Here is a 72,089-nt window from a genome sequence, read left to right as displayed (position 1 = left end):
CTGAAAAGCTAACATGTATGATATGCATGTATTGATCATATACACTGTGTATAGCAAACATTAGCAACACCTTCTTAATATTGAGTTGCACCCCTTTGCCCTCTGAACAGCCTCAACTCTACAAGGTGTCAAAAGCATTCCACAGAGATGCTGGCCCATGTTGACTCCCACAGAGATGCTGGCCCATGTTGACTCCCACAGAGATGCTGGCCCATGTTGACTCCAATGCTTCCCACAGTTAGCTGGATGTCCTTTGTGTGGTGGACCATTCTTCATTAACACGGGAAACAGTTGAGCGTGACACAAACCGGTGTGCCTGGCATCTACTACCATACCCCGTTCAAAGGCACATAAATCTTTTGTCTTGCCCATTCACCCTCTGAATGGCACACATACACAATCCATGTCTCAATTGTCTCAAGGCTTAAAAATCCTTAATTAACCTGTCTCCTCCCCTTCATCTACACTGATTGAAGTGGATTTAACAAGTGACATCAATAAGGGATCATAGCATTCACCAGGATTCACCTGGTCAGTCTATGTCATGTTTTGTACACTTGGTGTATATTATTATTATTTAATCATTAGCATAATTGATCACCTACATAGGAGGTGCACATCTGTGTGTCTGGTTCCTTTGACCCCTGATTGTAGTGCAGGAATTTATGAATATGTCTTTGAGGGTCACATGGGCAGCACATGTCGACCATGACTGAAAGGACTCGAACACCTTTGGGATGAATTGGAGCACTGACTGCAAGCCAGGCCTAATCGCCCAACATCAGTGCCCAACCTCACTAATGCTCGTGGCTGAATGGAAGCAAGTCCCCGCAGCAATGTTCCAACATCTAGTGGAAAGCCTTCCCAGAAGAGTGGAGGCTGTTATAGCAGCAAAGGGGGGACTAACTCCATATTAATGCCCATGATTTTGGAATGAGATGTACGACGAGCAGGTGTCCACATACTTTTGGTCATGTAGTGTATAGCAAGCAGTGGTGTGAATGCGAGCTCCTCCCCATCTCCCTACAGTGCAGTAGCACGCATCAGTTATATTTCAGAGGCCTATATGTAAATATGACAACCACTTATTGCAAAGCTCTTGTATATCTTGTTATACACTTTTCCGGTATCAAATAGTCAAAGAGATTTCAGATAGTCACATTTAATACTACCTGCTCTGTACCTCATCAGGACAAGAGAATTAACTCACGTTTCAGATCATTGGACTTGAGGGTTTCACTGATCTCCAATGTGGCCATTCCCAATAGGAAGTCGGCCTTCAGAGTCTGATGACTCCATACCCGGAAAATGATCTTACTGAAAGGAGTGACAATTCTGTGTAGAGGGTGGAAAACATATTTGTTTACGGTTTAACTACTCTACTTTGTAGGCTATACAACAGTAGACAAGGAGGAGACGACATGCAATTCTTGGTGACAGGCCTAAACAAGTACACTATTATAAAGGAGTGAGTTACCCCCATACACAATTGCAAGATCACCGTGGGCCAGTTTCCCAGATACGGATTAAGCCTATGGACTAAGAAGCACGTTCAATGGAGAATCTCTGAGCATGCGTTTTAGTCCAGGACTATGAGTGAGAAATGCACTATAGGCCTACAGTGAGGGAAAAAAGTATTTGATCCCCTGCTGATTTTGTACGTTTGCCCACTGACAAAGACATGATCAGTCTATAATTTTAATGGTAGGTTTATTTGAACAGTGAGAGACAGATTAACAACAAAATAATTCAGAAAAACGCATGTCAAAAATGTTATACATTGATTTGCATTTTAATGAGGGAAATAAGTATTTGACCCCCTCTCAATCAGAAAGATTTCTGGCTCCCAGGTGTCTTTTATACAGGTAACGAGCTGAGATTAGGAGCACACTCTTAAAGGGAGTGCTCCTAATCTCAGTTTGTTACCTGTATAAAAGACACCTGTCCACAGAAGCAATCAATTAATCAGATTCCAAACTCTCCACCATGGCCAAGACCAAAGAGCTCTCCAAGGATGTCAGGGACAAGATTGTAGACCTACACAAGGCTGGAATGGGCTACAAGACCATCGCCAAGCAGCTTGGTGAGAAGGTGACAACAGTTGGTGCGATTATTCGCAAATGGAAGAAACATAAAATAAACTGTCAATCTCCCTCGGCCTGGGGCTCCATGCAAGATCTCACCTCGTGGAGTTGTAATGATCATGAGAACGGTGAGGAATCAGCCCAGAACTACACGGGAGGATCTTGTCAATGATCTCAAGGCAGCTGGGACCATAGTCACCAAGAAAACAATTGGTAACACACTACGCCGTGAAGGACTGAAATCCTGCAGCGCCCGCAAGGTCCCCCTGCTCAAGAAAGCACATATACATGCCCGTCTGAAGTTTGCCAATGAACATCTGAATGATTCAGAGGAGAACTGGGTGAAAGTGTTGTGGTCAGATGAGAACAAAATGGAGCTCTTTGGCATCAACTCAACTCGCCATGTTTGGAGGAGGAGGAATGCTGCCTATGACCCCAAGAACACCATCCCCACCGTCAAACATGGAGGTGGAAACATTATGCTTTGGGGGTGTTTTTCTGCTAAGGGGTCAGGACAACTTCACCGCATCAAAGAGACGATGGATGGGGCCATGTACTGTCAAATCTTGGGTGAGAACCTCCTTCCCTCAGCCAGGGCATTGAAAATGGGTCGTGGATGGGTATTCCAGCATGACAATGACCCAAAACACACGGCCAAGGCAACAAAGGAGTGGCTCAAGAAGAAGCACATTAAGGTCCTGGAGTGGCCTAGCCAGTCTCCAGACCTTAATCCCATAGAAAATCTGTGGAGGGAGCTGAAGGTTCGAGTTGCCAAACGTCAGCCTCGAAACCTTAATGACTTGGAGAAGATCTGCAAAGAGGAGTGGGACAAAATCCCTCCTGAGATGTGTGCAAACCTGGTGGCCAACTACAAGAAACGTCTGACCTCTGTGATTGATAGTACTAAGTCATGTTTTGCAGAGGGGTCAAATACTTATTTCCCTCATTAAAATGCAAATCAATTTATAACATTTTTGACATGCGTTTTTCTGGATTTTTTTGTTGTTATTCTGTCTCTCACTGTTCAAATAAACCTACCATTAAAATTATCGACTGATCATTTCTTTGTCAGTGGGCAAACGTACAAAATCAGCAGGGGATCAAATACTTTTTTTCCTCACTGTATATGCTAAATAAATATACATGCAAATATACATTTGTCAGAGGAAGGCGGTGTCAGAGGTAGGCCCTAAAAATGGTCAAAGAGTCCAGCCAGCCAAGTCATAGACTGTTCTCTCTGCTACCGCAGGGCAAGCGGTCCCGGAGCGCCAAGTTGGGACCAAAAGGCTCCTGAACAGATTCTACCCCCAAGCCATAAGAGCGCTGAACAGTTCATCAAAATGGCTACCCGGACTATCTGCATTGACCCACAGAATTGTGTTATATGTATATATTTTTTTGCATTGACATTCTTGCACTGGCTCTATGCACACTCACTGGACCTTACCCACACACTGACACAGAACATACGCTCACACACAAAACACACGCATATTGACGCCACACACAAACTTTCACACACGCTGCTGCGACTGTTTATTTTCTATCCTGTTGCTTAGTTACTTTATCCCTACCTATATGTACATATCAACCTCAAGTACGTCGTACCCCCACGCATTGACTCGGTACCGGTACTCCTTGTATATAGCTTCATTTTGTAACTATGTTACAAATTCATTTTTTTTTTGCGAATGTTTTCTTACTTTTTAACTCTGCATTGTTGGGAAAGGGCTCATAAGTAAGCGTTTCACGGTAAAGTCTACACCTGTTGTATTTGGCACGTGATGAATAAAATTTGTTTTGAAATGCAAATAGGTATTACTGTAGCTACTTACACTGTGAGTGACTGCTTCCATTTGGGGTTGTGGGTGTTGTTGCGTTTCTCCGTCTTCTTCGACTGGTCGTCCACAGCCACCTCCACGTACGGACTGGGGCCAAACCAGTTGTTTTTGTTCTCCTTCAGTTTGGCCGACAGAACTTCATGCAATAAAGTACATAAAACACACAAATAATGTCACTAAATGCTGTTATGGTAAGAGCCTAAATGCTGTTATGGTAAGAGCCTAAATGCTGTTATGGTAAGAGCCTAAATGCTGTTATGGTAAGAGCCTAAATGCTGTTATGGTAAGAGCCTAAATGCTGTTATGGTAAGAGCCTAAATGCTGTTACCAGTCACGGAAGTTAGCCACAGAAATAAACCACACAATGTGAACGTGAGAACCATGTTCACATAGGCTAATTGACCCACCACTGTAGCCTAACCACTACCTCTGTTTTGAACGATTATTTAGCCTAGTACGTGTACTGTATATCCTACTACGTTTTTTATTGATATATATTTCAACCACTGAAAAAATAAGAGAGAAAATAAAGTTATTCTATTCCATTTCATGCACTATAAATACTTGATCAATTCACAGCCTGTGCCATCAGCTAGGTTTACAGAGAACAAACACAGGCCAGTCCCATTCAATAGCGCATTCTACTGCTTCGGGTGTCAGTGGTTGATTATTTCATTTAGGATTATTAGTAGAATCCTAATTATCTACAGCCATGAAGACAGCTTGTCTTCCTGAGGTCCGCCACATAACGGAAAATACATTACAGAGAAAAAATAGTTGTATTATTTATATTCTATTGACAAACAATATTTACATAATTAAGAAAAAACATTACTTTACTATTAGCCTACATACAACTAATAAAACTTGAAACTATGAAATGCTAGCTACTGAGGTTTGGCAGTAACAAAAAGGTCAAAACTCACCGGTGACTTGAAGTTGGGCCTTCATAGTTCAGCCATTAACACTGCAGCCTGCTTCGGCTACGACATGAACTGCAAAGAAAGCAAATGTGACATCACACGTAAACATTAAGAGACAAGACACACGGCTATAGTACAGGTGTCCTGGTTTACATAAGGGATTATCTATAGTACAGGTGTCCTGGTTTACATAAGGGATTATCTATAGTACAGGTGTCCTGGTTTACATAAGGGATTATCTATAGTACAGGTGTCCTGGTTTACATAAGGGATTATCTATAGTACAGGTGTCCTGGTTTACATAAGGGATTATCTATAGTACAGGTGTCCTGGTTTACATTAGGGATTATCTATAGTACAGGTGTCCTGGTTTACATAAGGGATTATCTATAGTACAGGTGTCCTGGTTTACATAAGGGATTATCTATAGTACAGGTGTCCTGGTTTACATAAGGGATTATCTATAGTACAGGTGTCCTGGTTTACATAAGGGATTATCTATAGTACAGGTGTCCTGGTTTACATAAGGGATTATCTATAGTACAGGTGTCCTGGTTTACATAAGGGATTATCTATAGTACAGGTGTCCTGGTTTACATAAGGGATTATCTATAGTACAGGTGTCCTGGTTTACATAAGGGATTATCTATAGTACAGGTGTCCTGGTTTACATTAGGGATTATCTATAGTACAGGTGTCCTGGTTTACATTAGGGATTATCTATAGTACAGGTGTCCTGGTTTACATAAGGGATTATCTATAGTACAGGTGTCCTGGTTTACATAAGGGATTATCTATAGTACAGGTGTCCTGGTTTACATAAGGGATTATATATAGTACAGGTGTCCTGGTTTACATAAGGGATTATCTATAGTACAGGTGTCCTGGTTTACATTAGGGATTATCTATCTATAGTACAGGTGTCCTGGTTTACATAAGGGATTATCTATAGTACAGGTGTCCTGGTTTACATAAGGGATTATCTATAGCACAGGTGTCCTGGTTTACATAAGGGATTATCTACAGCACAGGTGTCCTGGTTTACATAAGGGATTATCTACAGTACAGGTGTCCTGGTTTACATAAGGAATTATCTATAGCACAGGTGTCCTGGGTTACATAAGGGATTATCTATAGCACAGGTGTCCTGGGTTACATAAGGGATTATCTATAGCACAGGTGTCCTGGTTACATAAGGGATTATCTATAGCACAGGTGTCCTGGTTTACATAAGGGATTATCTATAGCACAGGTGTCCTGGTTTACATAAGGGATTATCTATAGCACAGGTGTCCTGGTTTACATAAGGGATTATCTATAGCACAGGTGTCCTGGTTTACATAAGGGATTATCTATAGCACAGGTGTCCTGGTTTACACAAGGGATTATCTATAGTACAGGTGTCCTGGTTTACATAAGGGATTATCTATAGCACAGGTGTCCTGGTTTATATAAGGGATTAACTATAGCACAGGTGTCCTGGTTTATATAAGGGATTATCTATAGCACAGGTGTCCTGGTTTACATAAGGGATTATCTATAGTACAGGTGTCCTGGTTTACATAAGGGATTATCTATAGCACAGGTGTCCTGGTTTACACAAGGGATTATCTATAGTACAGGTGTCCTGGTTTACATAAGGGATTATCTATAGCACAGGTGTCCTGGTTTACACAAGGGATTATCTATAGTACAGGTGTCCTGGTTTACATAAGGGATTATCTATAGTACAGGTGTCCTGGTTTACATTAGAGATTATCTATAGCACAGGTGTTCTGGTTTACATAAGGGATTATCTATAGTACAGGTGTCATGGTTTACATAAGGGATTATCTACAGTACAGGTGTCCTGGTTTATATAAGGGATTATCTATAGCACAGGTGTCCTGGTTTACATAAGGGATTATCTATAGTACAGGTGTCCTGGTTTATATAAGGGATGATCTATAGTACAGGTGTCCTGGTTTATATAAGGGGTTATCTATAGCACAGGTGTCCTGGTTTATATAAGGGATTATCTATAGCACAGGTGTCCTGGTTTACACAAGGGATTATCTATAGTACAGGTGTCCTGGTTTACATAAGGGATTATCTATAGCACAGGTGTCCTGGTTTATATAAGGGATTATCTATAGCACAGGTGTCCTGGTTTATATAAGGGATTATCTATAGCACAGGTGTCCTGGTTTACACAAGGGATTATCTATAGTACAGGTGTCCTGGTTTACATAAGGGATTATCTATAGTACAGGTGTCCTGGTTTACATTAGGGATTATCTATAGCACAGGTGTTCTGGTTTACATAAGGGATTATCTATAGTACAGGTGTCATGGTTTACATAAGGGATTATCTACAGTACAGGTGTCCTGGTTTATATAAGGGATTATCTATAGCACAGGTGTCCTGGTTTACATAAGGGATTATCTATAGTACAGGTGTCCTGGTTTATATAAGGGATGATCTATAGTACAGGTGTCCTGGTTTATATAAGGGGTTATCTATAGCACAGGTGTCCTGGTTTACATTAGGGACTATCTATAGCACAGGTGTCCTGGTTTACATAAGGGATTATCTATAGTACAGGTGTCCTGGTTTACATAAGGGATTATCTATAGTACAGGTGTCCTGGTTTACGTCTTACTGTAGTCAATGGAACGTTTAAATATACTCCTTCATTTATGCCTATAACAAACCCATGGAGACTTAAGCAAAACAAGGCAGTAAAATGCTAACATTGAGAATTTTGTTGTACAGAGAGTAGCCTTGGAATACAAATAGGGCTATTCAAATGCCTTGTTGTTGTTCTACTATAGAGCTGGGACACTGGTTGAGAAGCCATGTGGTGGTAACAGCTAAATCAGCAGAAGGACAGGAAAAATGTAATCCCTCCTGGATTACCAGATTACGTAAACTGGTACATCATGAGTCAGCGATAGTTTAAGACCCTGGTTGGTGTCTTCGGTTAGGCCTAGCAGCTCATAGGTGACTGAGTTACAGACTATGGGTCCCTGTAAAAACTATGAGATTATAGATGACATTATAGCCTAGATTATGTAGGCATAAACCTATGTAGGTAGCCTAATGTTGTTGAGTAGCCTAAAAGCTATTAAAGTATTTTAGCTAGATTACTGACATCTCCTCTGTCTACTCACTAAGCAGAGTTGTGTCCAAAGCAGAGCCAAGATAATTCAAGCAAGTAGATTTAATTTAGGTTGAGGATACCTGTCTTTTACATAATAAGAATTGAAAATGCATTCGGATGCGACTTTCCAAGGCAATTGTCAGATTTAGCCTAAAGTAGCCTTGTCATCGAGGGTTGGCCAGTTTGGTCATCTGCACGGTGTGCACACGTAAAACCAGTGTAAACTTTCAATCTACTAACAAGTTAACATTTACATTTACGTCATTTAGCAGACGCTCTTATCCAGAGCGACTTACAAATAGGTGCATTCATGTCTAATAATATCCAATGGGAACTGTCCACGACACTGAAACAAAAATCAATTATTGCAAAGTAAAAAATAACAAATAATTGTACTTGTGCATAGAGTTGTATGGTTTGTTTAAATTTGCAATCATTTGTTTTTGTTTGGCATACATTTTAAAGTAAAACATCTGAGTCTCACTCTGTTACCATGGAATTGCCTGAAAAGAGCTGTCTAAAAAAATCCTATATATGCTAATCATCAGTGCAGTGATTGCAAATTGAAAAAAACGTAGGAAAACAAGGACAAATGTATAGCGTATTGCAATATAACCCAAATGCTTTAGCCTAAATGTTCATGTCTGTTTGATGACATGTTTGGAATTACAATGGGTCCCACAGGGACCAGAACAAGGGGGACAACCCACTGGGCTGTCCCCCTCGCCTCATTTCTTTACTAGCTACTGTAACCTGCTTAATTGCTTGATTCAAGGCAATTACTCTTCCCTTGGTTTCTTAACTTCCACACAACCACAGGCAATTAAATCAAGCTCAGAAGCTACCACCAAATTCTATAACTGCAAAGAGCAAATCGGACATTACATAAACTAACTAACTACTGCTCGTAGAAAGTCAAATGCTGACTAGTAAGTTTGCTAGGTACTGTGTGTTTGAGTTTGTGTGGGGGAATAGGTAGCTAGCTTGCTAGCTAGCTAGCTAATCCAAGTTTTAATGTAAGGTCTAATATGGTTGTATTTTGCTAGCTAGCTAACGTTATCTATCTAAGTAGCTAAAGTATGTTAGCTAGCTAACTACCCTGTAGCTAGTTAATCTTTGAATCATTTCTAAAATCATAAACGTAGTTAACACAATTTATAAATTACTTCTACATGGAAAGGGAGCGATAGAAATGGGAAATGGCAAGAGAAAATTGACAGGGAAGATTACTATAATAATCCCAGGTCGCTAAGCAGGCCAAAACAACAAGCTAGTATCTAGCTAAATCAACATAGCAGCTAGCTATAACAACTCTGGTAGCTATCTAGCTGTTAGCTTCACAACATATAACAATAACTAGTTAACTACACTCTCGATTTGCATAGCTATCTTAATAATTAACTTTTCAGTAGGATGTGTCGTGAAGGTTTGCTAACTTTGAATTTCGATGTCACGCAGGTGAGCTTGCTAACGTTAGATAACTATCTACGGATCTCTTTGAAAATTGAAAATGAATCCATACGATTGGATTACATTTTACCCGTACCCGATGGCAGCAAATGTTTCTGTAAATGTCCCCCTAAGGCATATTGACGGTAAACAACGTCTCTAAAAAGCTGTCTGACAAGTCGTACGACTCACAAACCTTTTGCACTGCCCGGTCTGAACTTCTTCCTGATTGTGTCATGTGACCAACGTTAGTGTCTAGGAACATACCACAGACAGAAGAGGTAACCCAGACACGTAACAGGGGCTATAAAACTGAAGCATCCGTTTAGAACGTTTTCTCACCACCAAATATGACAGTGAGAGGAAGTCCAGTCGCGGGTAGTGGGAGAGGATGAAACTGGCCCGACATTCTGCTAATTTTGTCATCGATGAATCACCTGATCTCAATAAATGTTTCTGTTCCCAAAACTGCACTATGTTACGAACACAGTGCACTAGTTTTTATAGACTTGAAGCTTTGCCAAAGTTTTACAAATTGCGTTGTTTAGAAGGAGTGCAAGGTCGAATTGAGTTTGTGCACACGCGCACTTCACAGAGGAGGCGTTACCTAACGGAAATATGCAAATACATGCTGCAAAGTGCCAATAGGATCTCGCTAGCTAACTTGGCTTTGCCCACCTCCTTGCTTATTCTGCCCACTATGCTTCATTTGCTCCCGCTATAAACGACACAGATGAACTATCTTGGGTTAGTTATAAACATATTTTAACATACCTAGGGCAGCGTGCGCCCCGTGCTCAACACGGTAGTCACAGACAGAAGGAGTAACCAAGACACGTCACAGGGGCTAAAAACCTAAAGCATCCGTTTAGAACGTTTTATCACCACCAAATATGGTACTGAGAGGAAGTCCAGTCGCGGGTAGTGGTAGAGGATGGAACTAGGTGAAACTGTGCCGAAATTCTGCTAATTTTCTCATCTATGACATACCTGTTCTCAATACACAGTGCACTACGTAGACTTGACGCTTTGCCTAAGCCTGTGTTAACCTCAGACCTTATTTTCGACGTTAATTCCAAAACCCTATTATTTCCCCATTCATTTTTCCCATAAGGATGGCTGGTAACTTATTTCCGGGTTTTAGGACTACAAGCTGGCCTGCTCTATTGCATGTTATGTAAGGGGCGTGTTCCACATTGCAGACGATTTTAAAGGCGAGTTGAGACTGACTGATCTACAAATCACCTTGCATCCAAAATAACTATTCAATATTATTTGTCGATCAGTCAGTCACAATTTCCCCTTGATACATCACAGTTTTTATGCTCTAGAACGCCAATGATTCAAGAAATGTGCGATTCACTCCCAAAATAAAAATACCCAAAAATATTTTGACACATGGAAACAAAATATTGTGGGAGATTTTAAAGTGTGTGTGTGAGACAGGGCAGAGACCATCGTTTTAGTCAGTGTTTCCCCTGGGACTAGAGGTGAACATGTAAAATGTATAAAAGAGCTTTTGTCACTGAAGGTTCAGCGCAGAGTTCGTGAGGTGCTTGCTGTGCAAGTGTATTTGTGTGAGAGCAATCATTTTAAGGGCTGTCTTCAAGACAATTGTTTGGTGATCAATTGTACTAAGAATGTAGGCTATGTGTTGAGCTTGATCATCAGTGTTAGTTTATTCAAGTTGACAGTATTCACTGTTCACTATATTAAACACCTTTTTCTCTCTTTTATCTCCCCATTGTATTGTAGCGGCCTTAACCCAACACCTACCGACCTTGTCAAGAGGTTCGGACCTCTTGGCGTAACAGTTAAGGTGTTGGCTAGACCTAGGTTAGAGTCCCGGTTGGGTCTACCCCCTGAATTCACTACATTGGGATGGCGCCTGTGACACCATAGGAGAGGCGTGTACACGTGAGGGATTTAGTATAGAGAAGCGTGGGGACATGCTGTCCCAAAGGAAGGGGGTAATGTAGCAACCTTAACCCAAAACCTAGCGACCTCATCAAGAGGTCAGGGCCTCTTGGTGTAACGGTTAAGGTGTTGGCTTGAGAGTCGCTAGACTTGGGTTTGAGTACCGGTTGGGGCTACCCCCGAATTTGCTGCAGTAGTATTATTATCCACCCTTTCAAAAAAGATTACAGTCAGAGTCCTGCAATTCCTGCATCCAAAATAATGTTTTTTTTTACTGCCGTAATTTTGCAGTGTAACTGCAGTTACAGTGCAGTTTAACTGCACTTCAACTGCAGTACACTGCAGTTATTCTGCAATAACTGCGTCCAAAATACCACAGTCGACTGCAGTTACTGCATCTTTACTACAGTTTCAAAACTGCAATCTTTTTTTTAAGGGCATAGCAAAGATTTTTATAACTAACCCAAGATCGCCTGTCGTTTCCAATGGGAACAAATTAGTCATAGTGGGCAGAACAAGCAAGGAGGGGGGCAGAGCCAAGCACGAGCTAGCGAGATCCTATTGGCGCGTTCTAGCATATATTTGCATATTTCCCTTAGGGAACGCCTACTCTGTGAAGTGCGCGTGTGGATTTTTTTTTATTTTACCTTTATTTAACTAGGCAAATCAGTTAAAAACAAACCCGGACAACGCTGTGCCAATTGTGCGCCGCCCTATGGGACTCCCAATCACGGCCGGTTGTGATACAGCATGGAATCGAACCAGGGGGTCTGTAGTGACGCCTCAAGCACTGAGATGCAGTGCCTTAGACCGCTGCGCCACTATTTGTTTTACTTTGGAAAAGGGTCAAATCTACAACATTTAGTCCACTCTGTTCTTCACAGATTTTAGTTTTGGGTAACTGTATTGAGATCAAACGTTTAATCGATGAGAATATTTGCATAATGTCGGCCAAAATCAATCTCGCTCCATCTTCACCTACGGCCGGCCATTGGGCTTCCTCTCATCACCATATTTGGTAGTGAGTGGAAACGTCAACCGGATGCTTACACTTTTACGTCCGGTGAAATATCTGGCTCATTGTTTTTTATTTATTTTTATTTTATTAATTTCACCTTTATTTAACCAGGTAAGCCAGTTGAGAACAAGTTCTCATTTACAACTGCGACCTGGCCAAGATAAAGCAAAGCAGTGCGATAAAAACAACAACAACACAAAGTTACAGAGTTACATATGGAATAAACAAAACGTACAGTCAATAACACAATAGAAAATAGAACATCTATATACAGTGTGTGCAAATGTAGTAAGATATGGAGGTAAGGCAATAAACAGGCCATAGTGCAAAATAATTACAATTTAGTATTAATACTGGAGTGATAGATGTGTAGAAGATTCTGTGGGCATAGTCCATCATCACCAGCAGATGGCAATGTCAGGCACAATACATCTCTGATACACCTTTATAAGGGGAAGTGAAATATGTGAAAGAAATGTACATGCATTTTCTTTGTTTTCAAGAAAATCTGTGTTTTGAGGTGAAATATGCAATTAATATTTATTTGAATGTAACCTATATGTAGAGGTAGTCCTAATTGTATTCACATCCAACATCTTTATTGTAGATTTATGAATTGTATTCGCTACTTTTGTTTGAAATTCGCCTGATTCTACTATTTTATAACATTTATCTTGTAAAATAATGTTAATGCGCCACTTGGCATTTTTTTCTTCTCTTGCCTAGGAGGGATGCTCAACGAAGACACTGACCAATCAGCTCTCGAGAAGGTGGGTTACCTACCGCAGAAAGTTGCAGAGCGACAGCACGGTTGCTTCGGTTTGACAGCATAGGGCGACACTTTAGAACCCCTCGTCAAAAAACTACATTTTTGAGCTATCAAAAGAAGCAGGTGTGTACAAGTTGGCTATACAACATCTTCCAAATCATTCAGAGATGTTGGCGTGCACGGAGATGATCACCATGTGCCTTCAGTCGGCAAAACAGAAGCATAATCGCGCTCAGCAGCAAGAACAGCAGCCACTGCATAGCCACGTTAATGGACTTCCAATTTTCAAAGATGTAAGTAATCACGTCTTCTCTCTGATTGTTTCTAACAGCAATGTGCAGAGCTATCAAGCTATTGAAATTCTTTATTTACCTTTGAATGGTGTATGTTAATTTAGGCTACAAACATCTATATTTAGAACGAAGGTAGCGAAATATTTATAGTTGCCCATTTCACATACACAATACTGAGCAATATAGTAAGCATGCATAGCAACTATTGTGCATAATTTAACTATAATTGTGTGTGTTTGTGTGTGAGAGAGAGACTGTGTTTGTGTGCACGTGTTTGTGTGTGTGTGTGTGTGTGTGTGTGTGTGTGTGTGAGAGAGAGACTGTGTGTGTGTGATGGATATAGGGAGCGGTACAGCTGCTGCCTCTGCGTGATAAATTAAGCCTTCTCAGCTGGAGTGATTTTGGGGCTGCTGTGGGGACACCCCCCCAGTATGTACAGTACAGTACTTTGCTGCAGAGAACTGCCAGTGTGTAGTGGTGCGCGGGTCAGCTGTTTGTTCACCCGTACCCGCCTGCAATCGCTAATAACCCATTCGCAACCGCCCGACTATATGTGACAAAGGGAAAATCTGAGGCCAGACCCTAACCCGCTAATATAGAAAATAAGCTGTAGGCTACAGTCAGAGGTGATTTTTTTTGGGACGGGGTGCAGCATTTTTTGTTGTTGCCTGATTTAGATATGTTTCTGCTTATACTGTAATTTCTGACATTTTGGTAGGCTATTTGTTAGTCAACTTGCCTATAATTAGATACTTGCAGCTTCTCTTCTGTCATTATATGTTGCCCAAGAACAGCATTTCCCAAACTCGGTCCTGCCCTAGAAGACTAAATAAACTCTTGCTCACCAGAATAATGTCATACATCTAGTTGACATTGGTGCTTCTTTAGGGACCGGGGATAAAATGCACTAACTAAAACAAAAAACTGTCCAAATGACATCAGTTTGACTGGTTGTAAGGAAATGGAAAGCTGTGAAAACGACCCAACATGTTTCTGATGATAAGATTTCAGTTCGGCTTGGATGCATATTTTATGTGGTTGAAATACTATCAGCTCTTATGATGCTGATAAAGACAGCACCTCTACAGACGTATCTAACTGCACATTTGCAATCTCTCAAGATGCTGAAAGAAATAAATCATATTTCTCCACTCCTGTTCCAGAGTCAAAATTTTGCCTACTAAATGCTTAATTCTGCAGGAATTAATATTAAGGCTATGTGAGAGGTTATAGGCCTACAGTCAATGTCCAGATTTCAGTTTCCATTTAACCTATCTGAACAGTAGGCTACAGTTCCCTGACGCGCCATAGGCCTATTTGAACTTTCCTTCTTGTGACTGTTGAATTTGTATAGCACCTCACAATCGTCATACAACATAGCCGGCACTGCTATCATCCTCTTTTACCACTTCACCAAAACTTTCCCAAACATTAGGCTACTTTTCTGGCCCTCGGAAAGTTTTCAGAATCTTTGATATTTTAAACATTTTATGTTACTGCCTTATCCTAAAATGGATTACATTGTTTTTTTCACCCCATCAATCTACATACAATACCCCATAATGACAAAGCAAAAACAGGTTTTTAGAAATGTTTGCAAATGTTTATATATATAAAAAAAAGATATCACATTTACATAAGTATTCAGACCCTTTACTCAGTACTTTGTTGAAGCACCTTTGGCAGCGATTACAGCCTCGAGTCTTCTTGGGTATGACACTACAAGCTTGGCACACCTGTATTTGGGGGGTTTCTCTCATTCTTCTCTGCAGATCCTCTCAAGCTCTGTCAGGTTGGATGGGGAGCGTCGCTGGACAGCTATTTTCAGGTCTATCCAGAGATGTTCGATCGGGTTCAAGTCCGGGCTCTTGCTGGGCCACTCAAGGACATTCAGAGACTTGTCCTGAAGCAACTCCTGCGTTGTCTTGGCTGTGCGCTAAGGGTTGTTGTCCTGTTGGAAGATGAACCTTCACCCCAGTCTGAGGTCCTAAGCACTCTGGAGTAGGTTTTCATCAAGGATCTCTCTGTACTTTGCTCCTTTCATATTTCCCTCGATCCTGACTAGTCTCCCAGTCCCTCCAGCTAAAAAACATCCCCACAGCATGATGCTGCCACCACCATGCTTCACTGTAGGGACGGTGCCAGGTTTCCTCCAGATGTGAATCTTGGCATTTAGGCCAAAGAGTTCAATCTTGGTTTCTTCAGACCAGAGAATCTTGTTTCTCATGGTCTGACAGTCCTTTAGGTGCCTTTTGGCAAACTCCAAACAGGCTGTTATGTGCCTTTTACTGAGGAGTGGCTTCCGTCTGGCCACTCTGCCAAAAAGGCCTGATTGATGGAGTGCTACAGAGATGGTTGTCCTTCTGGAAGGTTCGCCCATCTCCACAGAGGAACTCTGAAGCTCTGTTGGGTTCTTGGTCACCTCCCTGACCAAGGCCCTTCTCCCCCGATTGCTCAGTTTGGCTGGGCGGCCAGCTTTAGGAAGAGTCTTGGTGGTTCCAAACTTCTTCCATTTAAGAATGATGGAGGCCACTGTTCTTGGGGACCTTCAATGCTGCAGAAATGTTTGGTACCCTTCCCCAGATCTGTCCCTATACACAATCCTGTCTCGGGGCTCTACGGACAATTCCTTCGACCATGGCTTGGTTTTTGCTCTGACGTTGTATGTAGATTGATGAGGATTTTTATTTATTTAATCCATTTTAGAATAAGGCTTTAACGTAACATAATGTGGAAAAAGGGAAGGGGTCTGAATGCACTGTATATATGTTGTTGTTGAAGGAACACTGCTTCGTTTGAGCGTCAACAACTCTGACAATCCCTTTGTACCTACTGTAGGCAAGCAGTTTCAGGCAGAGCTTGACACAATTGGAGATTTGAAGCAGGAAAAGCTCCCTAGGAAGACTGCTAAAATCCCAAAGTATCCCTTTAAATACTAACAAACTGAAGCAACATAGTGGTTTCTATTGTCTGGTAATTATGCATCGCATCCCTTGTTGGTTTCTTGGTTTGATTGTAAAAAGCTGTTTCGTCAGAGCTTGACACAAGCTGAGATTTGAAGCAATTATGGTAAAGCTCCCTAGAAAGACTGCTGTTTACATCGGCTTGTACAGTAACCTTGAATACTAACACACTGAAGCTAGTGGTTTCCTTGTTGGTTGGTTGGTTTGTTGGTTGCTTGTTGTTGGTTTTTTGGTTTGTTGGTTGGTTGTTGGTTTGTTGTTTTATTTGTTTTGTTAGTTTCAGGATCATTACAGTGAGTTAGGATCTGTTCATTTGTGGATATCTTATTGATCTAACACACCTAAGTTCTGAGGTTTCTACCGTCTAGTTTTTATTGGATTCCTTGTACGTTTTTTTGTTTGTTTCATCACAGTGAGTTGGGATCGGTTCATCGTGGATCATATCTTATTTATGTGACAGCAGCACTCTCCCCGCAATGCACTAACCTCAGGAAGAATAATGCATGCAGATAGATACAAATCTATTACCTTTGTCATCATCTCCTTGTTTAAATTAATGGTGCAGTTCAGAAGATAGATTTATTGAGATGCATGCACTCCTGAGTCCTGCCTGACAATACATACTGATGAACTTAATGAATGGGAAATAGATTTTCTATCACCCTCGAGAGATAAACAACCCAAACAGCGTGAGAGAATGTTTGGCTAATTAATTAGATTGATACGTGGGTGAGCTGATTTGAATATATTACAAGTCTAAATAGTTCTGAAATATTTTGCCCTTGGAAATGTGTCATCTTATATGGCATTAGAAAACGTTAGCCTGTTACTAAGCCAAGGTCTATAAGTGGGTGAGCGAGCTACAAAATGAAATATTACAGTAACAAGCTAAATAGTTTCAAGATATGCTGGCATATACTGTATTTTTCCCTTGGCAACATACAAAAGTAACAGTCTATGATAGCATTTTGAATTCATGGGAGTGTGAAGCTGTGCATAATTAAATTATTGTTTGTTATCTGAACACAACGCTGCAGGCCAGACATAATCACGGTCTAAGCTCCCATTTGAACACAGTGGGATACACCCTCAGATCTCAACTGCTTAAATTAAGCAGAAGCAGATGGAGAAGGATGACGCTTCAAAATATTTCTCATCTGACGGTTGATGTCTTCTTCGTTAACCGTGTATAGAATATGGGAGGTGTGTGTGTGTGTGTTTCCTTCCACTGAAAAACAATATGTGACGGTGAAGGAGATCATCCTCAGTCACCTATTTAGACTTCTCACCTGAGGCCAGTCTCCTCCTCCTAACCTGAGGCCAGTCTCCTCCTCCTAACCTGAGGCCAGTCTCCTCCTCCTAACCTGAGGCCAGTCTCCTCCTCCTAACCTGAGGCCAGTCTCCTCCTCCTAACCTGAGGCCAGTCTCCTCCTCCTAACCTGAGGCCAGTCTCCTCCTCCTAACCTGAGGCCAGTCTCCTCCTCCCTAACCTGAGGCCAGTCTCCTCCTCCTAACCTGAGGCCAGTCTCCTCCTCCTAACCTGAGGCCAGTCTCCTCCTCCTAACCTGAGGCCAGTCTCCTCCTCCTAACCTGAGGCCAGTCTCCTCCTCCTAACCTGAGGCCAGTCTCCTCCTCCTAACCTGAGGCCAGTCTCCTCCTCCTAACCTGAGGCCAGTCTCCTCCTCCTAACCTGAGGCCAGTCTCCTCCTCCTAACCTGAGGCCAGTCTCCTCCTCCTAACCTGAGGCCAGTCTCCTCCTCCTAACCTGAGGCCAGTCTCCTCCTCCTAACCTGAGGCCAGTCTCCTCCTCCTAACCTGAGGCCAGTCATCTTCTGCTCATAGAAAACCGTGTTAAAAGGACCCAAGGTTCCCACTGGCTTTACACCTGCCAACGTGCCATCCGAAACAGAGACGCTGTGGGAAGCAAGGCTGACCTTTTATCTGCACATTGTAAATGATGCATTATCCTCTCAGAACACTGTAGTAAAATACGGGGCCATGCAATTTAGACAATCTCAGAGCCGTCTAGGAAAAAAAATGCCAAGTAGATCATATTTAGACAGATAGGAGAATGTGTGGGGCCAGTTATATTTAATGGGCTTCTTTCATACGTTTTCTTTCATTCCTGAGGTAGTAGACAGGAAAGCGCATTTCATCTGACTGACGCCAATATACATACAGTCGTGGTCAAAAGTTTTGAGAATGACACAAGGATTGGTATTCACAAAGTTCGCTGCTTCAGTGTTATGAGATATTTTTGTCAGATGGTATACTGAAGTATAATTACAAGCATTCCATAAGTGTCAAAGGCTTTTATTGACAATTACATTGAGTTTATGCAAAGAGTCAATATTTGCAGTGTTGACCCTTCTTTTTCAAGACCTCTGCAATCCGCCCTGGCATGCTGTCAATTAACTTCTGGGCCACATCCTGACTGATGGCAGCCCATTCTTGCATAATCAATGCTTGGAGTTTGTCCGAATTTGTGGGTTTTTGTTTGTCCACCCACCTCTTGAGGATCGACCACAAGTGGGATTAAGGTCTGGGGAGTTTCCTGGCCATGGACCCAATATTTTGATGTTTTGTTCCCCGAGCCACTTAGTTATCACTTTTGCCTTATGGCAAGGTGCTCCATCATGCTGGAAAAGGCATTGGTCGTCACCAAACTGTTCTTGGATGGTTGGGAGAAGTTGCTCTCGGAGGATGTGTTGGTACCATTCTTTATTCATGGCTGTGTTCTTAGGCAAAATTGTGAGTGAGCCCACTCCCTTGGCTGAGAAGCAACCCCCACACATGAATGGTCTCAGGATGCTTTACTGTTGGCATGACACAGGACTGATGGTAGCGCTCACCTTGTCTTCTCCGGACAAGGTGTATTCCAGATGCCCCAAACAATTGGAAAGGGGATTCATCAGAGAAAATGACTTTACCCCAGTCCTCAGCAGTCCAATCCCTGTACCTTTTGCAGAATATCAGTCTGTCCCTGATGTTTTTCCTGGAGAGAAGTGGCTTCTTTGCTGCCCTTCTTGACACCAGGCCATCCTCCAAAAGTCTTCGCCTCACTGTGCGTGCAGATGCACTCACACCTGCCTGCTGCCATTCCTGAGCAAGCTCTGCACTGATGGTGCCCCGATCCCGCAGCTGAATCAACTTTGCTGGACTTTCTTGGGCGCCCTGACGCCTTCTTCACAACAATTGAACCTCTCTCCTTGAAGTTCTTGATGATCCGATAAATGGTTGATTTAGGTACAATCTTACTAGCAGCAATATCCTTGCCTGTGAAGCCCTTTTTGTGCAAAGCAATGATGACGGCACGTGTTTCCTTGCAGGTAACCATGGTTAACAGAGGAAGAACAACAATTTCAAGCACCACCTTCCTTTTAAAGCTTACAGTCTGTTATTCTAACTCAATCAGCATGACAGAGTGATCTCCAGCCTTGTCCTCGTTAACACTCTCACCTGTGTTAACAAGAGAATAACTGACATGATGGCAGCTGGTCCTTTTGTGGCAGGGCTGAAATGCAGTGGAAATGTTTTTTTGGGATTAAGTTCATTTTCATGGCAGAGAGGGACTTTGCAATTAATTGCAATTAATCTGATCACTCTTCATGACATTCTGGAGTACAGTGGGGAGAACAAGTATTTGATACACTGCCGATTTTGCAGGTTTTCCTACTTACAAAGCATGTAGAGGTCTGTAATTTTTATCATAGGTACACTTCAACTGTGAGAGACGGAATCTAAAACAAAAATCCAGAAAATCACATTGTATGATTTTTAAGTAATTAATTTGCATTTTATTGCATGACATAAGTATTTGATACATCAGAAAAGCAGAACTTAATATTTGGTACAGAAACCTTTATTTGCAATTACAGAGATCATACGTTTCCTGTAGGTCTTGACCAGGTTTGCACACACTGCAGCAGGGATTTTGGCCCACTCCTCCATACAGACCTTCTCCAGATCCTTCAGGTTTCGGGGCTGTCGCTGGGCAATACGGACTTTCAGCTCCCCTCCAAATATTTTCTATTGGGTTCAGGTCTGGAGACTGGCTAGGCCACTCCAGGACCTTGAGATGCTTCTTACGGAGCCACTCCTTAGTTGCCCTGGCTGTGTGTTTCGGGTCGTTGTCATGCTGGAAGACCCAGCCACGACCCATCTTCAATGCTCTTACTGAGGGAAGGAGGTTGTTGGCCAAGATCTCGCGAACATGGCCCCATCCATCCTCCCCTCAATACGGTGCAGTCGTCCTGTCCCCTTTGCAGAAAAGCATCCCCAAAGAATGATGTTTCCACCTCCATGCTTCACGGTTGGGATGGTGTTCTTGGGGTTGTACTCATCCTTCTTCTTCCTCCAAACACAGCGAGTGGAGTTTAGACCAAAAAGCTATATTTTTGTCTCATCAGACCACATGACCTTTTCCCATTCCTCCTCTGGATCATCCAGATGGTCATTGGCAAACTTCAGATGGGCCTGGTCATGCGCTGGCTTGAGCAGGCGGACCTTGCGTGCGCTGCAGGATTTTAATCCATGACGGCGTAGTGTGTTACTAATGGTTTTCTTTGAGACTGTGGTCCCAGCTCTCTTCAGGTCATTGACCAGGTCCTGCCGTGTAGTTCTGGGCTGATCCCTCACCTTCCACATGATCATTGATGCCCCACGAGGTGAGATCTTGCATGGAGCCCCAGACCGAGTGTGATTGACCGTCATCTTGAACTTCTTCCATTTTCTAATAATTGCGCCAACAGTTGTTGCCTTCTCACCAAGCTGCTTGCCTATTGTCCTGTAGCCCATCCCAGCCTTGTGCAGGTCTACAATTTTATCCCTGATGTCATTACACAGCTCTCTGGTCTTGGCCATTGTGGAGAGGTTGGAGTCTGTTTGATTGAGTGTGTGGACAGGTGTCTTTTATACAGGTAACGAGTTCAAACAGGTGCAGTTAATACAGGTAATGAGTGGAGAAAAGGAGGGCTTCTTAAAGAAAAACTAACAGGTCTGTGAGAGCCAGAATTCTTACTGGTTGGTAGGTGATCAAATACTTATGTCATGCAATAAAATGCAAATTCATTACTTAAAATCATACAGTGTGATTTTCTGGATTTTTGTTTTAGATTCCGTCTCTCACAGTTGAAGTGTACCTATGATAAAAATTACAGACCTCTACATGCTTTGTAAGTAGGAAAACCTGCAAAATCGGCAGTGTATCAAATACTTGTTCTCCCCACTGTATATGCAAATTGCCATCATCAACACTGAGGCAGCAGACTTTGTGAAAATTAGTATTTGTGTCATTCTCAAAACTTTTGACCATTAACTGTAAAATACCATATTTGGAGGAGGTTTTGGTTTTTGGGGGGAAGTATTACATTTAACAGATGTTGGAATCTGTCTCTTCGGAAAGTATTTAGACCCATTTACTTTTTCCACATTTTGTTACGTTACAGCCTTATTCTAAAATGGATTAAATAAATAAAAATCCTCATCAATCTACACACAATAACCAATAATGACAAAGTGAAAACATATTTTTAGAAATGTTTGCAAATTTATTAAAAATATTAAACAGAGATACCTTATTTACATAAGTGTTCAGACCCTTTGCTATGAGACTCGAAATTGAGCTCAGGTGCATCCTGTTTTCATTGACCATCCTTGAGATGTTTCTACAACTTTGATTGGAGTCCACTTGTGGTAAATTCAATTAATTGGACATGATTTGGAAAGGCACACACCTGTCTATATAAGGTCCCACAGTTGACAGTGCATGTCAGAGCAAAAACCAAGCCATGAGGTCAAAGGAATTGTCCGTTGAGCTCCAAGACAGGATTGTGTTGAGGGACAGATCTGGGGAAGGTTACCAAAAAATGTATGCAGCATTGAAGGTCCCCAAGAACACAGTGGCCTCCATTCTTAAATGGAAGAAGTTTGGAACCACCTAGACTCTTCCTTTAGCTGGCCGCCCAGCCAAACTGAGCAATCGGGGGAGAAGGGCCTTGGTCAGGGAGGTGACCAAGAACCCGATGGTCACTCTGACAGAGCTCTAGAGTTCCTCTGTTGAGATGGGTGAACCTTCCAGAAGGACAACCATCTCTGCAGCACTCCACCAATCAGGCCTTTATGGTAGAGTGGCCAGACGGAAGCCACTCCTCAGTAAAAGGCACAAGACAGCCCGCTTGGAGTTTGCCAAAAGGCACCTAAAGGACTCTGACCATGACAAACAAGATTCTCTGGTCTGATGAAACCAAGATTGAACTCTTTGGCTTGAATGCCAAGCATCACATCTGGAGGAAACCTGGCACCATCCCTACGGTGAAGCATGGTGGTGGCAGCATCATGATGTGGGGATGTTCTTCAACGGCAGGGACTGGGAGACTAGTCAGGATCGAGGGAAAGCAGAGAGATCCTTGATGAAAACCTGCTCCAGAGCGCTCAGGACCTCAGACTGTGGCGAAAGTTCACCTACCAACAGTACAACGACCCTAAGCACACAGCCAAGACAAAGCAGGAGTAGTTTCGGGACAAGTCTCTGAATGTCCTTGAGTGGCCCAGCCAGAGCCCGGACTTGAACCCGATCGAACATCTCTGGAGAGACCTGAAAATAGCTGTGCAGCGACGCTCCCCAAGTATCCATGTAATTGTGATATTTCCGTTTTGTTTTGGAAATAAATTAACAAAAATTTCAAAGAAACGGTTTTTGCTTTGTCATTATGAGGTATTGTGTGTAGATTGATAAAAAAAAACTGTTTAATCCATTTTAGAATATGGCTGTAACGTAACAAAATATGGAAAAAGTTGAGGGGTCTGAATACTTTCCGAATGCACTGTACATGTATCCCTTTCAATATCAAGTTTTCATTGAAGTGTAAAAAGATGAATTCAGATCACAATTCCTTGTGACATCTTTAATTCAGTCAAGGAAAAATGATCATGGGAATGTATTTCAATCATAGTAAACACAAGAGCACGACTTTGCACTTATTGGTTAGTCTAGCACAGACATCCGTCCAAAGTAGAACAAATTAGTGTTTGATTATTGTTCATACTATATTTTGTCACGATCGACTGGTCTTGGGCTATATACAGTGGGGGAAAAAAGTATTTAGTCAGCCACCAATTGTGCAAGTTCTCCCACTTAAAAAGATGAGAGAGGCCTGTAATTTTCATCATAGGTACACGTCAACTATGACAGACAAATTGAGGAAAAGAAATCCAGAAAATCACATTGTAGGATATTTTATGAATTTATTTGCAAATTATGGTGGAAAATAAGTATTTGGTCACCTACAAACAAGCAATATTTCTGGCTATCACAGACCTGTAACTTCTTCTTTAAGAGGCTCCTCTGTCCTCCACTCGTTACCTGTATTAATGGCACCTGTTTGAACTTGTTATCAGTATAAAAGACACCTGTCCACAACCTCAAACAGTCACACTGCAAACTCCACTATGGCCAAGACCAAAGAGCTGTCAAAGGACACCAGAAACAAAATTGTAGACCTGCACCAGGCTGGGAAGACTGAATCTGCAATAGGTAAGCAGCTTGGTTTGAAGAAATCAACTGTGGGAGCAATTATTAGGAAATGGAAGACATACAAGACCACTGATAATCTCCCTCGATCTGGGGCTCCACGCAAGATCTCACCCCGTGGGGTCAAAATGATCACAAGAACGGTGAGCAAAAATCCCAGAACCACACGGGGGGACCTAGTGAATGACCTGCAGAGAGCTGGGACCAAAGTAACAAAGCCTACCATCAGTAACACACTACGCCGCCAGGGACTCAAATCCTGCAGTGCAAGACGTGTCCCCCTGCTTAAGCCAGTACATGTCCAGGTCCGTCTGAAGTTTGCTAGAGTGCATTTGGATGATCCAGAAGAGGATTGGGAGAATATCATATGGTCAGATGAACCCAAAATATAACTTTTTGGTAAAAACTCAACTCGTCGTGTTTGGAGGACAAAGAATGCTGAGTTGCATCCAAAGAACACCATACCTACTGTGAAGCATGAGGGTGGAAACATCATGCTTTGGGGCAGTTTTTCTGCAAAGGGACCAGGACGACTGATCCGTGTAAAGGAAAGAATGAATGGGGCCATGTATCGTGAGATTTTGAGTGAAAACCTCCTTCCATCAGCAAGGGCATTGAAGATGAAACGTGGCTGGGTCTTTCAGCATGACAATGATCCCAAACACACCACCCGGGCAACGAAGGAGTGGCTTCGTAAGAAGCATTTCAAGGTCCTGGAGTGGCCTAGCCAGTCTCCAGATCACAGCCCCAAAACATCACTGCTCTAGAGGAGATCTGCATGGAGGAATGGGCCAAAATACCAGCAAAAGTGTGTGAAAACCTTGTGAAGACTTACAGAAAACGTTTGACCTGTGTCATTGCCAACAAAGGGTATATAACAAAGTATTGAGAAACTTTTGTTATTAACCAAATACTTATTTTCCACCATAATTTGCAAATTAATTCATTAAAAATCCTACAATGTGATTTTTTGGATTTTTTTTTCTCATTTTGTCTGTCATAGTTGACGTGTACCTATGATGAAAATTACAGGCCTCTCTCATCTTTTTAAGTGGGAGAACTTGCACAATTGGTGGCTGACTAAATACTTTTTTCCCCCACTGTACATTACAAATAAACATTGACAGCAGGGGGCATAGTTGAAGACCCTGAGCTTGTTGACTTCTGAAAGGTGATAGTCGGAGTCAGCTTCAGTGTTATCAATAGAACGTAAATTGAGCTAGAGGTGGAACCTGGGGCCGTATCCACAAAGTGTCTCAGAAAAGGTCCTAGGAATCCTTTTTAAAACCTTTTTTTAAGACTACGAAAACTCCTAGCTCAGAGTAGGTTTTAGGATGATGTTAAGACGCTGCTAAAACTCAAACTCTCAGCCAGAAGTCAAATCAATTCATAAAAGTTGATCTTAGCTGGTAATCATGACAATTTGAGGTACCGCAAAGGAAAGAAAGACAGTGATGATGCTCATTGACATTGTTGCAAATTATGGGGAATAGCCAATAGTGAGGAGGCTTCGCCAGCTTTGAGCTCTATTGCACACTTCAGACAAACACGGTGAATGTGACTGTACATCAAATGTTGCAATGGTAAAACGTTGGATCTAATTTTCGCCTGACATGATCACTTTGCCTACTATTAATTCTTGCCGAATATGTTGGCATGCATAACCATTTATTTATTTTTTGTACCAATTCTGATGGTTGTTAAGTGGATTTTTAAAAAAACATTACCATTATAGCAACACACTCGTCACTCCTGTTTAACAACTCTAAATCGCTTTGGCACAGCAAGCATCAAGTCATTTGCCGATAATGTTGCGTAAAACGTTTGAAAGGTCTATCATTTTCATCGAACACAATTAAAGTTAACATGAACCTCTAGATGCCTTCAATTGACCAATTCTTATAGGCATACCCAATTTAGGCATTGTTTTTACAACGGCATATTTCGATCCAAAGCGATAACTTGAAATAGAATGATGTAGGTTAGCCCAGTGGTTATAAGCAGGCCTATTTGGGCATATCATGTGAAATTGGACTCGTGAAATCATTGTCAAAAGTGCAAGAGATGCTGTTGCATGTACAGATGTCAGATCTTAATTTGAGCCAGTTTGCTACAGCAGGAAAATAATCCTGCAGCAACAGGACATGTGAATTATTATGTGGATTATAATTCATGAACATTTTTGTAGTGGTTGACACATTTTTCCTAAGGGGGAAAATCATGTCTGAAATGTCAGAGTGGAAATTACAAACTTCAGAAGCCTGTTTAAACCTCAAATACGCTACACATTTTAAATGTCCTGCATTGCAGGTAAATTCTCCTGCAACAGTGGCGCAGGAACCACTGACTTTTAAAAAAAAGACACCTGCTGGTAACTCTTAACTGGTTAGGACAGCTCATGAGGTGTTCTAAATATCTGTCGACTAGGTGTGACTATTATGACCTAAAGAGACTTCATGTATAGCTTTTATTTTTACCCATCAGAGTAGGAGTAAAATGTCTCTATTCTCAGCACTTATGATCAATTGTCTACTCTGAGATGCTTTGTGGACACACCCCCTGATGTCCAAGGCCATTAGTCTTCACTTATCCCAAGTGATGGAGAAATCAGATTGAGGATGAGCAATTGCTTGCCAAATGTAATGGTTATTGTCTGCTCTTTTGGATTGAGTTAGTTTTGATTTGTTCACAAGGGAATGAGTATGACTACATGCCTAGACAAATGGATGTACACATTTCTCTGCATGCTTGTTTCCTTGTTACAGTACCTCATTCAATTAGGATGGAATAGTCTACCCTACCTTCAGAAATGTTCTATGGGCATAAAAGACTATCACTGCTCCTGGGAACTGTGTTTTTGATGAATTACCCCGATTTGAAATAGCCTTGAGAGAAAGCCTATTGTGACGCTTTGTTAAAAGCAATACCTAAAATGTTTCCCTTTTTATTTCAGATTTTCCGGCGTGCTGACAAAAACGGTGAGTATACAACAACTCTACTTGTCTAGCGATGATTCATGTTTTCTCACGTGAACGTGACGTTTTCTCATTTACCCGATTCCATTTCTAAAGTATCGTCCTCACACAGGATACCATTTATGGGGGAATATGCAGTTATTATGTTTAGTTCAATCAAAGAGCCAAATGTCTCGCATGAAGGAAACAAGTGAGCCTCAAGTGAAGCTTTTCTCTCTTCACACTTTAGTACGTCCCCCTTTCTTTGCCCAATTAAAATCCTGGCAATGAGGAGGAATATTGCTTTGACTGCAGAAAATGTGTCTTGGAAACGATGTAGGCTACAGTAGCTTACTGTCAGACATTCAGTTGAGTTGGTACAGAAACCAATCAATTGGAATGGAAGTCTATTCTCATGACATTTGAATAAAGATTCTGATTTCATATGTACAGCCAACTTCTCTCCATGGAATACTGATTGGTGAATAATTACTGCTAATCCAATCAAAGCTAGTCCAATCATAGCTAATCCAATCATAACACAGGATTGTTTCCTGGCCAGGTCACATGATCAGGGAAAAAACTTCTGGGCTCTATCTCAATTTGTCTTTCCACAATTCCTCACATCCTATCTCCTAACCTCCTTCTCAACCATATGGAAACTAAGGTTTAAGGTCTCTCACCTCGAACCTTCTTCTCCAATATGTTTTGAACCTTGATAGTTTGGGATGTTTGGTCTGGGATGCTATTGAATATATTGATGCTGCAGTATATACTGTAGTAAATGGGCAATGGATATTGGTTAAAGGGGCAATCTGGGATTGGTACATACATTTCTGGACTTTCAAATTAATGTTTAAATTAAGAATATAACTTTATAAATGCCTTATGAGTTTAGGTCAACTGTCTTAACCCATCAAAACCCAAAATAATGTAATCGTAAACAAACACTGTATAGCTTCGAAACATTGTTAAAACAATAATTTTCCATTCTCTTGGATGGTCAGTCCTTGCATCAATAGCTACGCCTATGAATTTGAGTGTGGTTACATTGCATTTTAAACCCAGATGTCCTCTATAAAGACACTTAATCTATGAAGCTTCAACAACCTTATGAAAGCTGACTAATCAAACATGGCTATGACAGCATTCCCACTTTATCAAGCCATTAAGGTGATATAAAATGACGTGCGTCTTTGCTCTTGTGGCGCTCCGGTGAAATTGCCCCGTTCTCGTAAAGTCTTTGGGCCAGATGAGATGGATGATGGGGTGTCAAACAAAACACAAGTGGAGAGCAGCAGTCACACCATGTCTCTCCTGAGGTCCTAATCAACCCACCATGTCTCTCCTGAGGTCCTAATTAACCCACCATGTCTCTCCTGAGGTCCTAATCAATCCACCATGTCTCTCCTGAGGTCCTAATCAATCCACCATGTCTCTCCTGAGGTCCTAATCAATCCACCATGTCTCTCCTGAGGTCCTAATCAATCCACCATGTCTCTCCTGAGGTCCTAATCAACCCACCATGTCTCTCCTGAGGTCCTAATCAATCCACCATGTCTCTCCTGAGGGCCTAATCATTGCTACTAAACAGCAATTACCTCTCAACAGCCATCAATGTCCAAAAAACTGTTTTGAGGGATGCTGGAATGTGCTTCTACTCTTCTTTTAGCCAACGGCTGTAAATGATCTTCATCTCTTGATCATTTTAATAAACACTTTTTGATATCTGGTGGTTAGAGAATATAGAGAGAGACGGTATAGAAATCATTATAGACGAGTCTGCCTGATGAAACATACTGTAAGTAAAGCAGAGATGCTAAGAATAACAAAGGCAGTGGTTACTTCCTTTCTGGCCTGTTAGAGAGGCTATCAACAAGAGCTAGCGTTCTAGCCTAGCTCAAATCTCTCTCTGATGTTGGTTAGGAATCCCCTATGGAGGCTCAGTATCCTTGGGAATAAATAAAAGTTGTGAGGAGCTGAGATCTTCATGACTAGAGTTAGTGAAGTTACTAGAGTTTATTTTTTAAATTATTTTTTATTTTTTTAAGGGGTAGATCAGCTTTAATATTGCAGATAGATTGTAACTTCCATCAATGTAATTGTCTGCATCACTTCCAATCCTCCATATATTTATATACATACATATACACTTACACTACTGTTCAAAAGTTTGGAGTCACTTAGAAATGTCTTTGTTTTCGAAAGGAAAGCAATTTTTTTGTCCATTTTAAAATAACATCAAATTGATCAGAAATACAGTGTAGACATTGTTAATGTTGTAAATGGCTATTGTAGGAAACGGCAGATTTTTGATGGAGTATCTACATAGGCGTACAGAGGCCCATTATCAGCAACCATCAGTCCTGTGTTCCAATGGCACGTTGTGTTTGCTAATCCAAGTTTATCATTTTAAAAGGCTAATTGATAATTAGAAAACCCTTTTGCAATTATGTTAGCACAGCTGAAAACTGTTGTGCTGATTAAAGAAGCAATAAATCTGGCCTTCTTGAGACTAGTTGAGTATCTGGAGCATCAGCAATTGTGGGTTCGATTACAGGCTCAAAATGGCCAGAAACAAATAACTTTCTTCTGAAACTTGTCAGTCTATTCTTGTTCTGAGAAATGAAGGCTATTCCATGCGAGAAATTGCCTTGGAACTGAAGATCTCGTACTACGCTGTGTACTACTCCCTTCACAGAACAGCGCAAGCTGGCTCTAACCAGAATAGAAAGAGGAATGGGAGGCCCCTGTGCACAACTGAGCAAGAGGACAAATACATTAGTGTCTAGTTTGAGAAACAGGCGCCTCACAGGTCATCAACTGGCAGCTTCATTAAATAGTACCCGCAAAACACCAGTCTCAACGTCAACAGTGAAGAGGTGACTCCGGGATGCTGACCTTCTAGGCAGAGTTGAAGCTGGGAAGTCTGAGATTTGGCTTTTTCTTCGTCAATAGTTCTATTTTGATGTCCATCCGGTTTGCTTCTATATGCCATATCTTTCAAACTGTGCTCTTTCACAAAAGTTCTCAACCTATAACCTATATACTTATTATGGACACAGTATGTTTTACATTAGTTATCGTGTTGTTATTAGTCCCAACCTTCAGCTCCATTCAACCCCTCCCATCTATCTCTTAACATCATCCATATTGGATTTCTATTTGCCATATATTTTTCAACTGTACTGTGATGTTTCACAAAAGTTCTGAACCATTGTTTCTACAGATTGTAAATTGAAAATAAACATTTTTTTGCTAAAAGTATTATTATATTATTGATCGATTGACTATTACTTTTCAGATCACCCAGTAGTGCTATCTGCAGGGTTAGCTCCAGGTAAATATTGCAATTCTTCAGCCATTCCTGGACCTGTGACCAAAAACAAGCTACAAATGGACAGTACCAAAACAAACGATCTAATGATTGTCTCTGCAGAGCTGGGAAGATTGTATCCCCCATATAAATAACATTCTATTGGTAGCAAGAATGTTGTAAAATAATTTAAATTGAAAAATTCTATGTTTTGAATCCGGCATCGTTTTGCGTATCAGTTAATAAACCATTTGCCATTGAATCGGTACGTCAAAAATCTCTTCCCAACTATTTTGCAATCTATATGAGACGGCTGTCAATCCTTTGGTCCTTAAATGAAACTGCTATATATTTTTTATTTATCACAATTTTCTTTAACCAATTATGGTATTTAATGCAGGGCTGACAGACAAGTTCCTTACTTTTTCCCCCTTCCACTTTCCTCTTCCATTTTTGCGGTTATGCTGCAATTATTTGGTTGTAATTTTGGGTAGAGCAGACATTTCCATATGTTTTTGTTAGCTGCATGTGCGACAACTCCACCATTCCTACCTATGATATAATTTACTAAGATTATACCTTTTTTAAAAACATTTTCTCAAAAAATAATGTTTTTTTAGCAATTAGTATATTTGAGTTTAACCACAATATTTGTTGCATTATTTGTTCTGTAGTTTCTAGAGGATTACATTGAAATTGCAACCAACTTTCTATGGCTTGTTTTAGAAATAGTGATATTTGGGAGATTTCCTTTTCAAATAACTGAAAGTGAGAGGTTGTAATCTGAATAAAGGGGAAAAGGCCATTCTTGAACATGGGGTGAGACAATCTTACTAATTTGCTAGAGAACCAATTCAGATTTAAGTATAACTTTTGTATGACTGAAGCTTTTAGTGATAGTTCTAATTCTTTAATATTTAATAATTTCTGTCCTCTGAATTCATATTCATTAAATAAATAGGCCCATTTAATTTTGTCTGGCTTGCCATTCCAAATAAAATGGAATATTTTTTTCTCATATAATTTAAAAAACGGTTTGCTAGGCGTAGGCAAGACCATAAGCAAATAGGTAAACTGGGATAATACTAAAGAGTTAATCAGGGTGGTTTTTCCACAAATAGACAGGTATTTACCTTTCCATGGTAGCAAGATTGTATCTATTTTTGCTAACTTTCTATAAACATCTATTGGAGTGAGATCATTTATTTATTTTGGGATATGTATACTGAGTATATCCACATCACCATCAGACCATTTTATTGGTAAACTACACGGTAATGTACATTTTTTTTATTTTTTAGTGATCCAATACGTAATATAGTACATTTATCATAATTGGGTTGTAATCCAGAGAGGTTAGAAAATGTATCTAGCTCATCTATGAGGCTGTGGAGGGATTCAAGTTGTGGATTTAAAAGAAAACAAATCATCAGCATTCAATGACACCTTTGTTTTTAAGCCCTGGATTTCTAATACCTTGATATTATAGTTGGATCTGATTTTAATAGCTAACATTTCGATGGCTATAATAAATAGATATGCCGATAGTGGACAACCTTGTTTTACTCCTTGACAGTTTAAAACTTTCTGAGAAATAGCCATTATTTACTATTTTACACCTAGGGTTACTATACATGATTTTAACCCATTTTATAAGAGATTCTCCAAAATTGAAATGCTCCAGGCATTTATATATAACTCTAGCAACTCAAAGTCAGCTATGTTACTGGAGTTACTGAAGAAGTTGCTAGAGTTACTGAAGAAGTTGCTAGAGTTACTGAAGAAGTTGCTAGAGTTACTGAAGAAGTTGCTAGAGTTACTGAAGAAGTTGCTAGAGTTACTGAAGAAGTTGCTAGAGTTGCTAGAGTTACTGAAACTGACCTTTCTGAGAGATAAGACGCTGGCCTACTTTTTGCCCTACTTTTTGTTACTTTCTCCTCGCAGCTTCTCATTTAGCTTACTGCAGCGTTTTCCCATGCCTTCCATGAACAGTTTATTGTCTTAGTGCAGCATTTTCCCATGTCTTCCATGAACAGTTTAGTATCTTAGTGCAGCGTTTTCCCATGCCTTCCATGAACAGTTTATTGTCTTAGTGCAGCATTTTCCCATGTCTTCCATGAACAGTTTATTATCTTAGTGCAGCGTTTTCCCATGTCTTCCATGAACAGTTTATTATCTTAGTGCAGCGTTTTCCCATGCCTTCCATGAACAGTTTATTATCTTAGTGCAGCGTTTTCCCATGCCTTCCATGAACAGTTTATTATCTTAGTGCAGCGTTTTCCCATGCCTTCCATGAACAGTTTATTATCTTAGTGCAGCGTTTTCCCATGTCTTCATGAACAGTTTATTATCTTAGTGCAGCATTTTCCCATGCCTTCCATGAACAGTTTATTATCTTAGTGCAGCGTTTTCCCATGCTTTCCATTAACAATTTATAATCTCAGTGTAGCGTTTTCCCATGCCTTCCATGAACAATTTACACCTCCCCTTATGCAACAGACATATTTCAATATAGTGATAAATATGTTGTATAATATAGGGGTGTGACATTTTAAATGAAATTGGTTAAAAAAAAGTACTACATTAAAATCACAGTGCAGTTGTCACAAAAGACAAAACTATCACTAACAGGTCCCGATCATCATCATAAAGTGAAAAATAAAAATGGAACAAATACCTAGTGTAACCGGTGTGAAATGGCTAGGGCCGCGGCTTTTGTGGAGCGACGGGTAACGGTGCTTCGAGGGTGACTGTTGTCGATGTGTGCAGAGGGTCCCTGGTTCAAGCCCAGGTAGGGGCGAGGAGAGGGACGGAAGCAACACTGTTACACTAACGCAACAATGCTGTAACGTTAGTAGGACAAGATATGCATCTTTCAAATTATTTGTCATTTGATATAAAGCACGCCGCACATTATCCTCGTTAACAGTCAAATAAATGGCAGAGTGTGACAGGGAAGCAACAGTAGCGAAGTCCTGTATGGCAATACTTTGAGAAGTTAAATGAGAAGGTTGTAAAATGCAAACTGCGAGGTGGAATTGAGCTACAGTGGCAGTACAGGTGCAATGCTTAACCATCTGAAAGAGAGGCACCGTGAGACCCAACCCATTTCTGGCAGCAGTGAGTGAGAAATCGCAGCGCTGATTACAGAAATGATTGCAGTTGATATGCAGCCATTGTCAATAGTAGAGGATGTCAGCTTCAATGTTCCCCTAGAACCAGACTACAAGATGCCATGTCGAAAAACTGTGACGGCCCGGATGGAGAAATGGAAAATGATTGCTCTGCAAGTAGGCCTACAAAGCGTGAGCTCTCAAACACCATAAAGTGGACAACAGCTTGTTGGACGTCTATGAACACGCTGTCATAATTCACTGCAACGACCCATCACATTGATGAGAAGTGGGACCTGAAATGCCATGTACTACTGACAACTGAGAACATGGAGGAGAGACACAGTAGAAAAACCTATCATCGTTGCTGAGTGGGTGGGGGACAGCAGTAAGGTGAGCGCTGTCTGGTAGGTTCCACTAGATAGCACAACCACAAGGTAATAATTGGCTATATCGTAAAAATAATGAAAACAAAAATTTGGTTTTTGGTCGTAGTATAGGGTTAGGCATAGGGTTAGCAGTGTGGTTAGGGTTAGGGTTTAAAATCACATTTTAAGAAGAGAAATTGTAGATATAGGGTTTTTGGACTTTATGGCTGTGGTAACTAGTGACGACCGTCTGGTATGTTGCCAGGACTGCGGTAGATTGAACTGCATTGCCCCTTAGCTGTCATACAGAGGACCATATCTGAATTGTGAATTCACCTCATTAAAATATGTTTTCTTATAGTTTAAATGATACAAAATTTGCCATTTTAAACGTTAAGAAAATGTGTACATTTGTCACATCCCTAGAATAATTAAAAAGAGAAAAACTATGTTTTAAGTGAGAAGTAGGCATTGGTCTGAATCAGAAAATAAAATAAATTCACCAGCACCACAATGCCTATTCCGCCCATGCGCTACCAAGGTTTTCTAGCACACAAAATAAAATATATATGTCCATTGCATAAGGCTCATCTTGGTCGTCTTCTCTGCACTGTGTGTCGATGTGACGTTCAGCACAGCAATCATATTATATTATACCCTACATGACCAAGCCATGAAAAACAGCCCCAGACCATTATTCCTACTCCACCAAACATTACAGTTGGCACAATGCATTGGGGCAGGTAGCGTTCTCCTTGCATCCGCCAAACCCAGATTCATCCATCGGACTGCCAGATGGTGAAGCGTGATTCACCACTCCAGAGAACGCATTCCCACTGCTCCAGAGTCCAATGGCGGCGTGCTTTACACCACTGTTTGGCCGATGTTTGGCATTGCGCATGGTGATCTTAGGCTTGTGTGCGTCTGCTCGGCCATAGAAACCCATTTCAAGAAGCTCCCGACGAACAGTTCTTGTGCTGACGTTGCTTCCAGAGGCAGTTTGGAACTCAGTAGTGAGTGTTGCAACCAAGTACAAATTATTTTTACGCGCTTCAGCACTCGGCGGTCCCGTTCTGTGAGCTTGTGTGGCCTATCACTTCGCTGCTGAGCCGTTGTTGCGCCTAGATGTTTCCACTTCACAATAACAGCACTTACAGTTGACCGGGGCAGCTCTAGCAGGGCAGAAATGTGTCAAACTGACTTGTTGGAAAGGTGGCATCCTATTACGGTGCCATGTTGAAAGTCAGTGAGATCTTCAGTAAGGCCATTCTACTGCCAATGTTGGTCTATGGAGATCGCATGGCTGTTTATACACCTGTCAGCAAAAGGGTGTGGCTGAAATAGCCGAATCCATTAATTTGAAGGGGTTTCCACATACTTTTGTATATATAGTGTACATTATACTTCATTTGAAACACATGATCTATATCGCACTTTAACATTCTTTAACTAGCATTCCAATAGGATGTTTGAGTGCACATTTAGCCCACTGCTTAAATTATCTGCTCGTAACACTTAAATGTCACTCATAGAATGACAAATATTCCATCAATTAATCACATTTTATTTTTTTACATCAGCAGTTGTCACAAAGTGCTATACAGATACCCAGCCTAAAACCTCAAAGAGAAAGCAATTCAGATGCAGAAGCACAGTGGCTAGGAAAAACTCCCTAGAAGACAGAAGCCTAGGAAGAAACATAGAAAGGAACCAGGCTCAGAGGGGTGGCAAGTCCTCTTCTGGCTGTGCAGGGTAGAGATTTGTCTGTTCAACTGAGGGCCGTAGAAATTCCTCATTATTTTTCACTGTCAGAGGATGAAGGTTTTATCGACTGCAATAGTGGCACTCCCTGCTTGGCCTTGAAGACTGTTGACTATAGGAGTAAGATGAGGTTACACCTAGACGATGAACATATCACTTCATCATTTTAAGATTGGGGGAGGGGAAGCTGATCCTAGGTCAGTACGTAGGGGAAACTTCACCCTGAAGCATTGACTGTATCTCCCATAGGTTTTATTACATAAGTCAGCTGGCTCAACTAATAACTGTCATCCGCCTATATTCAATTGGTTGTCTTGTCGTCAATCAAATTACAACAACATGTCAATCTGGATGTCCTTATGAAGATTTCCCCAACATCTCCAAACATAGCTATGATGATATAATATAATGAGACATGAGTAAATTGACGAGTAAATTGAATGGTGGGAGGAATGAGTTAGGACAAAATGATTAGAAAGCTACTTCTCTGCTATGCCACATGTTCCTGCTCTGCAAAATGAGATCTTATTACTTTGGCCAAATTCACCAGTCTACCAGATGCTCACCTCAACTCGATCTCTGTCTCTGTCACTCTCTCCTTCTCTCTCTCTATCTCTCTCTCTCCCCCTTCTTTCTCCCTCTCTCCCTTCTTCACTCTCTCTCCATTCTACCTTTTCTCTCTCTCGCTCTCTCGCTCCCTCTTTCTGTCTCTCTCCCATTCTTATCCCACTCTTTCTACCTCTTTCCTTTCTCATTCCACAGTTGACAGACTTTCAGCAAGGCTTACTGGTACTGTTGTTGTAACATTCCTATTGAGGACATTCGTCCCACAGCAGGCTACTCAATCGCTTTTCCTTCAGTCTGACACATCAGTAATAATGGATGAAATAAGCCGTAGTCATGGCAATAATATGCTCCTCTAGGTCGTCCTGGAACGACCTAGAAGAGCAACACATTTTAGTAAGCCATTTTAACTAAGAACTGTCAGAAGTGAGCAAGCTCCCAGTAGTCACCATTAGGCTGCCAAAGAGCAAGGCATCAAATCTGGTAGCTTGACAGCGAAACCTGGGAGGTCTCCAATCCCCTCATTGAAATGAAAGAAGGTCAGAGTCGGATGATGAAGGCACATCTATATTGGCTCATCTACAACAACATGTGCTAGAATATCTACTAGAACAACATCTACTAGAACATGTACTAGAACATGTACTAGAACATGTACTAGAACAACATGTACTAGAACAACATGTACTAGAACAACATCTACTAGAACAACATGCACTAGAACAACATGGACTAGAACAACATGGACTAGAACAACATGGACTAGAACAACATGGACTAGAACAACATCTACTAGAACAACATCTACTAGAACAACATATTAGAATGTGTACTAGAACAACATCTACTCGAACAACATGTACTAGAAAATCTACTAGAACAACATGTACTAGAACATCTACTAGAACAACATGTACTAGAACATCTACTAGAACAACATGCGCTAGAACAACATCACTAGAACAACATGCACTAGAACAACATGCACTAGAACAACACGCACTAGAACAACACGCACTAGAACAACACGCACTAGAACAACACGCACTAGAACAACACGTACTAGAACAACATCTACTAGAACAACATCTACTAGAACAACATATTAGAATGTGTACTAGAACAACATGTACTAGAACATCTACTAGAACAACATGTACTAGAACATCTACTAGAACAACATGTGCTAGAACAACATGTACTAGAACAACAGTTACTAGAACAAAACGTACTAGAACAGCACATACTATAACAACGTACTAGAACAACATGTTCTAGAACAACATCTACTAGAACAACGTATTAGGATGTGTACTAGAACAACATGTACTAGAACATCTACTAGAACATCATGTACTAGAACATCTACTAGAACAACACATACTAGAACATGTACTAGAACAACACATACTAGAACAACATGTACTAGAACAACATGTACTAGAACAACGTATTATAATGTGTACTAGAACAACATGTACTAGAACAACATGTACTAGAACAACATCTACTAGAACAACGTATTAGAATGTCTACTAGAACAACATGTACTAGAACATTGTACTAGAACATGTACTAGAACATGTACTAGAACACGTACTAGAACAACATGTACTAGAACAACATGTACTAGAACATCTACTAGAACATCTACTAGAACAACATGTACTAGAACAACATGTGCTAGAACAACATGTACTAGAACAACACGTACTAGAACAACATGTACTAGAACAACAGCTACTAGAACAAAACGTACTAGAACAGCACATACTAGAACAACGTACTAGAACATCTACTAGAACAACTTATTAGAACAACATGTACTAGAACAACATGTACTAGAACAACATGTACTAGAACAACATGTACTAGAACAACGTATTAGAATGTCTACTAGAACAACATGTACTAGAACATCGTACTAGAACATCTACTAGAACATGTACTAGAACACGTACTAGAACAACATGTACTAGAACAACATGTACTAGAACAACACGTACTAGAACAACACGTACTAGAACAACATGTACTAGAACAACATGTACTAGAACAACATGTGCTAGAACAACACGTACTAGAACAACACGTACTAGAACAACATGTACTAGAACAACAGCTACTAGAACAAAACGTACTAGAACAGCACATACTAGAACAACGTACTAGAACATCTACTAGAACAACTTATTAGAACAACATGTACTAGAACAACATGTACTAGAACAACACGTACTAGAACAACACGTACTAGGACAACAGCTACTAGAACAATACGTACTAGAACAATACGTACTAGAACAACACGTACTAGAACATCTACTAGAACAACATGTACTAGAACAACGTACTAGAACATCTTCTAGAACAACACGTACTAGAACATCTTCTAGAACAACGTACTAGAACAACATCTACTAGAATAACATGTACGAGAATAACATGTACGAGAACAACATGCACTAGAACAACATGCGCTAGAACAACATGCGCTAGAACAACGTGCTAGAACAACATGTGCTAGAACAACATGTACTACAACAACACCTATTAGAACAACATGTACTAGAACAACATGTGCTAGAACAACATATGCTAGAACAACATGTGCTAGAACAACATGTACTAGAACAACATGTACTAGAACATCTACTAGAACAACATCTACGAGAACAACGTACTAGAACAACACGTACTAGAACAACATGTACGAGAACAACACGTACTAGAACAACACGTGCTAGAACAACACGTGCTAGAACAACATGTGCTAGAACAACATGTACTAGAACAACTACTAGAACAAAACGTGCTAGAACATCTACTAGAACAACATGTACGAGAACAACATGTACTAGAACAACACGTACTAGAACATCTACTAGAACAACATGTACTAGAACAACATGTACTAGAACATCTACTAGAACAACATCTACTAGAACAACATGTACTAGAACATCTAGAACAACACGTACGAGAACAAAATCTACTAGAACAACATGTGCTAGAACAACGTGCTAGAACAACGTGCTAGAACAACATATGCTAGAACAACATGTGCTAGAACAACATGTGCTAGAACAACATGTACTAGAACATCATGTACGAGAACAACATGTACGAGAACAACATGTACGAGAACAACATGTACGAGAACAACACGTACTAGAACAACATGTACGAGAACAACACGTACGAGAACAACACGTACGAGAACAACACGTGCTAGAACAACATGTGCTAGAACAACATGTGCTAGAACAACATGTGCTAGAACAACACGTGCTTGAACACGTACTAGAACAACATGTACTAGAACAACTACTAGAACAAAACGTACTAGAACAACATGTACTAGAACATCTACTAGAACAACATGTACGAGAACAACATGTACTAGAACAACACGTACTAGAACAACATGTACTAGAACAACACGTACTAGAACATCTACTAGAACAACATCTACGAGAACAACATGCACTAGAACAACGTACTAGAACATCTTCTAGAACAACATGTACTAGAACAACGTCTAGAACAACATCTACTAGAACAACATACTAGATCAAGTATGTATCCTTTTATTTGATCCTGTATTTTAAACCTAGCAACCTGTGACTGACGTTTAAAAAAAGAACTACAAAAGAGTGCAGACGGCCTCCCATTGTTTTCTAGATCAAGCATCACAATGTTGTACAGGATATCCTGCATATCTACTTCTATTTCCTAAAAACTGGTAGAACGTCATCTTAAATCAGATTTTGCAGAAGCGTATTTCTTGGAGATGATCTAAACAGTATTATAACCCTCTGCCTGTTCTTCTTACCGCTGAGCCGCACAAAGCCACTGACTGCATCAGATAGGACCGTGTTGAACAAAGAACCTTTTCATTATGTAAAAATGTCCCTCTTCCTATTACCACAACGAAGTTGTAAGCGATGACTTTGAGTCTGTTTGATGTAGCTTGTGAAAGCGTATTAGCCATTTGGTTAGGTCGTTGTTAGCTATTTGAAGTGAAAGGAGGTCGCGGCAAAGGCCTTGCATCGTCCTCCCAGCCAGCGCATTATAAATTCAGAACAGCCATGATGAGGTCTGATGAGGTCTAAGACGGAGCCCGGCCAAACAGATGGTCCTCAAATTTGCCCTTGAATTGAGGCGAATCAACTGGCTGGAACTCGTGGCATATTGAATTATATTAATTGTTACCTTGTCGTGTGTAATTTGGCCTGATTATGTGGGCAGTTTGCTGGAAAGCAGCTCTGACTGAGTTCTTTTTGATTGTTTGGATCATAGAAATAGAATGATTCTGACTTCTATGGTTTGGATATGGTTTGCCCTTTCAAAGTGTGATGGCAGCCTATTCCCTATATAGTGCACTACTTTTGACCAGAGCTTTATAGGCCCTGGTCAAAAGTAGTGCACTATATAGGGAACCGGGTGCCATTTGGGACGCAAACAAAGTGTTATAAATCTGCTGACGTCTTCCTTCTGTCCTTCAGCACGCCAGGTCTGGCTAGCCGGCTGCTGACTCCAGCTCCAACGTTTGTCTGTCTAGTTCTCCTACCAAGCGACAGATTGATACCAGGAACATGTTTATCACAAATCAGACAACTAAGGGCACTAAGACAACTAAGGGCACTAAGCTCTTCCTGTGCCTCCTGCTCGTGATTAGTACTAAATGTAACAAACCTCAACAACTGCCACTTGTGGTTGTATTCAGCAAAGTCATTTGTTGCGTCCCAAATGCCACCCTATTCTCTGTATAGTGCACTACTTTTGACCAGTGCCCATATGGCTGGGTGCCATTTGGGACACAGAAATTAAAGCTATGATGTAGGCCAGTTCTATTTCCTCCAGACCTGGGTTCAAATAGTATTTGTTTTATATCAAATATTTTAAGCTGCACTTGATTGAGTTGCATGTATGGAACCAATGGAACCCAAACCATCTGCCTCTCCAGGCAGGCCCATTAAACGCTCAAAGTATTTGAAAGACAACAAATACTATTTGAACCCTGGTGTGATTTCCTTTGGCCATGTGTCTCAGTCATGGATGCACAGTAAACTGTTGTATTGTGTTGTCTTTCAGATGATGGGAAACTGTCGTTTGATGAGTTCAATGCTTATTTCGCCGACGGGATTCTCACCACTGAGGAGTTGAAGGAGCTCTTCTACTCCATAGATGGAAAGCAGAATACGTATGTTCCCTCTCTGCAACTCACAGATTGCATGCATGGTTTGTAACATTGATTAGATTAAAGGAAAACATAGCACAGGCACATTTACAATTCCTGAACATGCAGACTCCTTGTATGCTTGACGTAGTGTTTTGCAGCACTAAGCAACAACCAAGTAGATGGTGGATAATCAGAAGAGGATATTGAAATATGACCTACTTATTGTGTCATTTACCATGCATAGACCACATCAATGACTTATTTCAGGTCTGCAATTAAGCACAAGTGGACCAAATAATTTCCTCTGGATTTTTTATGCTGTGTTCTACTTCACATGGCACTTACAAACCTCTTTCTGCAGTCAAAGAAATCCCTCTCTTGGTAATGACAACATGCATAAGACTGTTGAGCATCTGTGTAATATAGCAACAACAACAGAGACAATGCTTAGACTGCTCATACATTAGCTAAAGCATTTTTTTTTTTTTATTATTCTATACATTTTGTAGTATTCAAATGTGTTAAAATAATCGAAACATAAGTAGCTAAAGCTAGTTAAAGGGGAAGTGCAGGATTTTACAACTTGATGTTAAATGTCCCCTCACCCTGAAAGAAGTCTATGGGCCAATAGAAACGGTATTCCATTCACTTCCATTGATTGTTGGCTTGTGGTGGCTAAAGTTAGCTGAAGTTTGAACCATGGATTACAGTTTCTCCTGGCCTACAGAGTACTTTTAGGGCGAGGAACCCCACTACAGACCCTGGTTCGATTCCAGGCTGTATCACAATCCGGCCATGATTAGAAGTCCCATAGGGCGGCACACAATTGGCCCAGCGTCGTCCGGGTTTGGCCTGGGAAGGTCGTCATTGTAAATAAGAACTTGTTTTTAACTGACTTGCCTAGTTAAATAAAGGTTAAATAAAATAAATAAAATAATATCAAGTTGTAAATCCTGAATTTCCCCTTTTAAAAGCATTTTTCTCTCCTGAAGTGGCAAAAGTTTAACGTTCCATTGTTTAAGCCTGTTGACTTGATTGCTTTTGGCAGAATGGAAATGTATGTTCATTGAGCACTTACCGACTTGCTCCCCCAACATGAACAATTTCACAACATTATAGCATCTAAAGTCCAAGCAAGCGCTTGCTAGGGAGATTAGCTTGTCCGTCAAAGTCCCTGCAGCTCAGATGAACAAATAGAGAAACCGATATTTCCTGAACAAGTCGCACGCACGCACACACAGAGCACTCCCCGCAAACACCACAGGCCAGGATTCTCCCAGGCTTCTCTCAAAGTAATGAACACTTCTGAACATTATGTTCAAATTCGGGATTATGTTATTGATTATGTTAATGAACACACGGCTGGAATGGCAAGGACATCTTCCCACCACAGTGAAAATCAGTGTTACTCTTCTAGTGAAAACACATTAGCAGCTAAAAGCTAATTCCCCTTGAAGTGACAAAGGGCATCGCAGCTTTCAAAAGGGGGGATTTTAGCATTAACAGTGATAAATTACAACGGAAGGTAATAGGTGCAATGCAGGTTGCACATTCCAATTACACGTTAACCAGGTTTACTTTTGCTCTTAATTTGGCCGTCCAAGCCGAGCCAATAAAAGGCCAGCTATGCCAGCAGGGAAGATGCTCTAATAGGTGCATACAGTGCATTCGGAAAGTATTCAGACCCCTTGACTTTTTCCACATTTTCTTACGTTACAGCCTTATTCTAAAATAGATTAAATGCATTATTTCCCTCATCAATCTACACACAATACCCCATAATGACAAAGCAAAAACAGGTTTTTAGAATTGTCACTCGGACATGGCTCCAGAGTTCCTCTGTGGAGATGGGAGAACCTTCCAGAAGAACAACCATCTCTGCATTACTCCAGCAATCAGGCCTTTATGGTAGTGTGGCCAGACGGAAGCCACTCCTCAGTAAAAGGTACATGACAGCCCGCGTGGAGTTTTCCAAAAGGCACCTAAAGGACTGTCAACCATGAGAAAGAAGATTCTCTGGTCTGATGAAACCAAGATTGAACTCTTTGGCCTGAATGCTAAGCGTCACGTGTGGAGGAAACCTGGCACCATCCCTACGGTGAAGCATGGTGGTGGCAGCATCATGCTGTTTTTCAGCGGCAGGGACTGGGAGACTAGTCAGGATCGAGGGAAATATGAACGGAGCAAAGTACAGAGAGATCCTTGATGAAAACCTGCTCCAGAGCGCTCAGGACCTCAGACTGGGGTGAAGGTCACCTTCCAACAGGACAACGACCCTAAGCACACAGCCAAGACAACGCAGGAGTGGCTTCGGGACAAGTCTCTGAATGTCCTTGAGTGGCCAACCAGAGCCCGGACTTGAACACAATCGAACATCTCTGGAGAGACCTGAAAATAGCTGTGCAGCGATGCTCCCCATCCAACCTAACAGAGCTTGAGAGGATCTGAAGAGAAGAATGTGAGAAACCTCCCAAATACAGGTGGGCCAAGCTTGTAGCGTCATACCCAAGAAGACTTGATGCTGTAATCGCTGCCGAAGGTGCGTCAACAACTGAGTAAAGGGTCTGAATACTTCTGTAAATGTGATATTTCAGTTTTTGTGCAAAAAATTCTAAAAACCTATTTTTGCTTTGTCATTATGGGGTGTTGTGTGTAGATTGATGAGGGGGGAAAAACAATTTGATCAATTTTAGAATAAGGCTGTAACATAACAAAATGTGGGAAAAGTCAAGGGGTCTGGATACTTTCCGAATGCACTGTAGTTTAGGCTAATACTTTATGACAGCATGTTAAGTGGTTGTCTTTTAGGCGGTCATTTCTGCCCAGCAATCCATTTCAGCCTAGAGAATTCTGACTTGAATATTTCAAATATTGTTCAACAATGTCAGCTCCAATTAACATGGAAATTGCATTTCCAGAGAGGGGTTCACATTTCTTTAATCAAAGCCTGTAGGCTTCAGTCAGACACTCGGAGTGAAAAAGTGTGTGCGGTGAATTAATCGTATTCAGAGGAAGAACAACGATTCTGTTTTTCCGAGATGATTAGGAAGAAAGCATTGTAATTGACACATTTTATATAACTTTTATTGAGCTTATTAATTCCTGAAAGTTTTACAGTACATGGGGGTTATGGCACCCGCCATGCTTTGAAGTTTCCCTCCGTAGACATTTTAGTTTCTGTCCACACTTTCCTGAGACACACAACCTTTCCTGGACTTAAATGAAATACAGCACATATCTTTGAATTGCCCATGATTCAATTAACTCTGTATTTCTTTCTTTCCACCTCTACTTATTTTCTGCTACATTGTAGCAACCTAGACACCGACAAGCTATCAGGTGAGTGTTAGGGCTACTGTCTGTTTTAATGTGTCCTATCCTTTCTTCACATGAACCCTGCAATCTCCCCAACGTGCCTCCAGTTAGGCATTGGTCTCACCTGTGAAGCTTTTGTGCTCAACCATGCTATGTCTTTCACAATAATGTCAGTATCTTATTGTTATGATAGGTTGTTGTCAGCATTAGCATTAGCATAATCTTCCTCGTTATCATCATCATCACCATTCCAGCATTCCATCTTTATTATCCTCATCATCAACGATCATCATCTATTATTATAAGTATGGGTATAAACTGTAAACTGACACACGTCTACATCTCCAGCTTATGGAGGTGAGTGGCAGATGGCCTGGAAAGCCAAGGAATAGTACAAAGACCTGTAAACACTCACTTCCGAGAATAAATCTGCTGCATAATTTATTGAATGGCAAAAGCATCAGTCAGTGCAGCAGCTTGACGTCAGGGGGAAGTTAACTATCTTTCATCACTGTAAGTGCCTTCACTGTGTCATCTTGGAGTTAGTACAATGGACATCGGTCAATGTCGGCTTCATAGGCGAAGGAAATCCAGAGCACTCTTCGATTGGTGAAAGTTAAAATGCCCTGATTCATTTGACATTACCATGGTCAAGTATGACTACAGTTGACATTACTATGGTCACGTATGACTACAGTCAACATTACCATGGTCAAGTATGACTTCAGTTGGCATTACCATGGTCAAGTATGACTACAGTTAACATTACCATGGTCACATATGACTACAATTGACATTAGCATGGGCACATATGACTACAATTGGCATTACCATGGTCAAGTATGACTACAGTTGACATTACCATGGTCACACATGACTACAGTTGGACTTACCATGGTCACGTATGACTGTAGTTGACATTACCATGGTCACGTATGACTACAGTTGACATTACCATGGTCAAGGATGACTACAGTTGACATTACCATGGTCACGTATGACTACAGTTGACATTACCATGGTCACGTATGACTACAGTTGACATTACCATGGTCACGTATGACTACAGTTGACATTACCATGGTCAAGGATGACTACAGTTGACATTACCATGGTCACGTATGGCTACAGTTGCCACACTGACACACTCAATTAAGCGTTTTGGCTTAAAGGTCGACTTTGGGCAAAAAAGAATGGCTGTAAACTGTATAACTGATCAATGCACCATCATACCAGGTCATTTAATGCTTAAAAACGAACCAAATTGGATGAATAAGATATTTGGCTACAGAAGTGCCATTTCTTACTGATCACTACAGCTTCTGTCCAAAAACAAATTCTGTGAAATGACGTCAACACATACTGGAGGAGTTTCAAGTTTTAATGTCACATGCACAAGTATAGTGAAATGCCTTTCTTGCAAACTCAAACCCAACAATGCAATAATCAATAACGATGTATTACTAGAAAAAACCACACAAGAAATAAGAAGAAATATGAAATACACAATAAGTAAGTAAGCATACTATATACAGGGTCAGTTCCAATACCATATTTACAATGTGCAGGGATACTGGAGTGATGGAGGTAGATATGTATGGGGTAAGGTGACTAGGCAACAGGATATAAGATAAACATAGTAGCAGCAGCTTGTATATGAGTGTGTGTGTGTAGAGTCAGTATAAATGTACGTGCATGTTATGTGTGAATGTGTAGGGCCCTGTGAGTGTACATAGAGACAAAAAGAAAAAGGTCAATGAGGATACAAGGTTGACTCAGTCTGTGTAGCTATTTTGTTAGCTATTTATCAGTCTTATTGCTTGGGGATAGAAGCTGTTCAAGAGCCTGTTGGTGCCAGACTTGATGCACCAGTACCGCTTGCCGTGTGGAAGCAGAGAGAATAGTCTATGGCTTGGGTGGTTGGAGTCTTTAACCATTTTCCGGGCCTTCCTACCACACCGCCTGATATAGATGTCCTGGATGGCATGGAGCTCGGTCCCAGTGATGTACTGGGCTGTCTGCACCACCCTCTGTAGCGCCATGCAATCGAGGGCGGTGCTATTGCCATACCAGGCAGTGATGCAGCCAGTCAAAATGCTCTTAATGGTCCAGCTGTAGAACCTTTTAAAAGATTTGAGGGCCCATGCCAAACTTTTTCAACCTCCTGAGGGGGAAGAGTCCTTCTTCACGACTGTGCGTGTGTGTTTGGACCATTTTTAAGTCTTTAGTGATTTGGACACCGAGGAACTTGAAGCTGTCTACCTGCTCCACTGCCGCCCCGTCGATGTGGATTGGGGCGTACTCGCCCCTTCATTTCCTGTAGTCCATGATGAGCTCTTTGGTCTTGCTGACGTTGAGGGAGAGGTTGTTGCTCCGGCACCACACTGCCAGGTCAATGACCTCCTCACTGTAGGCTGACTCATCGTCACCGGTGATTAGGCCTACCACCGTTGTGTCGTCAGCGAACTTGATGATGGTGTTGGAGTCGTGCGTGTCCATGCAGTTGTGGGTGAACAGGGAGTACAGGAGGGGACAAAGCACACACTCCTGTGGGGCCCCTGTGTTGAGGGTCAGCGTGGCGGATGTGTTGTTGCCTACCCTCACCACCTGGGGTCGGCCCGTCCAGGATCCAGTTGCAGAGGGAGGTGTTCAGTCCCAGTCCTAAGCTTGGTGACGAGCTTGGAGGGGACAATGGTATGAACGCTGAGCTGTGGTCAACAGCATTCTCACATAGGTATTCCTCTTATCTAGGTGGGTGAGGGCAGTATGGAGAGCAGTTGAGATTGCGTCATCTATGGATCTGTTGGGGCGGTATGTAATTAGAGTGGGTCTAGGGTGTCTAGGATGGTGGAGTTAATGTGTGCCATAACCAGCCACTCAAAGCACTTCATGATTACAGAAGTGAGTGCTACAGGGCGGTAGTCATTGTGGTATGAAGCCTTAGAGTTCTTGGAGACAGGAATGATGGCGGTCATCTTAAAACATGTGGGGATTACAGACTGGGACAAGGAGAGGTTGGAAATTACCGTGAAGATGCCTGCCAGCTGTTCTGCGTATGCTCTGAGAACGTGCCCTGGAATACCATCTGGCCCCTCGGCCTTGCGGGTGTTGACCTGATTAAAGACCTTTTTCACGTCGGCCTCGAAGAGCGAGATCACCCAATCCTCTGGGTCGGTGAGGGCCCTCACACCCGGCATGCTGTTGTTGTTGTCAATGTGTGCATAAAATGCATTGAGTTCGTCTGGTAGAGAAGCATCGTTGGGCAGATCATGGCTGGGTCTTCCTTTGTAATCCATAATGGACTGTAGCCCTGCCACATATGGTGGGCGTCAGAGCCTGTGTAATATGATTCTACCTTATTCCTATATTGTCCTTTTGCTTGTTTGATGACTCTGCGGAGGTCATAGCGGGACTTCTTGTAGCCTCAGAGTTGTCTACGATAGCTCTTTCTGAGGTAGACCTGTCCTTTAGTTTTGTGCCAACCTCTGCATTAATCCAGGGCTTTTGATTGGGGAAGCAGTGAACCCTCACCGTGGGGACGACGTCGCCGATACTGGCTAGCTAAAGTGGCTGGCTTAGCTAACAAACTAACTACGTCGGTAGCGGCGCCCATGAACAGATTGACACATTGACGAACCACCAACAGCACACCCAATTTCTGTTCGAATGTTTAGATAAGGGACGAGCTTGGACAGTTTTTCGTGCCCAAAGTCGACCTTTAATTACTTTCCGACTTTATAAGAGGCTATAACAGTTTATCCAATCGATGTCTGCTCTTGTGTTTCACAATGTACCATTCTATTTGGTTCTTTGATCAGTCAATACATTTTTCAGAGACAGATCAAAGTGCAAAGACGTCATTATCAGGGAAAGATCTTGAGATATCATGCGCATTAGATATTCAACTGAATTTAACATTTATACCGTACTGTACAGTATAAGAAACGGGTGAGTATGTTAAATCGTTTTTTTTGGTTTGCTTATTTCAGATTACTTTGCTCAACACTTGGGGGAGTATCTGAATGTCCTCTCTGCTCTGGAAACCCTAAACGTCGCCATCTTGAAGGCCATGGACAAAACTAAAGAGGTAAGCCTTTGTGTGAACTGTTTTGAGACGTCATACCTATCCATGCTCAAGGGTTACTGTCAAATAGATGAGTGAATGCAATAATACTTTGAAAATGTACCCTTCTTTCCTCTGCAACTTGAAGTAATCACTGATGTAACATGATTGCAAAGGTGAAAGCAAAAGTTCACAGCTTAGTGACTGTGGGCTACAGAATATACTCTATATCTACAGTGCTCAGTTAAAGTCTACACTGTATTTTCAAGTATTGTGGTGGCAGCATCACGTTATCGGTATGCTTGTCACCGGCAGGGACTAGGGAGTTTGTCTTGTGAATACCTGACGCTGGGATAGTTTTTTATTTTTCAGCAGGACAATACACAAATTGTAATGCCAAAGACACACCAGAATGGCTTTCCAAGAGGTGTTGAGTGTTCCTGAATGGTCTCAGTCCTGACTTAAATCTGCTTGAAAATCAGTGACAAGGTTTGAGTATTGCTGTCCATCAATGATTCCCAACCAAATGTACTGAGCTTGAGCAATTTTGACAAAAACAATGAATATATGTTGCCCTAAGATTTGTGCAAATTTGGTAGAATCTTATTCAAAATGATTGACAGCTGTAATGGCCGCCAAAGGTGCTTCCACCAAGTATTAACTCTGGGGTGTGAAGACATACGCTATCAAGACATCTTAGTTTTTAGTGTTCATTAATTTGGAAAATGTTCAATAATTTGTCTTTCACTTTGGAAATGTGGAGTAGCTTGTGTAGATCAATAGGGGGAAAAATCGAATTTAATCAATTTACTTGATTTCATTTTAAGGCAGCAACATGTGAAAACTGCAAGGGGCATGTAGACTTTCACTAGGCACTGTATGCTTTGTATTATGAACTGTAAATGTTACACAGTCCATTGAATGGGGGCTATATAATATAATATATTATATAGGGTATAGATAAAGCCTGCTGAATATACCCTATGTAGAATATACCTTATGATATAGGCTACAGAATATACCTTATGTAGAATATATAGTGCATTCGGAAAGTATTCAGGCCCCTTCCCTTTTTCCGCATTTTGTTACGTTACAGCCTTATTCTAGAATGGATTTAATAAAACATTTTCCTCATCAATCTACACACAATACCCCATAATGACAAAGTGAAAACAAGTTTTTATAAATTGTAGCAACAAAAAAAAAGTATTTACATAAGTATTCAGACCCTTTGCTATGAGACTCGAAATTGAGCTCAGGTGCATCCTATTTCCATTGATCATGCTTGAGATGTTTCTACAATTTAATTGGAGTCCACCTGTGGTAAATTCAATTGATTGGACATGATTTGGAAAGGCACACACCTGTCTATATACTGCACCTTACGATATAGGCTACAAAATATACCCTACCTATGTTTTGTGTTAACAGTAAATACTCCACAGTCCATACACTAGGGGCTAGTTTCCCTCCATTCAGCCGATTCATGACTTTGAGACGAAACGGCTCCTCTGCACAGATGGAGTCAATCTAGTGTGCCTCATAAAAACAATGAGTCAAGCAACAATATTGGTGCAGGAATAGTCCAGCCAAGCATATCTGCATTCATTAGCATCATATTATGGTCTAAATTATGCTTTTTTATAGCGGCGACGCTTTGTCAAGCTTCCCGGAGCCCATACAGGAACATTGGGAAGCTGGCTAGCTAACTGTAGAGTTTTTTCAGTGCACAGTCAGCCCTTCCCATTGTGGCTAAAGGGGGAGGATGTGAAAGGAATTGTATGGCCAAGTGCTTGATGGGATTCCTAAGTCACCCATTGTAGCAAATGTGTATATACACCGAATAAAAAGATAAACGCAACATGCAACAATTTCAAAGATTTTACTGAGTTACAGTTCATATAAGGAAATCAGTCAATTGAAATAAATAAATTAGGCCCTAATCTATGGTTTTCACGTGACTGGGAATACAGATATATATCTGTTGGTCACAGATATCTTTTTTAAAAAGGTAGAGGCGTGGATCAGAAAACCAGTCAGTACCTGGTGTGACCACCATTTGCCTCATGCAGCGCGACACATCTCCTTTGCAAAGAGTTGATCAGGCTGTTGATTGTGGCCTGTGGAATGTTGTCCCACTCCTCTTCAATGGCTGTGTGGAATTGCTGGATATTGGCGGGAATTGGAACCCGCTATCGTACAGGTCGATCCACATCGTCCCAAACATGCTCAATGGGTGACATGTCTGTTGAGTATGCAGGCCATGGAAGAACTGGTACATTTTCAGCTTCCAGGAATTGTGTACAGATGCTTGAGACATGGGGCCGTGCATTATCGTGCTGAAACATGAGGTGATGGCGGCAGATGAATGGCACGACAATGGGTCTCAGGATCTCATCACGGTATCTGTGCATTCAAATTGCCATCGATTAAAATGCAATTGTGTCCGTAGCTTATGCCTGCCTATACCATAACCCCACTGCCACCATGGGGCACTCTGTTCTCAGCGTTGACATCAGCAAACCGCTTGCTCACATGACGCCATACACGCTGTCTGCCATCTACCCGGTACAGTTGAAACTGGGATTCATCCGTGAAGAGCATACTTCTCCAGCGTGCCAATGGCCATCGAAGGTGAGCATTTGCCCACTGAAGTCGGTTACGACGCCGAACTGCAGTCAGGTCAAGACCCTGGTGAGGACGACGAGCACGCAGATTAGCTTCCCTGAGACGGTTTCTGACAGTTTGTGCAGACATTTTTCAGTTGTGCAAACCCACAGTTTCATCAGCTTTCCAGGTGGCTGGTCTCAGACGATCCCGCAGGTGAAGAAGGTGGATGTGGAGGTCCTGGGCTGGTGTGGTTACACGTGGTCTGCGGTTGTGAGGCCGGTTGGACATACTGCCAAATTCTCTAAAACGACGTTGGAAGTGGCTTATAGTAGAGAAATTAACATTACATTCTCTGGCAACTGCTATGGTAGACATTCCTGCAGTCAGCATGCCAATTGCACGCTCCCTCAAAACTTGAGACATCTGTGGCATTGTGTTGTGTAAAAAAAGGCACATTTTAGAGTGGCTGTTTATTGTCCCCAGCATAAGGTGCACCTGTGTAATGATCATGCTGTTTAATCAGCTTATTGATATGCCACACCTGTCAGGTGGATGGATTATCTTAGCAAAGGAGAAATGCTCACTAACCGGGATGTAAACAAATTTGTGTACAACATTTGAGAGAAATAAGCTTTTTGTGTGTATGGAACATTTCTGGGATCTTTTATTTCAGCTCATGAAACATGGGACCAACACTACATGCTGCGTTTATATTTTTGTTCAGTGTATATCTCCCCCACACACAATTTTACCACCGCACATTATTGTCAAAGTTTCAGTCAGTTTTCCTTCATGATCCACCAGAGGTCATAAGGATATACAGTGCCTTCAGAAAGTATTCACACCCCTTTACTTTTTCCACATTTTGTTATGTTACAAAGTGTGATTAAAATTGATTTATTGTCATTTTTTGTCAACGATCTACACAAAATACTCTAATGCCAAACTGGAAGAAAAATTCAAACATTTGTAAAATAATATATGAAAATTAAACACTAATATACAGTATCTTGATTAGATACTGTAAGTATTCAACCCCCAATACATGTTAGAATCACCTTTGGCAGCGATTACAGCTGTGAGTCTTTCTGAGTAAGTCTCTAAGAGCTTTCCACACCTGGATTGTGCAACATTTGCTCATTATTCCTTTCAAAATTCTTCAAGCTCTGTCAGATTGGTAGTTGATCATTGCTAGGCAACCATTTTCAGGCATAGATTTTCAAGCAGATTTAAGTCAAAACTGTAACTCGGCCACTCCGGAACATCTTTTTCTTCTTGGTAAGCAACTCCAGTGTAGATTTGGCCTCGTGTTTTAGGTTATTTTCCTGCTGAAAGTGGAATTCATCTCCCAGAGTCTGGTGGAAAGCAGACAACCAGGTTTTCCTCTAGGATTTTGCCTGTGCTTAGCTCAATTCCGTTTCTCCCCAGTCCTTAATGATGACAAGCATACCCATAACATGATGCAGCCACAACAATTCTTGAGGGTAGGCAACAACACATCTGCCACGCTGACCCTCAACACGGGGGCCCCTCAGGGGTGCGTGCTTAGTCCCTTCCTGTACTCCCTGTTCACCCACGACTACGTGGCCGCGCAAGACTCCAACACCATCATTAAGTTTGCAGACGCACGACGGCGGTAGGCCTGATAACCGACGATGATGAGACAGCCTACAGGGAACACTGCTCAACTGAGGGACCTTGCAGATAATTGTATGTGTGGGGTACAGAGATGAGGTAGTCATTCAAAAAACATGAGTCCATGCAACTTATTATGTGACCTGTTAAGCACATTTTTACTGCTGAATGTGTTTAGGCTTGCCATAACGAAGGGGTTAAATACTTATTGACTCAAGACGTTTCAGTTTTTCATTTTTAGCTAATTTGTAAAAATATAAAAAAAACATAATTCCACATTATGGGGTATTTTGTGTAGGCCAGTTACAAAACAAATCTAAATTTAATCAATTTTAAATTCCGGCTGTAATTCAACAAAATGTGAAAAAAGTTAAGGGGTGTGAATACTTTCTGAAGGTACTGTAACTGGCCTTACATTTCAGTGACGTCTTCATATAACCGCAATCTATATGTTTTTTGCTTTATATTGTTAATTATACACGTTTTATACAGGTGGGAATAGGTGGAAACAAAGTAGACCTACCTTGGTTCGTAAAGGAATTTTTTAAAACTCCAATGCGTTACAAGGTACCTTTTCTTTCAGTTGCCTATTTGTTATTCTTAAATAAAATTATGTAGACCATGACCAAAATAATTGTTGGACGAGCCTTGGAGTCTGGGATCTGAAGATCATAGTCATTTAGTTGAATCTACTGTAACACTTTATTTCAAGGTGTGGCTATACATTTCTTACAAACCACAATTCATTAATTAATTTGTTTACCATTTGTAAACTGTATTTTTTAGCATGAGTAAGTAGCTGTTTTATTTAGGCTACAAACAATTTCATGAGTGAGATCAGATTTTGCTTAATTCAATGACTAACCAACTATACAATAATAAAGATAAGACTTTAATAATCAGACATTAAAAGAAAGTGTTATAGAATCTACCTCAAGAAGAGACCTTTTTCATTTATGTTCTTATCTGCGACGGAAACGTATATTAGCCAGCCCAGGAATCAGTGAAGCACATCAGTGAAGGAACGAGAAAATCCAGCTATCCCTATTAGAAAAAGAGGGGCTTTTACTGCATAATTATGCACCCTGTCACAATTAAAGCCCCATTCTTTCATGCACTTTCTTATTCACTGTCAGAAGGAAACCCATAGAGGTTTTCGCTAGCGATTGTTAGCAGCTGTAGTCTGTCATAAATGTCACCACCAAGGCCCTAGAATGAAATTCCCCCATGCTATTAATCTACAGTTGCAAGGGTAGCCTCCCAAATTGCACCCTATTCACCATATAGTGCACTACTTTCGACCAGGGCTCATAGTGCTCTGGTCAAAAGTAGTGCACTATGTAGGGAATAAGGTGCAATTTGGAACGCACTAACCAGGTTGTCGTTGTACATTCTAGTGTGACGCTCCACTACAATTACTCCATTAACCACCCTGCACCATTCCTCTTGGTCTGCTTAAATTACAGTCTTGTTAACACGAGTCTCCCGCTAGTTAAAGATGGAATAGCTGGTATTATGAAAACTGTTCCATGTTCAATATTTGAAATGGCTAAGAATCATGCATGCTGTGTAACGTAGCGATTGAATTGGAGTAAAACATCTGCTATGAGCTTTCGCCCTTATCACCTGATGCCGTAGCTGTCGTGAGGATAACAGCTCTTAGAATTAATTTGGTCTCTCCGAATAAAGGTTGCCAACCTGTTCCCTCTCACTCTCTTTCGTCTCTCCCCACCCCTGCTCCCCTTTCCCCCACCCCCCTCTCCTCTCTCCCCCTCTCTCATACCATCCCCCTCTCCTCTATCCCCCCTCTCTCCCACCACACCTACTCTCCTCTCTCCCCTCTCTCCCACCCCACCTACTCTCCTCTCTCCCACCCCATCCCCCTCTCCTCTATCCCTCCTCTCTCCCACCCCACTCACACTCCTCTATCCCCCCTCTCTCCCACCCCACCTACTCTCCTCTCTCCCCTCTCTCCCACCCCATCCCCCTCTCCTCTCCCACCCCAACTACTCTCCTCTATCCCCCCTCTCTCCCACCCCACCCCACCTCCTCTCCTATATCCCCATCTCTTCTCCCCCATCTCTCCCTCGTTAGGAGTACCAGGGCTCCTCTGTGCTGGGACAGTTTGTGACCCGCTTCATGCTGAGGGAGACCTCCAGCCAGCTGCTCTCTCTCCAAATGTCCCTGCAGTGTGCCATGGAGGCTGTGGAGGAGGAGAGCAGACCCGCGCCGTGAGTCACTAGCGCTCAACACACCTAAAGACTATGGCAGCACCACCTTACTACTGAATAGCCAGTCTCAAATACACAACAACACCTCAGGTATCAACACCTCACCAGCTGTACCTCACTACTAAAAAAACTATGGAATTACCTCACCTCTCAACACCATTCCAGCCACAACCTCACCACTAAATAATATGGCACCACCTCATTACTAAATACTATGGCACCACCTCATTACTAAATACTATGGCACCACCTCACTACTAAACATTATGGCACCACCTCACTACTAAACACTATGGCACCACCTCATTACTAAACATTATGGCACCACCTCATTACTAAATACTATGGCACCACCTCACTACTAAATACTATGGCACCACCAAACTACTAAATACTATGGCACCACTTCACTACTAAATACTATGGCAACACCTCACTACTAAATACTATGGCACCACCACATTGCTAAATACTATGGCAACACCTCACTACTAAATACTATGGCACCACCTCACTACTAAATACTATAGCACCACCTCACTACTAAATACTATGGCACCACCTCATTACTAAATACTATGGCACCACCTCATTACTAAATACTATGGCACCACCTCACTACTAAATACTATGGCACCACCTCACTACTAAATACTATGGCACCACCTCACTACTAAATACTATGGCACCACCTCACTACTAAATACTATGGCACCACCTCACTACTAAACACTATGGCACCACCTCACTACTAAACATTATGGTGCCACCTCACTACTAAACACCATGGCACCACCTCACTACTAAACACTATGGCACCACCTCACTACTAAATACTCTGGCACCACCTCACTACTAAATACTATGGCACCACCTCACTACTAAATACTATGGCACCACCACACTGAATACTATGGCACCACCTCACTACTAAACACTATGGCACCACCTCACTAGTAAACACTATGGCACCACCTCACTAGTAAATAATATGACACCACCTCACTACTAAACACTATGGCACCACCTCACTACTAAATACTATGGCACCACCTCACTACTAAATACTATGGCACCACCTCACTACTAAATACTATGGCACCACCTCACTACTAAACACTATGGCACCACCTCACTACTAAATACTATGGCACCACGTCACTACTAAACACTTTGGCATCACCTCACTAGTAAATACTATGGCACCACCTCACTACTAAACACTATGGCACCACTTCACTACTAAATACTATGGCACCACCTCACTACTAAATACTATGGCACCACTTCACTACTAAATACTATGCCACCACCTCACTAGTAAACACTATGGCAACACAACACTACTAAATACTATGGCACCACCTCACTACTAAATACTATGGCACCACCACACTACTAAATACTATGGCACCACTTCACTACTAAATACTATGGCACCACTTCACTACAAAATACTATTTCACCACCTCACTACTAAATACTATGGCACCACTTCACTACTAAATACTATGGCACCACTTCACTACTAAATACTATGGCACCACCTCACTAGTAAACACTATGGCACCACCTCACTAGTAAATAATATTACATTTACATTTTACATTTTAGTCATTTAGCAGACGCTCTTATCCAGAGCGACTTACAGGAGCAATTAGGGTTAAGTGCCTTGCTCAAGGGCACATTAACGTCATTTAGCAGACGCTCTTAGCCAGAGCGACTCACAAATTGGTGCGTTCACCCTATAGCCAGTGGGATAACCACTTTACAATTGGGGGGGTAGAAGGATTCCTTTATCCTATCCCAGGTATTCCTTAAAGAGGTGGGGTTTCAAATGTCTCCGGAAGGTGGTGAGTGACTCCGCTGTCCTGGCGTCGTGAGGGAGCTTGTTCCACCATTGGGGTGCCAGAGCAGCGAACAGTTTTGACTGGGCTGAGCGGGAACTATGCTTCCGCAGAGGAAGGGAGCCAGCAGGCCAGAGGTGGATGAGCGCAATGCCCTCGTTTGGGTGTAGGGACTGATCAGAGCCTGAAGGTACAGAGGTGCCGTTCCCCTCACTGCTCCATAGGCAAGCACCATGGTCTTGTAGCGGATGCGAGCTTCAACTGGAAGCCAGTGGAGTGTGCGGAGGAGGGGGGTGACGGAGAGAACTTGGGAAGGTTGAACACCAGACGGGCTGCGGCATTCTGGATGAGTTGTAGGGTTTTAATGGCACAGGCAGGGAGGCCAGCCAACAGCGAGTTGCAGTAGTCCAGACGGGAGATGACAAGTGCCTGGATTAGGACCTGTGCCGCTTCCTGTGTAAGGCAGGGTCGTACTCTCCGAATGTTGTAGAGCATGAACCTGCAGGAGCGGGTCACCGCCTTGATGTTGGCGGAGAACGACAGGGTGTTGTCCAGGGTCACGCCTAGGCTCTTCGCACTCTGGGAGGAGGACACAGCGGAGTTGTCAACCGTGATGGCGAGATCATGGAACGGGCAGTCCTTCCCCGGGAGGAAGAGCAGCTCCGTCTTGCCAGGGTTCAGCTTGAGGTGGTGATCCGTCATCCATACTGATATGTCTGCCAGACATGCAGAGATGCGATTCGCCACCTGGTTATCAGAAGGGGGAAAGGAGAAGATTAGTTGTGTATCGTCAGCGTAGCAATGATAGGAGAGACCATGTGAGGATATGACAGAGCCAAGTGACTTGGTGTATAGGGAGAAAAGGAGAGGGCCTAGAACTGAGCCTTGGGGGACACCAGTGGTGAGAGCACGTGGTGCGGAGACAGCTCTCGCCACGCCACTTGGTAGGAGCGACCGGTCAGGTAGGACGCAATCCAGGAGTGAGCCGCGCCGGAGATGCCCAGCTCGGAGAGGGTGGAGAGGAGGATCTGATGGTTCACAGTATCAAAGGCAGCAGACAGGTCTAGAAGGACAAGAGCAGAGGAGAGAGAGTTAGCTTTAGCAGTGCGGAGAGTCTCCGTGACACAGAGGAGAGCAGTCTCAGTTGAATGACCAGTCCTGAAACCTGATTGGTTTGGATCAAGAAGGTCATTCTGAGAGAGATAGCAAGAGAGTTGGCTAAAGACGGCACGCTCAATAGTTTTGGAAAGAAAAGAGAGAAGGGATACTGGTCTGTAGTTGTTGACATCAGTGGGGTCGAGTGTTGGTTTTTTTTTTTTTTTTGCAACTCTCGCTCTCTTGAAGACGGAAGGGACATGGCCGGCGGTCAAGGATGAGTTGATCAGCGAGGTGAGGTAGGGGAGAAGGTCACCGGAGATGGTCTGGAGAAGGGAGGAGGGGATGGGGTCAAGCGGGCAGGTTGTTGGGCGGCCTGCAGTCACAAGTCGCAGGATTTTATCTGGAGAGAGAGGGGAGAAAGAAGTCAAAGCATAGGGTAGGGCAGTGTGAGCAGGACCAGCAGTGTCATTAGACTTAACAAACGAGGATCGGATGTCGTCAACCTTCTTTTCAAAGTGGTTGACGAAGTCATCCACAGAGAGAGAGGAGGGGGGGATTCAGGAGGGAGGAAAATGTGGCAAAGAGCTTCCTAGGGTTAGAGGCAGATGCTTGGAATTTAGAGTGGTAGAAGGTGGCCTTAGCAGCAGAAACAGATGAAGAAAATGTAGAGAGGAGGGAGTGAAAAGATGCCAGGTCGGTAGGGAGTTTAGTTTTCTTGCATTTCCGCTCCGCTGCCCGGAGCTCTGTTCTGTGAGCTCGCAGTGAGTCATCAGGCCACGGAGCTGGAGGGGAGGACCGAGCCGGCCGGGAGGATAGGGGACACAGAGAGTCAAAGGATGCAGAAAGGGGAGGAGAGGAGGGTTGAGGAGGCAGAATCAGGAGATTGGAGGGAGAAGGATTGAGCAGAGGGAAGAGATGATAGGATGGAAGAGGAGAGAGTAGTGGGAGAGAGAGAGCGAAGGTTGCGGCGGCGCATTACCATCTGTGTAGGGGCAGAGTGAGTAGTGTGGAGGAGAGCGAGAGAGAAAAGGAAACAAAGTAGTGGTCGGAGACTTGGAGGGGAGTTGCAGTGAGATTAGTAGAGGAGCAGCATCTAGTGAAGATGAGGTCAAGCGTATTGCCTGCCTTGTGAGTAGGGGGGACGGTGAGAGGGTGAGGTCAAAAGAGGAGAGGAGTGGAAAGAAGGAGGCAGAGAGAAATGAGTCAAACGTGGACATAGGGAGGTTGAAATCCCCAAAACTGTGAGGGGTGAGCCATCCTCAGGAAAGGAACTTATCAAGGCGTCAAGCTCGTTGATGAACTCTCCAAGGGAACCTGGAGGGCGATAGATGACAAGGATATTAAGCTTAAATGGGCTAGTGACTGTGACAGCATGGAATTCAAATGAGGAGATAGACAGATGGGTTAGGGGGAAAAATTGAGAATGTCCACTTGGGAGAGATGAGGATTCCTGTACCACCACCCCTCTGACCAGATGCTCTGGGGTATGCGAGAACACATGGTCAGACGAGGAGAGAGCAGTAGGAGTAGCCGTGTTTTCAGTGGTGATCCATGTTTCCGTCAGCGCCAGGAAGTCGAGGGACTGGAGGTTGGCATAGGCTGGGATGAAGTCAGCTTTGTTGGCAGCAGAACGGCAGTTCCAGAGGCTGCCTGCGACCTGGAACTCCAGGTGAGGGGTGCGTGCAGGGACCACCAGGTTAGAGAGGGCAGCAGCCGCGCGGGTGTGGTGCGTTGTTTGTGTAGCCTGTGCAGAGAGGAGAGAACAGGGATAGGCAGAGGCATAGTTGACAGGCTGTAGCAAATGGCTACAAAAATGCAGAGGAGATCGGAATGAAATGAGCTAAGCATCTGGGAGAGGAGAGAGGGGGGCCTCCCTCACCAAAAAACTTCTACCTCAGAAACTAAAATTGTTTCACTGAACCACCCGAACAAAAACTCTCCCAACTTCCACCTTTAGAAATCAGAATTGTTGTGAGCCACAGTTGTTCAATGTTTAAAGGAATAGACTCAACCCACTTTATTCAGCTAGCTAACTATGGCACCATAGCTGACTAGCATGCTAGCATCCAATAACACACAGTTTAACACACAGTTAAGCACCAATACTTGGCACCACCTCACTACTAAACACTATGGCACCACCTCACTACTAAATACTATGGCACCACCTCACTACTAAATACTATGGCACCACCTCACTACTAAATACTATGGCACCACCTCACTACTAAATACTATGGCACCACCTCACTACTAAATACTATTGCACCACCTCACTACTAAACACTATGGCACCACCTCACTACTAAATACTATGGCACCACGTCACTACTAAACACTTTGGCATCACCTCACTAGTAAATACTATGGCACCACCTCACTACTAAATACTATGGCACCACCTCACTACTAAACACTATGGCACCACTTCACTACTAAATACTATGGCACCACCTCACTACTAAATACTATGGCACCACTTCACTACTAAATACTATGGCACCACCTCACTAGTAAACACTATGGCACCACCTCACTACTAAATACTATGGCACCACCTCACTACTAAATACTATGGCACCACTTCACTACTAAATACTATGGCACCACCTCATTACTAAACACTATGGCAACACCACACTACTAAATACTATGGCACCACCTCACTACTAAATACTATGGCACCACCACACTACTAAATACTATGGCACCACCTCACTACTAAATACTATGGCACCACTTCACTACAAAATACTATGGCACCACCTCACTACTAAATACTATGGCACCACCACACTACTAAACACTATGGCACCACTTCACTACTAAACACTATGGCACCACTTCACTACAAAATACTATTTCACCACCTCACTACTAAATACTATGGCACCACTTCACTACTAAATACTATGGCACCACCTCACTACTAAACACTATGGCACCACTTCAATACTAAATACTATGGCACCACCTCACTACTAAATACTATGGCACCACCTCACTAGTAAACACTATGGCACCACCTCACTACTAAACACCATGGCACCACCTCACTACTAAACACTATGGCACCACCACACTACTAAATACTATGGCACCACCACACTACTAAACACCATGGCACCACCTCACTACTAAACACTATGGCACCACCTCACTACTAAATACTCTGGCACCTACTCACTACTAAATACTCTGGCACCACCTCACTACTAAATACTATGGCACCACCTCACTACTAAACACTACGGCACCACTTCATTACTAAATACTATGGCACCACCTCATTACTAAACACTATGGCACCACCTCACTAGTAAACACTATGGCACCACCTTTTTGTCCTTCTTTCTGTTCGTCTGCGGTAGTCCTCTATGTGCTGCAGTGCCCTTTGGGGCAGCTAGCTGGTGTCCCAGTCATACACTCCCTCTGCTCTGTCAGCTGGACAGGCAGGCACACAGTCTTAACCTGCTGGAGAAAACAATGTTTCTCCATTCATCTACTCTGTCACACAAATGCACACACAGAGACACACGTCACACGCAAACACACACACACACACAATTTACTCTGTTACACACACATACATACACAAACACACACACTTAATCTATAAGTGGTAAGGGTCACCCCTGAGCAGTCGACACCATGTCCTACACTTCCTAGGGGAATAATTACAATGTTGGACTTGGAATTGGAACTATCCACAAAATGGCTTTCACCCTTTGTTGTTTTGGTTGGACCAATGTACTGCTGCTACTGCTGCTACCGTCTACTGCTGCTACTGTCTACTGCTGCTACCATCTACTGCTACTACTGCCTACTGATGCTACCTTCTACTGTCTACTGCTGCTACCATCTACTGCTGCTACCGTCTACTGCTGATACTGTCTACTGCTGCTACCATCTACTGCTACTACTGCCTACTGATGCTACCTTCTACTGTCTACTGATGCTACCTTCTACCATCTACTTCTGCTACCGTCTACTGCTGCTACCGTCTACTGCTGCTACCGTCTACTGCTGCTACCTTCTACTGTCTACTGCTGCTACCATCTACTGCTGCTACCATCTACTGCTGCTACCGCCTACTGCTGCTACCAGCTACTGCTGCTACCGCCTACTGCTGCTACCGTCAACTGCTGCTACAATCTACTGATGCTACCTTCTACTGTCTACTTCTGCTATCATCTACTGCTGCTACCGTCTACTGCTGCTACAATCTACTGCTGCTACCATCTACTGCTACTACTGCCTACTGATGCTACCTTCTACTGTCTACTGCTGCTACCGTCTACTGCTGCTACCATCTACTGCTGATACTGCCTACTGCTGCTACCGTCTACTTCTACTACTGCCTACTGATGCTACCTTCTACTGTCTACTGCTGCTACCGTCTACTGCTGCTACCATCTACTGCTGATACTGCCTACTGCTGCTACCGTCTACTTCTACTACTGCCTACTGATGCTACCTTCTACTGTCTACTGCTGCTACCATCTACCTTCTACTGCTGCTACCGCCTACTGCTGCTACAGTCTACCATCTACTGCTACTACCGTCTACTGCTACTACCGTCTACTGCTGCTACCATCTACTGCTGCTACTGCCTACTGATGCTACCTTCTACGGTCTACTGCTGCTACGGTCTACTGCTGCTACCGTCTACTGCTGCTACCGTCTACTTCTGCTACCATCTACTGTCTACTGCTGCTACCGTCTACTGCTGCTACCGTCTACTGCTGCTACCGTCTACTGCTACTACTGCCTACTGATGCTACCTACTACTGCCTACTGATGCTACCATTTACTGCTGCTACCGTCTACTGCTGCTACCGTCTACTGCTGCTACTGCCTACTGATGCTACCTTCTACTGTCTACTGCTGCTACCATTTACTGCTGCTACCGTCTACTGATGCTACCGCCTACTGCTGCTACCGTCTACCATCTACTGCTGCTACCGTCTACTGCTGCTACCATCTACTGCTGCTACCGTCTACTGCTACTACTGCCTACTGATGCTACATTCTACTGTCTACTGCTGCTACCGTCTACTGCTGCTACCGTCTACTACTGCTACCATCTACTACTGCTACCATCTACTGCTGCTACAGTCTACTGTCTACAGCTGCTACCGTCTACTGCTGCTACAGTCCACTGTCTACAGCTGCTACCGTCTACTGCTGCTACCGCCTTCTGCTGCTACCGTCTGCAGCTACAGTCTACTGCTGCTACTGCCTACTGCTGCTACCATCTACTGCTGCTACCGCCTACCATCTGCTGCTGCTACCATCTACTTCTGCTTCTGCCTTCCCTCTACCGCCTACTGTCTACTACTGCTACCGTCTACTGTCTACTGCTGCTACCGCCTACCTTCTACTTTCTACCGCCTACCATCTACTGCCTACCGTCTACTCTTTACTTTCTACTGCCTACCTTCTACTGCCTACCGTCTACTTTCTACCGTCTACTCTTTACTTTCTACTGCCTACCTTCTACTTTCTACTCTCTACTGCCTACCGTCTACTCTCTACTGCCTACCGTCTACTGTCTACTCTCTACCGTCTACCACCATCATTCTTCACTATTCTCTTCTTTTCTGATATTATTCTCTACCGCTCTTCTCTGAATGTTACTCCTCCTCTCTTCGTCCTAGTGCCTTCCCTCCCTTTCTCACCTTTCCTACAATTACACCTTTCTTTTTGATCTTTATTCCTCCTCCTTTTCTTGTTCTGTCTGTTTTCAGGAGAGAGGTGAAGGCGGCGGAGCATCCCTCTGCGCAGAGGAACAGCAGGCGATGTGGCCGCAAGGTTCAGAAGAACATGTGCCTCTCCCCCACCGACCCCTACTCTGGCATTCTCACTACAGGTAATACCAATGCTTAGTCCACACAATCCTGTGTGGCTCAGTTGGTAAGAGTGTGGCACTAGCAACGCCAGGGTCGTGAGTTCGATTCCCACCGGTGTCAACAATACGGAAATGTTTGCACTCACTGTAAGTTGATATGGACAAACATGTCTGCTAAATGACATTGTTGTGGTTATTATTATTATTACACTTGAATTCGAAAGTCTTCAATAAAAAGAAATCATACAATTATAACATTTATTTGTCATTACGCATCTACGCTGATAGACAGGTTCACTGTACTGCATGTAACTCATTTATTTATTACACCAAATGAAACTAGCAGGGCCACATTCTCTGAAGCAAAAAATCCACCACTGCATTTCACCTTTAAGTGCTATTGACATACCATATTGGGGACAATGACTTACTTTGTGCAGTGTTTTAAAGAGCTGTTGATGTTTTCAAGAAATGTAATGGAGCGTGCCCTTTCATTTGTGTCTGAAAGGCTATAAGCTTATGCATTCTTATCAGCAGGAGTCTAGCATTTTCTTCTCCCATATGGCAATGACATAAATAGGGCTGGCACAATTATCGTATAATCGACAATTATAGGCAATACCCTTGAACTTAAAACAATAATCGTCATAATCTTGTTAATAAATTCATTTTAGGAGAAGTGGGGATTCAACTTTATATTCAAGTAGATATAGTTTACCCAATAGCAGTTTTACATTTTTACATGAAGTGGGTAAAGATGGTAATCATTTTACGAGCAGAACGGCATGGTCGGGAGGAGAAGCTTCATTTCCAAAAGTTCCTAGCTTTTTTTGAGACAGGGGTGTCCCCAGAGCTGTGTTGTATTCATTAGGTACAGTATGTTTTAACTTGTTTTCAAAGAGACATTATGATGCATTATAAGCTCAAAACATTTTCCAACAAAAATTACAATTATGACAATAACCGTGGTAATTTGCATAACAATTAATCGTTATCCAACATTCCATAATCATCACAGCCCTAGACACAAAGCAAAAACTTTTCAACAAAGTTTGATACTGTAACAAAGATCCTCTCCCTCATGTCCTTCAAATCCAGAATGGAAAGAGCCTTTTAAACTGGGACTTTAACTTGTCAATGGTGTGTCTGTGTGTGGACTTGTTATCCTATCTTGTCAGGACCAGAATGTCCTCACAAGATAGGATAACAAGAAAAGTCATTTAGCATGTCCTGAAAAGTAAAAATGCTATTTTAGGTTTGGGGTTAGGAGTTATGGTTAGGTTTAGGGGTTTGGGAAAATATGATTTTGAATGGGAATATATTTTGACTCCCCAGAAAGTCCTGACAAGGAACGAAAACATGTGTGTGTGTGTGTGTGTGTGTGTGTGTGGGTGTGTGTGTGTGTGTGTGTGTGTGGGTGTGTGTGTGGGTGTTTCTTAGGAGTGACCATGGAGACTGATGACCACTGGTGCTCCCAGATCAACAGGCTCCAGCTGCTATTGGACAAGCTGGAGTGGCAGGTACTGGACTGTCCTCTGGGGATATCTCATCCTGACCACCTGAATACCTCTGTGCTGCTCATTCCTTTCCCCTGTTCTTGCCACATGTTCTCTCTCTCTCTCACTCTCTCTCTCACACTCTCTCTATTACAGCTTTAACTCCCTATGCTCTCTGTATCTCCTGTTCTATGTCTGTCTGTCTGTCTGTCTGTCATTCTTTAACTCCCTAAGCCCTTTCTTTCGCCTGCCTGCCTGCCTGCCTGTATGACTGCCTGCCTATCTGCCTGCCTACCTGTATGACTGCCTGTCTGTCTGTCAGTCTCTCTTTCTGTCTCTTTCTCATTTGTCAATCCAGAGGTGCTATATCACCTTTAGGTTCAACTTCATACTCTGTAATTTCATATGATCGCTTATATTGCTCTATTTCTCAAGATTGGATGGAAATAGAGGGTTCTAAATGTACGGGCAGGGGTTGTAAATAAACTCTAGTCAGAATGTGTGTCAATGATACAATGTATTGGATAATTATAGTATATACCATGCATGAGATACTTATATTCTAGTCAGACCTAGGTTCAAGTAATATTTGTTTTCTTTCAGATAGTTTGAGCGTTTTATTGATCCACATGGGTGTGGTTTACATTTTTGGGACTATTCCATTGGTTCCATTCCGTCAGGAAAGCTCAGTCAAGCAGAGCTTTTTTTTACTCAGGTCTGATTCAAGTCCTGGTCAAAATGAGTTTGAGCTTTTCCCATTATAAGTAGGTTTTTAACTGTCTTTTTCAGAGTCCAAAGTTGGAACCCCTGAAAGAAGATATGCTGGCCAGTACATATAAATCTGTGAGTGATGATCGTTGTTACTATAAATTTGATTCAGTTCAATACAACTTTATTAATACCCTTAGGGGCACCTTGGGCCACAGGGTGTCATTGGAGTTTAACAGCACAGTTATCCAATGAAAGTACACTTTAAAAGTTTTACAGTGAGTGCTACAGTTTCACTGTTCCATCTTCCTTGATCCATCTTGTTTTTTTATTTTCAAAGTGGAAAGCACAACACTCAATCCAAATGAATTCATATAACATCCGCCCCTGGGTGACTGTACTCAGAAAACCTCAAGACCTTTAATTTCATCATTCACACATTTTAGTTTCCCCTCACAGGCACAAAAAAAACACTCCCCCATCTGCTCCTCAAACCTGCGTCTGTCTTTGTAGGAGCCCAGCTGTTGCCTATAGCTCAGCTGTAGGAGCTCAGAGGAGCGTTTGACGTAGTCCCTCAAACCCCTTACTGTTCTTGTCTTTCTTGCACCAACACTCATCTTTTCTTACTAGCACTGATTTTAGCTGATAACTGCTTTTTGAAAGAACATTTTACTTGATATGACTGATATATGTTTGTCTTACCTACCTAAGTTGAAGCCTAATTTATACCTTATATATGTACGCAACGCAAGAAGGCAATTTGCTACTCAAAATGGCAATCTTGCATACTTGCGTCAAGGTATGAATTGCAGGGCTACACACATCTACCTATGTTTGCTACGCATTTCACGTAGCTAATTGTAGTTATGCATTGCATACTCTGTAGGGTATAAATAAGGCTTACATGGATAGTGCAACATTTTGGCAATTTCAGCCCTTTATTTTACTGACCCAGAGTCAATAAACCTAGCCATTTTTACTACTGACCCAGAGTCAATAAACCTAGCCCTTTTTACTACTGACCCAGAGTCAATTAACCTAGCCCTTTTTACTACTGACCCAGAGTCAATTAACCTAGCTCTTTTTACTACTGACCCAGAGTCAATTAACCTAGCCCTTTTTATTACTGACCCCGAGTCAATTAACCTAGCCCTTTTTACTACTGACCCAGAGTCAATTAACCTAGCCCTTTTTACTACTGACCTAGAGTCAGATGAACTCATGGATACCATTTTTATGTCTCTGCATGCAGTCTGAAGGAAATTGAAAGTAGTTTCTAGAGCCATTGCTAACTAATACTCTGGATAAGAGCAAATGTATGTAAATTATGATTTCCTTGTGGTGTCCGTGCCAACAGAACATCCTGCTGGTGCAGAGGCAGATTTCGGCGACGGAGGAGGACCTCGAGGAGTTCCAGAAGGTACTCCAGAGCTACGTGGACGCCACGTCCAACCACAGCGACAACTTGCAGTAAGTCAAATCAAACAATCAAACTTGTTATATAAAGCCCTTTTTTTTTACGTCAGCACAAAGTGATTGACAGTTACCCGGCTTAGATCCCATAGCACAGTGGCTTGGCACAGTGGCTTGGCACAGGGAAATGCAGGGCACGCGACTCGCCAACGAGTGATTCACCTGACCTGGACAGTAAAAATGAAACTAAGGCCCAGAGTTTTTCCTGGTCAGATCACATTGGCAGGAAAAGCCTATTCCTAGACTATAGAAAATGTCTCACCAACGAGATTGTTCTATTTGATCCCAACTATGCGATACATAAGAATTAGTTAAATATTAATTGATCGATTTACCTGTTCATTGAAGAGACTTTGAAAAGAAAACAGTCAGAGTTATGCATCATGATGGATTTGTGCGACAAGTACCCATTTGATGCAAATGAGATCTTATTGCTTTGACCTGATTGACTAACTCTACCAGATGCTAATTTCAACTCTCTATCTCTTTCTGTCTCTCTCTCCTCTGTCTCTCTCTCTCTCTCTCTCTCTCTCTCTCTCTCTCTCTCTCTCTCTCTCTCTCTTTCCTCTCTCTCCTTTCTCTCTCTCTCCTCTCTCTTCTCCCTCCCTCTCTCTCTCCTCTCTCTTCTCCCTCCCTCTCTCTCTCCTCTCTCTCTCCTTTCTCTTCTCCCTCCCTCTCTCTCTCTCTCTTTATCTCTTTCTGTCTCTCTCTCCTCTCTCTCTCCTTTCTCTTCTCCCTCCCTCTCTCTCTCTCTCTCTCTCTCTGTCAGTGTGTCTATCCAGAAGCTCCAAGGGAAGTCGTGCTTCATAATATATGAGTTTTGGCAGGATCGTATCTCCTGGATGAGGTGTGTGTGTGTGTGTGTGTGTGTGTGTGTGTGTGTGTGTGTGTGAGACGCTGGCAGGCTGCTCATTTCTCTGGTGGAAACACTCCTCTGCTGATGATGAGCAGATGGCACATCTCTAATATCATGACACACATACACACAACCTGTTTCTCAGGGTTGATTTAAACACACCAATATATACAGTGTAGATCAGACTCTGACACAGTAATATTTGTTCAATATCTTAACATTCAATATTATTACTTTCTAATTCTCATAAGTGCATATCTTTAGTGCAAAGAGACTAGAAATATCAATCCAAACACATTAGTTGTATTGTGTAATGTGGTTTACTAACCAAGCCTTTCTCCTATTGGACATTGATAATAATGGTGATAATGTCTAACTGTCATGTCACAGGTCTGTTGATTGTTGCTGTGTTCCTGTCCTCCCTAGCTACCTGCAGTCCGATGCCAGTAAGAATTTCCAGAGCTGTGTCATTGATATGCTGGAGGATCCCAAGCTTGTGTCTACCATGCTGCTCCCAGGTGTGTGTGTGTTTTAATCTATACCTACCTATACATATAGTGTCACCTGTGTTTTCCTGAAAATGCTCACCAAAAGTCCCCCAACATACACATTAAAAAATGTCAAATGTTTTTGTCAAGTTGCCTTGATGCAAGTACATAATTTCACACTGGTCTTTGAGTGAGTACAGTGGCTTATGAAAATACAAAGTAATGATTTAGAGATAGCAGCTAAGCCATCCCAAAAGGAACAAGACATACCTTGTGGACATACCTTGTGGTCCTCTGTAGCTCAGCTGGTAGAGCACGGCGCTTGTAACGCCAAGGTAGTGGGTTCAATCCCCGGGACCACCCATACACAAAAATGTATGCACGCATGACTGTAAGTCGCTTTGGATAAAAGCGTCTGCTAAATGGCATATTATTATTATTTATTATTATTATTATTATACCCTCTATGGATACGTACCAGAAAGCAGACCTGGGTTCAAATACTATTTTAAATCCTTCAAATACTTTTAGCATTTGCATTAGCCCGCCCGGAGAGCCAGATGGGTGGGATTTGCACGTTTGCAAATATTCTATTGGTTCCATTGTGCCAGGCAAGCTCAATCATTGGTTCCATTGTGCCAGGCAAGCTCAATCATTGGTTCCATTGTGCCAGGCAAGCTCAATCAAGCCCAGCAAAAGTATTTGAACCACAGATTTGCTAGAAATTACATGTTATTTACCCATTTATCCCCAACTCAAATGGAACTCTTCTCTTTTTTCCCTAGCATCCTGGTGGATCATGACTAACAACTAGCAACAGAGCACAGAACACCATATCTCCTGCCCGCCCCCACACACACAACACAACCCCAAGACAAGAGATGCAAAAGGCATCCAAGTCTTTCTGTTCAGAGCGTGCGGACACGGAACACTGCGTTAATACAGCATCGTGCGGCGACATCTTTCTTATGTACCGTCGACTCATACTGGTCATTACCATAATGTGCTGTTTCTCTGAAAAAAGGGGGCGAGGAAAAGCAGCCAATGACATGAAAGCGATTCTTTGCATTGTAAAAGCCAATGGCAACGCTTTTGAAGCTCTCACTCCGATACCATGTTAGAATCGATCACGTGGCTTGAATCAAAAGATTCTAGTTTAGTAATAGCGCATTTCCATTCCCGACAGCGATGGAGACATCATACAGTTACTGCAATGTGATACAGTACATGCTTTTTAATGACTTGCTTACTCTTCAGTAGAATTTGAAGAGAACGACTGGGGCTAGCCGTTTTAAAATGCATGCAGACCAACGTTTGACCGAGCCTCGGAAATTAGTCGCTTTGCATTCTCACTGCGTAACCTACAGATAATTTATTTCCTTAGATAGGAACCAAAATGTGATGTTTTTCGAATGCTGAATGGTTCCTACTCTAGTCGGGGGAGGGGAGGGGGGTGGGTGGGGGTTATTGATGTTGCACCCTGCTGCTTTCTTATTCTTACTTAAGGGACCCCCTGCAATGTAATCTATCTGTTGTTAGGTTTTCTAGTGGTTTGAGTTACGTTGCCTGTCTTTTTAAATGAGTTTGTCCTAGATAATTAACCTGTTTTAAAGAAAGTATCTATTAAGCCTATAAAGCAGAATACTTTTCAATGAGATTTCTTGGTGTGTCACCCTCTCAAGACATCGTAGAACTATTCTCTCCCCCCCTATTTTTCCATAGTGTACTTTATTTAACAGAATAATAAGAGAATCAGTCATGTGCATATGGATGTGTTGTCATTGTGCTTTTGTTGTTAATGAAGTATCTTCTCCATGTAGAAATTCAACATATTCACTTTAATAAAAGTCAATGGCCAGTCAGCTTACTCAACTGTTTTGAATTTATAGGTGTACAGGTAAGAACCCAAAAAGGTTCTTCAAAGGGTTCTCCCATTGGCACAGCCGAAGAACCCTTCCTTTTGGAACTCCTTTTTTCTAAGTGTGTACTGTCAATGAAATGTTATTACTTCAAACCTATTCACTACAAAGTATTTTAAAGTCCACTATATCTGCAAAAGATAACACATTTAGCAACTTAATTTCATGAGGGTTTGGCTTGCGTCGCGCAAAGCACTTTCTTCCTATTTTGTCGACTTCTCGACTAGAAAGACTATTCATCTTAGCCTCATGAATAATGGCTTCTCAGACATGGGTGACATGACAGAAAAAGAAGCAACTCCCTTTGCATAGAAATGAAGACGGCTGGGAAAGCGCTCGACAAAACCCCCCGTCTACTTGACAGTGAAATTAGTGTAAAGCTGTTGCAATCATCGTCAAGTACTTGACGCTGAGAGGCGGTGTGGTCGTTGAGTCCTATGTATGGTATATGGAGAGAGGCTGGAGGAGACCGATTGAGGGCAAACCCGTAGGACCGGTTTCCCGGACACAGATTAAGAAGATGAAGCATGTTCAATAGAAATTCTCCATTCTAAGTGCTTTTTACTCCATCCGTCCCATAGAGATACGATACTAAGAGGGACAGGTTTCCCGGACACAGATTAACCCTAGTCCTGGATTAAAAACACATTTTTTAAATGCTTTTTAGGATTAGGCTCATTGTGGGCATACCTTTAGTGGGATCATAAACGTATTGTGTGTGTGTGTGTGTGTGTACTGTATGCATGTGAAGTAAGATCATAATGTTAGAAACCTATGCTGCCCTACAAAGGCAAAACATAGTAACTACGAATTTGGTCAAATATCTTGATATGTTGTAATGGCCAGGTATATTATCTGATTGATGTGGTATTACGTTTCCTGACACGAACAAACCAGTTGATCAGAATATTTAATGGAGTATCAGAAATTGCTATCTGTCTAGACAGAAAAAGACTGAAGTATTTTAGTTAGTGCATGTTGCCTTTGTAGGGCAGTATGGGGCATTCAGAATGCAGGTTGACCTTCATTATCATGTTGCTCCACAATAACCTTTAGAGTGTAGTTAATCATGGCCCTTACTTTCCTCTACATAACAGGTTATTCCTCCACAATCATAACTAGCATTTATGTACTTAAAATTCTACAGACTTACATTGTCAATCATTTGCACTACATCAGTTGGATCTGCCAGCTTGGGTTGTGTATTTTGAGTCCTAGCCAACGGTCGGGATCAACTGTTAAGAGCAGCATTTTTGCACAACAATACATTTATTCATACAACTCAACAAGATGAATAAAAACAAATG

At 42.2% G+C, this 72,089-nt stretch overlaps 2 protein-coding genes across 4 annotated transcripts in view; one reads left to right on the top strand and one right to left on the bottom strand.

The window, feature by feature from the left end:
- Positions 1–9,685, bottom strand: part of LOC121577985 (E3 ubiquitin-protein ligase Itchy) — a 33,565-nt gene extending 23,880 nt beyond the window's left edge. For 2 of the 3 annotated variants that reach the window (XM_041892017.2, XM_041892019.2), the window contains exons 1-4: positions 9,637–9,685; positions 4,852–4,920; positions 3,920–4,061; positions 1,211–1,335 (exon numbers count right to left, since the gene is read on the bottom strand). In XM_041892017.2, the coding sequence (XP_041747951.2) occupies positions 1,211–1,335; positions 3,920–4,061; positions 4,852–4,876 (292 nt within the window). In that variant the 5' untranslated portion in view covers positions 4,877–4,920; positions 9,637–9,685. The other variant, XM_041892018.2, reaches the window with a different exon arrangement.
- A 3,452-nt stretch (positions 9,686–13,137) lies between these two features.
- On the top strand, positions 13,138–70,725 carry LOC121577987 (N-terminal EF-hand calcium-binding protein 1). The gene is made up of 13 exons (XM_041892020.2): positions 13,138–13,437; positions 26,885–26,909; positions 41,105–41,213; positions 44,506–44,531; positions 48,497–48,594; positions 54,910–55,046; positions 63,742–63,863; positions 65,283–65,362; positions 66,128–66,181; positions 67,404–67,516; positions 68,289–68,366; positions 68,802–68,893; positions 69,649–70,725. Exons 1-13 carry the CDS (start codon positions 13,312–13,314, stop codon positions 69,675–69,677), a joined length of 1,089 nt encoding a protein of 362 aa, XP_041747954.1. The 5' UTR covers positions 13,138–13,311; the 3' UTR covers positions 69,678–70,725.
- Positions 70,726–72,089: the final 1,364 nt, after the last annotated feature.

This window comes from Coregonus clupeaformis, chromosome 12 (assembly GCF_020615455.1).
Source record: "Coregonus clupeaformis isolate EN_2021a chromosome 12, ASM2061545v1, whole genome shotgun sequence".
Taxonomy (NCBI): domain Eukaryota; kingdom Metazoa; phylum Chordata; class Actinopteri; order Salmoniformes; family Salmonidae; genus Coregonus; species Coregonus clupeaformis.
The sequence above is the reverse complement of the archived record's forward strand: the minus strand, read 5'-3'. Positions and strand labels throughout refer to the sequence as shown.

Bases quoted from the DNA above. Each gene is read 5' to 3' on its own strand.
- LOC121577987 (XM_041892020.2), top strand. From the start codon at position 13,312: ATGTTGGCGTGCACGGAGATGATCACCATGTGCCTTCAGTCGGCAAAA. The intron at 26,910-41,104 runs GTGAGTATACAA...GTTGTCTTTCAG, and splicing joins CCGGCGTGCTGACAAAAACG to ATGATGGGAAACTGTCGTTT. The intron at 67,517-68,288 runs GTAAGTCAAATC...TCTCTCTGTCAG, and splicing joins AACCACAGCGACAACTTGCA to TGTGTCTATCCAGAAGCTCC.